General features: G+C 40.1%; 2 protein-coding genes and 1 pseudogene across 2 annotated transcripts; 2 read left to right on the top strand and 1 right to left on the bottom strand.

Moving 5' to 3' along the window:
- The first annotated feature begins 23,601 nt into the window (after nt 1-23,601).
- LOC126001647 (ice-structuring glycoprotein-like) lies at nt 23,602-27,928 on the top strand. The gene is made up of 2 exons (XM_049768922.1): nt 23,602-24,000; nt 27,611-27,928. The coding sequence occupies exons 1-2, from the start codon at nt 23,602-23,604 to the stop codon at nt 27,926-27,928; spliced, it is 717 nt and encodes a 238-aa protein (XP_049624879.1).
- A 5,505-nt stretch (nt 27,929-33,433) lies between these two features.
- LOC126001646 (mitogen-activated protein kinase kinase kinase 3-like) lies at nt 33,434-39,402 on the top strand (annotated as a pseudogene).
- Nucleotides 39,403-39,746: 344 nt separating this feature from the next.
- On the bottom strand, nt 39,747-40,149 carry LOC126001645 (keratin-associated protein 5-3-like). The gene is made up of 2 exons (XM_049768921.1): nt 40,035-40,149; nt 39,747-39,976 (listed from the first exon to the last, which is right to left on the bottom strand). The coding sequence occupies exons 1-2, from the start codon at nt 40,147-40,149 to the stop codon at nt 39,747-39,749; spliced, it is 345 nt and encodes a 114-aa protein (XP_049624878.1).
- Between the last annotated feature and the right edge of the window lie 20,799 nt (nt 40,150-60,948).

The raw sequence follows: 60,948 nt of genomic DNA, 5'->3' as shown, positions 1-60,948 counted from the left end.
TACTTGCTTTGCATGGAAATAACCCTGGTTTAACGCTGGCATGCATGGTCTTCACATCACTGCCAGAAGTGAGCACAAAGCCAGGAGCAGCCCCTGAATATCCACACCTCTCTCTAATCAGAACAAAGATAATCCATTGAGTAATAATGAGCAGGGATATGTACCACTGAAAAATAATCACAACAAAAAACAGCAGGCTTGTTAATAAAGAAACAAAATTTCTGCCAAATAATCATCAGCTCTCATTATGCTTGTCATTTATATAGCTTATACAATCTGTACAGCCAGTGCTTAGCTACAGCTGCTGAGATTTTGTGGTTGGTATTTTTGTTGCACTTGCTGTAGGGGGCATGAGGGTCACCCTCTGGTTTCAGTGTTGCAGTTCACAGTCATGATGGAAGAGCATGGGAGAGGCCTGGCATTGCTGGGACTGGAACCCAGACTGGGCCTCAGATCTGGGGACATAGTATGAGATATTTTTTTTTTTTTTGTTTTTGGTTTTTGGGCCACACCTAGCATTGCTCAGGGGTTACTCCTGGCTGTCTGCTCAGAAACAGCTCCCGGCAGGCACGGGGGACCATATGGGACACCGGGATTCGAACCAACCACCTTTGGTCCTGGATTGGCTGCTTGCAAGGCAAACACCGCTGTGCTATCTCTCCGGGCCCAGTATGAGATATTTTTAAAGGTGGTGTCCACTGAAATTCAAATCTTCTGTCTCTCTACCCTAGCTTTCTTCCAAGTGTGACTTGAGAATCCACCAGCCATCTCCTTCTCCACACCAGAGTAGAAAGAAAATCTTTCTTTTTCACCTGCAAATATGTGTGTGGCCCTGTCTTCTTTGGGTATTTGAACAAAAACAACAGATCACAGAGGGTCCAACTGAGAATTCCTATTCCTATTGGACTGAGCCAAATATCAGAGATTTGCAAAAATAAATAAATAAAATAAAAAGGCAAAACAAGGTCCTTCTACTTAACACATTTTTTTTGTTTTTTTGCACCACACCCAGTGACTGCACAGGGGTTACTCCTGGCTATGCACTCAGAAATCGCTCCTGGCTTGGGGGATAATATGGGATGCCAGGGGATAGAACCACGGTCCGTCCAAGGTTAGTGCATGCAAAGCAGATGCTCTGTCGCTTGTGCCACTGCTCTAGCCCCTTCTTACCATATTTTTAAAAAAAGACTTTTCTTTAAAAAAATGTACTGCTGTGTGAATGTGTAGTATCTAATATTCTATTATTTTTAATTTTTGAATCACACCTGACAGTGCTTAAGACCTATTCCTGGCTCTGCACTCAAGAAGTATTCTTGGCAGATTCAGGAAACCATATGGGGTGCTGAGAATTGGACCCAGCTTGGCAGCATGCAAAGCAAGAGCCCTATCTGTTGTGCTATCATTCCAGCCCCCCATATTCTGTTTCAATATATTAATACTTACTCTTAAAATGTCTCTGGGTTCATTTTTCAAACAATAAGAACCAACAGGTTAGAGGCATATAATAAAAGCTGTTTGGAGCTCTCAATGTTTTTCAAGAGCACAAGGAGTCCCGAGACTATCAAGATTGAAAACCACTGTTCTACTTTTGATTCTGTGGGGAACGAGTTTATGCACTTTTCTACATAACAGCCAATATTCCCACTTGACACCAAAGCATTTAAAAGAGAATGTAGGACAGAATTCTAAGAGCTAGGGCTCCAGAGGTCATATGATGGGTTTTTCTAGGTAACAAAGACTTCCTTGAGCATCTGAAACCATAGCTTGTGACCAGCGTGTCACCTGTTCCTTAAGAAATGGGTAAGGACTGGACCTACTATCATGAGTCATGCAGAAAGAATAACTCTGAGATGTACATTCAAGGAGAAGATGGAATCTGAAGACTTCACTTCCCAGTCTTGTGGCTGTATTTACTGAATGAACTCACAGCTGAGGAATCCAAGACAGATATAGATTGTCTCTAGTATGGAAATGCTTGGGCTCTCTGATCTTATCTGTGGGTATCCCCCCCCCCCAACTTCTTGTTTATTCCACCTGAAGGGGATCAGAACCATCACACCTGGAATGGGCGGGTAGAGGAGTCTGTGGAGAGAGAGTGGATAAGAAGGAGAGTTAAAGTCAGCAAAGGGAGAAAGTCTGCAAGGAAGCTTGGAAAAGCAGCTGAAAGAGAGACAGAGGCAGAGAGAGCCAGAGAAGGAGCAGAAAAGTGGCTGCTTGAAAAAGGCTTAGCCTGGAAGCCAAGTAAGGAAATGCACATGGCGATTAGAACTGTGAAATAAAGTTGGCTGACTCCTGGAACTTAAAAAAGGAAAATTAGGGGCCGGGCGGTGGCACTGGAGGTAAGGTGCCTGCCTTGCCTGCGCTAGCCTAGGACGGACCGCGGTTCGATCCCCCGGCGTCCCATATGGTCCCCCAAGAAGCCAGGAGCAACTTCTGAGCGCATAGCCAGGAGTAACCCCTGAGCGTCACCGGGTGTGGCCCAAAAAAAAACCAAAAAAAAAAAAAAAAAGGAAAATTAGAAAGGGGAAAATAAGAGGTAATTTGAGGCCTTTGAAATAGTTCCCATTTGTATCAAATATTTCTCCTTTGTATCCTAATTATTTTCTGTTGGTCTTGTCTTCCCATTGCTTTTCATCTTTTTCCCCTCCCCTGGGGAGGGACTTTGATTGGATCTCAATAAATGGAAGGCAGGAGAGTTTAGCTGTAAGCTGCCATCTAGACTTGTGGTTCCTTATGATGGGGTGACTGACTTGTGGGTGAACAAACAACTTGCAGTGTGAGTTTTCTTGCCTGCTATAACCTTCATATCTGTGTGGATTACTTATTGTGGGGGAATTGTTACCGAAGCAGCTTCTCCTGTCCTACCCAGATAGGGGGTATGAGATATCCTTTTTCCTTCTGAGAACTGTGAGATAGCCAAACCTCAGCCCAACACTCAAAGAACGTCTCATTGCATGTGTCATCCAGACAGGCACTGGCAATAGCAGTGACCTTCTTAATTTAAGGTTCTGAGTTCTCACTGTCCCATAGGAAGGACCCATAGAAAATTTCCATGGAGAGGCATCAGGGAAATATTCAGTTCCCCTGAGAAATTATTAGTGATCAAGTATAGTGTAAAAGAGAAGATGGATACCCAGAACTCATCTGTTTCAAGATTAGTAGCATTTGGGGCTGGAGAGATAGCATGAAGCATTTGCCTTGTATGCAGGACAGTGGTTCGAATCCAGGCATCCCATACAGTCCCCTGAGCCTGCAGAAGTGATTTATGAGAATAGAGCCAGGAGTAACGCCTGAGCGCTGCCGGGTGTGACCCCCTTCCCCCCAAAAATAAGATTAGTAGCATTTGAAATAGGAATAGATTCTTGGCCAATTCCCTTGATGTCCCCATTGGGTGGAACAGATGAATTCATCTAAACTGAAAATGAGAATGAGAATCAAGGTTTGTGTCTGATAAGTGGAGAGAGCTTAAGGCTTCCAATGAAAACTGAAATAAATAGCAACATTGCACTGGTGAAGAGTACTGGTACATTTTATGACAAACCCAACTATGAATATGTATGTAACCATGGTGCTTAAATAAAGATATTATTTTTTAAAATAAAAACAAATAAATAGAAACAAGGAAGTGGTCATGTGTCAGCTATCCAAGCCATAGGCTGGTATATAAGGGACTTCCCCAGCAGAGAGTCCTTATCCTCCCTCACCTCCTCAAACAACCTCCTCACCTCTCCTGAATCCTCTCGACTAACACCATGGGTTGTGGCTGTGGTGGCTGCGGTGGCTGTGGAGGCTGCGGCTGTGGTGGCTGTGGCTGCGGTGGCTGTGGCTGTGGTGGCTGTAGCGACTGCTACTGCTGCAGGTGCTACCGGGTGGGCTGCTGTGGGGGCTGCTGCGGCTGCTGCCGTGGCTGCTGTGGGGGCTGCTGCAGTACCCCCGTGGTCTGCTGCTGCCGCCGCCGCACCTGCTGCTGCAGGCCTTGTTGCTGCAGCTGTGGCTGTGGCTGCGGGAAGGGCTGCTGCTGCCAGCAGAAGTGCTGCTGCCAGAAGCAATGCTGCTGCTAGGTGCTGCCTTATGTACCTCCAGCCCAAGATCCTTGGGAAAGCCAAACTATGCTGCTATGAGATGCCTTCGCCTCATCCTATCTGGTCTCTAACGTCTCTACCCCTGACGTCTCTGAAATTAAAGAAGTCTACTTGCAGAAGTCTAAGCACAATTCTCCCTTGTGCTTCTGCTTCATCCTTGTTTTGTAAATGCAAGGAGTCCTTTATCTACTCAGCACAAATTTGATCAAACCACAGCAAAAGAAGAAAAGATGCAACCAAAGATCTGATAGCAAAATAGGCAACAATAAAGTGTATGGGATTCCTAATCCATCCATCCTTTCTTCCTCCCTCCTCCCTTTTTCCCTTCCTCTCTCCCTCTTTTTCTCCCTCCCTCCCCTTTTCCTCCTTCCCTCCTTTTCTCCCTTCCTTCCTCCCTCCCTCTTTCTCCCTCCCTTCCTCCCACTCTCCCTCCTAACCTTCCCTCCCTCCCTTCCTTCCTCCCTCCCTCCCTCCCTCCCTCCCTCTTTCTCCCTTTCTCCCTCTTAACCTTCCCTCCCTTCCTCCCTCCAGCCCTCTTTCTTTATCCCTTTCTCCCTCCCTCTATTCCTCCAGCAAACCTTTCTCCCTTCTTCCCTCTTTCTCCCTTCCTCCCTCCTTCCCTTCCTCCCTTCTTCCCTCCCTCCCTTTCTCCATCCTTCCCTCTCTCCCTCCCTTCCTCCTTCCCTCCCTCTTGCTTTCTCCCTCACTCCCTCCCCTTTTCCCTCCTTCCCTCCTTTTCTCCCTCCCTTCCTTCCTCCCTTTCTCCCTCCCTCCCTCTCTCTTTCTCCCTCCCTCCCTCTTTCTCCCTTTCTCCCTCCTTCTCTCCTTTCCTCCTTCCCTCCTCCCTTCTCTCTTCCTCCCTCCTTCCCTTCCTCCTTTCTTCCCTCCCTCTCTTTCTCCATCCTTCCTTCCCTCTCTCCCTCCCCCTTCTTCCTTCCCTCCCTCTTTCTTTCTCCCTTATTCCCTCCCTCCCCCTTTCCCTCCTTTCCTCCTTTTCTCCCTCCCTCCATTCCTCCCTTTCTCCCTCCCTTTCTTCCTCCTTCCCTCCCTCCCTCCCTCTTTCTCCCTCCCTCCCTTTTTCCCTTTCTCCCTCCCTCTCTCTTTTCCTCCCTCCCTCCCTCTTTCTTTCTCTCTTCTTCCCTCTTTCTCCCTTCCGACCTCCTTCCCTTCCTCCCTTCTTCCCTTCCTCCCTTTCTCCATCCTTCCTTCCCTCCCTCCCTCTTCCTCTTTCCCTCCCTCTTTCTTTCTCCCTCCTTCCCTTTCTCCCTCCCTCTTTTCTCCTCCCTCCCTCTTTCTTTCTCCCTCCCTCCCTCCCTTCCTCCCTTTTTCTTTCTTTCTTTTTTTCTTTCTACAACCAAGTTGTGTCCATGGCTTACTCCTGGCTCTTTACTCAAGGGACACTTCTAGCAGTGGTTGCAGTAACTAGGATCAAACCAGCTTTGGCCTTATGTAAAGCAAGTTATTACTTTGACCTCTGTCCTATCCCTATGGCCCCATGTTCTTTTATACACTGTATTGGTTTGGTTGCTTTGGAGTTCTCTGGAGCAGTCTTTGCTGTTGATCTATCTTTATCTGCTCTTTTATGTTTTTCAATAAAATGATTTGAAAGATAATTCTATCTTCATGAGTCACAAGTTTGATTAATTCTTTTGTGGTTGCTCTGACTTTTACTCCACGAATCCGCATCTACCTCTCACCAAAGTCACCCTGGAATAGTATCCTGTACCATAACCCTCATTAGGGAGGTAAAGCTCTTTGCCCACCCACTTACATTTACATTATTCCCTGAGAGGTCTCCTTTTAGACACACTCAAGGATTTTCCAGTTGTCTTGAAGGCCCTGGGGTTTGGGGATGATGGATCTTCTTTTTTTTTTTTTTTCCTATTCAGAGGGGAAGGGAAAGAAAAGGGGGGAAAAGAGGGGAAGGGAAAGGAGAAGAAAGGAGGGGAAGGAAAGGAGGAAAGGATGAAGGCAGGAAGGAAGGAATACTGGCTAGGATCTTTTTTTTTAAGCTTATCTATGAGGGTAGTTAGTAAAAGGCACAGAATGAGAGGGGATATGGATATGGCTTCTATTCTATTATGCTAGTGGATTCTGAAAAGATTGAACACGCTGGCTATGTGGGTATGCTCAACCCTAGAGGTATCCCCAAGGTTATGGTTCTTGCAAGTATCCTTGACTTGCTGTCCTTGACCATGTCTATTCTCTATAGACATTAAGTTCAGACAATGATCTTACTATGTGAGTTCTTAGGAAAAACTCATGTTGTCTGTAGTTGAACAAGTGGGTTCATTCAGCACAGTATCTGGGGTGGCAGTTCCACTGAGCTGTCTGGTCCAAGTCCCATTTCCCAATCCCATCAGCAGTGCAGCAAAGGATCCTCTTTACCTTCTCACACTGATCCTTATCTACCCAAGAAAGATAGACTGGTGGCAAGCTTCCCTTTGTCCTCCTTTGCACAAAAGCCACTTGAATACCTCCCTATAGATATTCAGGGTGCATTATAATGTACTCATTTCACAGATAAAGAAACTGAGACATGGGGAAATTTTAAAATTTCTATGAAGAAAACAATGACTACTTGATTTAACCCCAAGTCTCTTCAACAATGATCTTTACAATCCTTTTCCTAAATCATAATAACTTTCTATGTTCAAACTTTGTTCATTTCTTCTCCTGATTTCATCTTTTCAATTTTATGATACATAAAATGAATTTTATTTGGATGCCTCACACCCTGCTGGATTGTTACTAGTTTGAAAGCCACATTTCTGCTAGTTCCTTCTTAGCGCTAGTCAGAGATACAGGGTTACACTCTTCTCTTACTTAAGTGACATCTGCTTATCATTTGGGCAGCACCTAGCATCAGAAGTAAACTAAATACCTTAAGCATCTCTAGTAGTGGTCTTAAAGTTGTAATCAATCTGGCTCTCTTGATCAATTTAATGGAGGAACCATACCAGCACCATCTTTATTTCATCTAGTTAGGTCCGAGGATCATGAGGCTTCAACTGTTTTTATTGTCCTATTCCTCAGACCTGTTTAATTTATGCAAGGTCATTTAGACATGACATGGTTTCTAGCAAATCTCATCTTCAGCAAGTTTCTCCACTTTTACAGCAGGGAATTATCTTCGTCTGATCTCAGACACTAAGTGTCAAATAGTATATTCTGTGTTTAGCTATTGTTATGGAGGTAATAGGTAAATGAACAGATAGATGATTGATAGAGGCTCTTTGGTCTTCACTTAAGGATATTAACAGATTTTGGGGAACTTATTCTAAGCAGAACAGTGTTTACCAAAAGAAGTTCCTTGAGTAATAAAATTTCATTGAACATTGACCAGGTTCAATTTTATTAATAAAATTGAGTAAAATAATAATAAAATGTAATGATATAAATAAAATGTTGTAATAAAATGTTGAATGAAATACTTTTTCTTGAAGTCCTGAGTGTCTCTGTGCGTGGTTTTAATTTTTTTTTTTTTTTTACCAATTTAGCTAGTTAGAGTCGAATGAATCTCAACTCACTGCAACATACAGGAGGATAGAAGGTGGAAAGAGGATGGTAGGCAATGGCTTCTGATCTTGTGCTACTGACTCATAGTTTAATGGAGAAATACAAGTAAATGATAAGTAATAAAGCCTTGGATAAGTAATAATAATGTATTAATGATAAATAATGATATCAGTAGTTCTTCTGAGTTGCTTATGAAATGATAAATCTGCAATACATTTTCCCATGTATATGTAAAATGATATAGGTTATTTAGGTTCTTTTTTAAAAGGTGTGGGTCTCTTGGAGTTCCTTAAATAACATTGGTAGGAGAAGTGGGGAGCAAGCAAGGTAACTCCTTTGAGAGAAAAGTGTTATCACCTTCCTGTTCTACCTATATCTTGACACCCCAAGAGAAGTGTTCGGGATAGTTAGAACTGGCAAAATTTGGCATAAGCTCCAGCATGGGGTGGATGCTTGCATTGCACCAGACCCATTGAGCAGTCATCAAGTTGTATATAAAGTCTACTTGATCTACACAGAAATGGTTTACTGGGAGGGAGGAGGGCGGAGCAGTGGTATAAATGGTAAGGTTTCTGCCTTGCCTGCATTAGCCTAGGATGGACCATGGTTCGATATCCTGACATCTCATATGGTCTCCCAAGCCAGGAGCGATTTTTGAGTGCTTAGCCAGGAGTAAGCCCTTAGTGTCACCGGGTGTGGCCCACCCCCCCCCCCAAAAAAGAGAAAAGGCAAATCACTTTTAATCTCTTCCCAAGTTTCCAGATTCATCATCTCTTTTTCATAGAAAAATACTTCAGGCAGAGAACGAACAAATCAAGTAGTTTTATTTATGGAAATATGAGATTTGAGGAAGAGAAACAAAAAGTAATTTATGCTTCCAAGAACAAACTCAAAACTCAAGCATCTCCAGATGGGTGAGAACCATGAGTAGCTTTTACAAAGAGGTTATATATGGATATTTTCTAATTATCCATATTGAACTGGAAAAATAAACGTTAACCTAGGTATTGTCACAGGGAAAGAGCCTGAGACTCTTGAAGTCTTCTTTATATCTTCACCATAGCCTTGTGTTTTCTTTTGGAGCTTTTCCTTTTCTGGGAGTGTCCACCCTTCTCTGAGTGGTGCCTTGCTTTCTGAAATTCCAAAGAGTTTAGTATTTGCATCTCAAAAAGATTCCAGCCTTTTTTGCTTCTGGACTGCTTTAGGGCTGGTGACTGGGTAACTTAAAAAAACAAAAAACAAAACAAAAAACACCTCACATCTGTTTTTCTTAATTCCCTCCTGCCCCAAAACAAATTTTAAGGGAAATGTAGGGAGTCATAGAAAAAATTCCTGGAGTGGGTATGATTTTGGTCAAGTCTTAAAGAATGAAGATTTTTTGAGACAAAGCATGTATGTGTCAGGCCGTGTGTGTGTGCTTGTGTGTGAGTTTTCATGGGGGCATGTGTGCATGCTCTCTGACTAGAGACCCAGAGATAAAGATCAGTATGGTTGTAAAGTTGAGCTGATAATTTAATAGGGTTGAGTGAAAAACAAAGTTCAGATCAAGGAAAACCTCACTCAAATATTGAGAAATTATGGTCTACCTTAGAAAAACTTGGATAAAATAGTGACATACATGTAGAAAATATTAGTCACACAGCACAGAGACAACCAATTGGAGGGGAGTGAGTTCAGAGGTCAAAATCAATCAATGAATCAAATCAGACAGAAAATCAAGACTATCTGGGTCTTCATGATGTGGGCATGGTTGATTGTCCAATGGAAAGATTTGAAAATATTTTTGTATGGAGTAGAAACTAATTACTAAGCACGAGATCTAAAGGAGAATTCAGGATGTTTAATTTGATCTTTGACAGTGAGAGGATGGTGGAAGATCTAAATTTGCCAGGTAGAAGCATGGATGATTGAATCATTGTGTAACCCTCTGAGATGACAAAGATGGTGGGGGATAGAATTGCCAGCAAGCATTATACCCCCCCCTTCAACAACAACAACAACAACAACAACACATACACTCAAGCTTCAGTTAGTCTCTTAGTCATTACACAAAAAGGGCCTAGGATGCAAATTCAGTTTTCTTGCATACAAAGCTCAGGATCTGAACTCCAAGATGTTGCAATCTGTCAAGGAAGAATGGAGTTGGGGGCTCAGTTTCTGAACCTTTAAAATATGGTACAGTAGTCATGATTCTCACCCAAAATAATTATTAGTATGCATATAATTGAATATTTATCCCATGTGAAATGGGATTGAATTATTTAGGATTCAGACTTACCACATACTCCTTTCTGCTTACTTGTGTTTAATATGAAAGCAGACACTATGCTTATATTTGCATAAATCCTGGTATAATTCAAATGCCCGTCTAGATAAAACTTTGCCAACTTTGTAAAAACAAATCAGAGAGACTAGGTCATTGCATGTTGTGGGGTTTCAATATTTTCTTTATGAAATATTTTTTGTTTATATCATGGATTTTTAAAGCCAAGCTATATCTTTAAAAATATCACATGAGGGGGCTGGGAGCAATACTACAGCCGGTAGGGCATTTGGTTGCAATAGTGAAGGAAGTGTACTTTTTATGACTGAAACCCAACTACAAACATGTTTGTAATCATAGTGCTTAAATGAATATATTATAAAAATAAACAAATTTAAAACAAGGTTCTTTTTATGTTTTGTTTTGTTTTGTTTCGGTTTGTTTTTGGGCTACACCCAGTGACGCTCAGGGGTCACTCCTGGCTATGCTCTCAGAAATCACTCCCGGCTTGAAAGATCATATGGGACAACTGGGGGATCGAACCACAAGTTTGTCCTAGGTTAGCAGCATGCGAGGCAAATGTCCTACCACTTGCACCACCACTCTGGTCCCTAAAATGAGGGTCTTAAAAACCTCAACTTGACCACATATGAAACATGTTAAAAATATTTAGATGCATATTGAGAAAAACTAGGCTTAACCAAAAGTCTTTACCCAATAGAAATAAGGGCCAAGAAGACCATTCCATTATATGACACTTCCCACAAATGACAGGAGAGTTAATGAATATAGGGCAGAGAAGGGGCCACTTTGTCAATGATAGTTGGAAATGATCACTCTGGACAAGAATTGAGTGCTGAGAGAAAATAAACTGATAATGGTGTCTAAAAGAAAGTGTACTGGTGAAGGGTGTTCCACATTGCATGACTAAAACTCAGTCATGAATGATTTTGAATATGTTAAAAAACCTAAATTATGAACAATCTTGTATCCAGTGTTTAAAATAATTTATAAAAGAGCTTAACTCTGTTTTTCAGAAAGTAGTCCTTTCTTCACTATGAAATTGAAGCAACAAGTCTCTTCTTGGAACTCCAAAAAATTTCAATATTCACATGAAACAATCTGTCAGTACTTTGAGTCAACTTTTATTCAACTTTGATTTAAATCCATTTTATAATCTGCTCAATTATTTCTTGCCATCTATCTTGAGTTTGAAGTGACTTAAAGTGCATTTCTAGGTATTATTCTATGTACTCCTTAGTACAGAATATGGGTTCAACAACTATTATTGACTTGACTTGATTTGTTCACTGTTGCACTAGAACTATAATCAGAAAGTTAATTGATAGATGTGCTAACTAGCATCCTCTATGTAGGACAGCAATATCTGGTTATTTTATAGTGACATGTTTATGATTTGAGCTTTACTATGTTGGAATGTATGTCACTAATGGCTCGCACACTTAATGTTTTAGTTTTTTATGAACCAGTTGTACAGGTTGGACTTGCTGTCTACTCTAGAAGAACTGAGATGAATTGTTGACCCAGAATATACATGAGTCTGACTGCAGCTACTCTCTAAATATATTTATTTTTACCTCATGACTTTTCCTCCTATTTTGATTTAAATTTACCTGTTTCCTCCTAGGTTAAATTTTCTCTTTGGGGTAATTATAGAAATTCCTGTACTATATTCTGGAAGGTTTAGGATTAAATTCAGTGGTCTAGGTTGTCTGAATAATTATGGGATACTCACTTCTATCCTTTCTCAACTTGATGCTTTTTATTTCACTACCTCTTTGACTCTGTGTCTTACAGTCATGCTCTTACTTCTAAGAAACTATACAGAACTTCTTACACTTTATCTTATAAAAAAAGAGAGAGCAGCCTTTCTTAAATGCCAGGATCACTATTTTCTGAAACAGAAGCTCTCTAACCAGATTTGGGGAAAAATTCAGTTATATTAGTCAAGATAAAAAAAATAATAATTCAGCCTCTTTTGTAGGCAACAAATTAGTTTTTATTTGTCACTAGTCTGTTATTATACCACTTCAATCAAGAGTACAATTGCTGCTGGGTGACAATTTTTATTTTTATAGATATTTTTTTGATTTTGGGCCACACCCAGTGACGCTCAGGGGTTGCTCTCCCGACTACACACTCAGAAATTGCTCCTGGCTTGGGGGACCCATATGGGATGCTGAGTGTTCAAACTCCAGGTTTGTCCTTGGTCAGAGCAAGCAAGGGAAACATACTATCACTTGTGCCACTGCTCTGGCCCCATGGGGTGACAATTTTTATAACTATCACAATTCTTATTTATGCCTTATTCATTATTTACATTCCTGCTTTGAAATATGGATTGGAGAAAAGGATATAAGCAATCATTTTTCTATACTTTTTCCTTCTGACTCTCCTTAAGGAAACTTGAACACACATATAACATGTATAAATGTCTATATTTAGAGGCTGAGTGAGCAGCAAGTAGCCAACCTGGGTTTGAGCTCTGGCATCTCATGTGGTTTTCTGTGCCTTCGAAGAGCGATCCTTGAGCTCAGAGCTCAGAGTAAGTACAACCAGATATGGGCAAAAAAAAAAAGTGCAAAACAAGCAATATTAAAAATGTATATTGGGGCTGGAGAGATAGCATGCAGGTAAGGCATTTGCCTTCCATGCAGAAGGTTGGTGGTTCAAATCCCGGCATCCCATATGGTCCCCCGAGCCTGCCAGGTGCGATTTCTGAGCATAGAGCCAGGAGTAACCCCTGAGTGCTGCTGGGTGTGACCCAAAAACCAAAAAAAAAATGTATATTGATGGTGGGAAATGAGCACTAGTGAATGAAGGGATGTTGGACATTGCATGGCTAAAACTCAATCATGGAAAACTTTGTAAATATCTGATGGCTATTTAATTAAAACTTTTGTTTAAAAAAAAAAAGCAAAATGATAATCAGACTCTTGACTATTCCATAAACCTATACCAATTGTATCCTACACTGAGCTTGTGCTGAGACAAATAAAGAAAAAGATAATGCAGGAAACTTCTTTTCTGTATGGAGAATCTAAGCAGCATATAGGGAACATGTAACAAAGTAGGTGAGACCTTAGAGCAAGGTGATATTGCTAGAGATGTGACCAGGTGAATTAGCACTGGCAGCAACTCCAGTATGGCGTAGATGATGATAGTCCATGTCTCCATCATGTGATAAGTTCAACAAAGAACTCATGTTTACCACCATCTTGTCCACCACTACCATTACTCACCATCATGAAAAGGTCATGTTCTTTGCTTATGAGGCTCACAGATGCTTAACTACTACGCCTGGGGATATCAGTTAGGGTGTATGTTTTACTGTATAGCAATTTATATGACTTCATTGTTCTGTCTTTACTGTGGACTCAGAAAGAAAAACTATCGAATATTCTGAGGAAATTTCTATATGGCAAAGATTTCAGCAAAATAGTAATTTTCAGAGAGAACTAAAGCCCATTTACATAAATTTTATCAGGGAAATATAGTGACAAATGCCTCGTAAGCTCAGATAGGATTGAGAGGGCAGAATAGTGACCCACTGAAAGTTATATTAGTCAAGATTAAAAAATAACAATGCAGCCTCTTTTGTAGGGCAACAAATTAGTTTTATTTGTCACTAGTCTATTTTATACCAATTCAGTCAAGAATACAATTGCTGCTGGGCAACAATTTTATTTTTTATTTTTTTGGTTTTTGGGCCACACCAATGATGCTCAGGGGTTGCTCCCTGGCTACGCACTCAGAAATTGCTCCTGGCTTGGGGGACCATATGGTCCTGGTCATGTCAAAAATATTCCAAAAAATATTTGTAGTTTCAAAAGATGGCTGTCTTGTTTATTTTTGTTTTATTTTTGATGCAGGTGTTATTGAAAGATATTGTACAAGCAGAGAAAACCCACACATCGTTTAATGTAGTCAACAATTTTCTACAAAACTGAAACACTTTTTTAGAGAGGGGAGCAGTTCTTAAGACCTATTCTTGACCCTGCAGTCTGGGATGGTCATGTGCAAGATAGTTGTTAACCACTGTACTATCTCTCCAGCCCACAAAGTGTACATTTTTGTAAAGCAATAACTGAACAATAGAGGAGCATTACTGCTCCCCATCCTTTTTGCCATTGTTCCTTGCCATTATTACTTCTACTATAGCATAATCTCCAATTCTGTAGATTAAAGTAGCCTATTTTATTGTCATTAATGGATAATAATTGATTAGGGAAACCATCTTTAAGATTTCTTTGAGCAATCTAAAAAATTAACTTGACGAGAACTCAGTGTAAAAAAACCCAAATATAGGGGCCAGAGAAATAGTTACAATGGTTGTTTGCCTTGCAAGCAGCCGATCCAGGATCTAAGGTGGGTTGGTTCAAACCCGGCATCCCATATGGCCCCCCGTGCCTGCCAGGAGCTATTCTGAGCAGATAGCCAGGAGTAACCCCTGAGCACCTCCGCTGAGTGTGTCCCCCCCAAATTAAACCCCAATATAATTTTAAAAAAATGATTGTATTATAGCTTATGGTAAGATGGTCATAATGTACAGAGTTACTGCATCTGTTACCACCACAATGCTCAACTCACTCTAACCAATATCCTTTTATAATGTAACATTATAATATTCTAGTGGAATAATAAACTTTCTTTAGCCTCAGGTATTGTGCAGGGGCTTGGGAGATCCTGGGCTTTCTTTATTTGGCCATGGTGATGGGCCAAAAACAATTCTGTAGCCTAGTACCATCCTACAGAACCTGCCACCCCCATCGTTATCTTGAATACTAATAACCTTTAGTAGGCCTTGCTGAAGACACATTCCAAATTCTTATCCTGTGCCATTCCAGTTCTTATCCTACTTATCCAATGCCACACCACTGTCAGAAAAGTGGCCTACAGGGGTGTCCCATTTAAAAGACTGATGACACCAGTGGAGTGAAGTTCTGTTCTAAACCTGAGGGGGGGGGGGGGTGGGGGGAATGCAGGGGATCCCCTCTCTTTTTTCTGAGTCAGAGTTCCTTTTTGGTTTTTGTTAATATGTTTAGGAGGTCACATCTTCTGTGGCAGAAGTCCACACTTCCTAGGAAGTAATCAGGGGATCAAGGATTGAATCCTGGCCTCTGGAGTACTCCAGTTTCAAGCAATCTCTCCAGCACCTGTGCAGAGATTTTTTTTTAAAAGTCTTTTTTATATGGTAAAGAGAAACCGAAGGCCTCTGCCTCCAGGTTGGGTAGAAATGTTAGGTCTTGTAGTCGATGCATTAGATTCTCATTTTCAAATTTTTCTCTATTGAAAGCAATTCTTTACAATGTAAAGTAAATGGTTATACAGTAGAGAATTGGCAAATCTGCCTTCAGCTGATTGGAAGGAGACAGTTGTAAACATGTCCAAGGGGAAAGTCTGAGCCTACCAGATTTAATGATTGCTGAGGAAAGAAAGGGGAGTTGATAGTTTCCTCTGCTTTGTTTCTAAGGAGGCTTTCAAAAGACAAGTCAAAGTTATAACATAGCAAACTTTTCTAGTCAGGGAAGTCGCCATTGAGGAAGCTACCCTCAGGAGCATGGTGAGAATCTAATGGGCACATCCTCAACAAACAAAAATAGGGAAGTGGCCTGACGTCCTGGGTCACACTCTCCCCCAGAGGTGAGTATTTAAGGGGTGGGTACCCAAGTAGAAAGGCATCCTCCTCTCTCACCTCCTGAAACAACCTCCTCACCTCTCTTTGAATCCTCTCTACTAACACTAGGGTTGCTGTGGCTTGTGGTGGCTGTTGGTGGCTGCGGTGGCTGTGGGCGGCTGTGGCTGTGGTGGCTGTGGCTGTGGTGGCTGTGGCTGTGTGGTGGCGTGTGGTGGCTGTGGCTGTGGTGGCTGTAGCGACTGCTACTGCTGCAGGTGCTACCCCGGGTGGGGCTGCTGGTGGGGGGCTGCTGCGGCTGCTGCCGTGGCTGCTGTGGGGGCTGCTGCAGCACCCCTGTGGTCTGCTGCTGCCGCCGCCAGCACCTGCTGCTGCAGGCCTTGTTGCTGCAGCTGTGGCTGTGGCTGTGGGAAGGCTGCTGCCAGCAGAAGTGCTGCTGTCAAAAGCAATGCTGCTGTTAGGGGCCCGCACTCCAGCATTTGGGGTAGGAATTTCAGGTTAGACTTTACATTTCCCACCATGTTTCTGTTTGATCCTCTCAAACATGACCCTTACAGCTATCCTGGAGATTCATTTTTGTAGTCTCTCTCACCTTGCCTGAATGTAGTAAACTTCAATTAAAATGGTAACTGTGCAATCTTCTTTTCTATTACCATCAATCTTAGCTTAACAAAATAAAGTCAATACCATGCTCTATCCTTCTTGATTGCCTTTTTGTTTTCGTTCATGTTCTGCTTTTTAACCACTTCCTTAGCATCTCTGACTATGCAAAGTGACTATTACTTTAATAAACTTATATAGTAAATAAGCCTTAAAGTGACTTGTCATTCTGTTTCCTATCTAAGCTTGTTGTTGGAAAATGTACTTGCTCTTCACCAAGGAAAAAGACATTATAAAATCAGGTGCAATGAATCAGAAATTAAGTAGTTTGTAATAGAGGGAAGGTGGGTTTTTTTATTAAAAATATATATAGTTATTTTATCAAGGAGTTATTTATCTAGGTAACCTTAACTCTTCAATCTAAGTACATCAAGTGAAAGTCAAATGAAAACTTCTCCTTACATCCTTCTAATGATAGTTGTCTTAACAGCACAAGTCTGGAATGTATGAGGGTTGTTTCATATCAACATATGGCCATTTACATTTACATTTGGGCACTTCTGGAGATGCTCTTTATCTGTCCATTATTTCTAATATTCCTGTGGTGAGATACATAATCCTCACAAAGCCCTGACTTTCCAGATCCCATGGCCAAAAGCTCATTTCCTAACCAGGCTAATCACTCAGTTTTCCCCAAATACAAAAGCAGCCTTAGATACACCATAAGGAAAAAAGGAACACAAGAATCAAAAGTACCTCATATAGATAGCTCATCATTACCCCACCAATTGTTACTGAAGGAAATACTCATATTAAATGGATCCTTCAAAACTCTTCCTTTGTTAATTTCCCATAGTCTTCTTCTTCTTCTTCTTCTTCTTCTTCTTCTTCTTCTTCTCTTCTTCTTCTTCTTCTTCTTCTTCTTCTTCTTCTTCTTCTTCTTCTTCTTCTTCTTCTCTTCTTCTCTTCTTCTTCTTCTCTTTCTTCTTCTTCTTCTTCTTCTCTTCTTCTTCTTCTTCTTCTTCTTCTTCTTCTTCTTCTCTTCTTCTTCTTTCTTCTTCTTCTTCTTCTTCTTCTTCTTCTTCTTCTTCTTCTTCTTCTTCTTCTTCTATTGCCCTCTTCTGTGCACCCTCCAATTTTTGTTTCAATTTGGTTTGGAAGACAATATTCAACAGAGGTCAAAGGCTGAAACCAACTTGATGCTCAGGCAGCCATGCAGTATTAGGGGTGGAACAAGGCTTCTACTGTATGTAGAACATGCGCTCCAGGCTTTTGAGTCTTCTTTCTGGGGTCCCCTCAGTAAGCCTAGAATCCATGGAAGACAGTCCCTTCTTGGGTGCATCTTCCAAATGGACTTTGTTACACTGACCCCACAAGTCCTCACAAGGCACCACAAACCCCCAGGGCCCACGTAGGCTATTTTCTTGTCACTTTCGATAGAGTCTGATTATTGGGCAAAATTAATGCCCAAATAGGCTGTACAGAAACCAGCATGAGTTAACTAATCATGTCAGGCATAACTCCCTCAGGGGGGTTTTCCTTCCCTTTTGGAATTCAATAGTCAGTGTTTGAGGCAGAACTGGTGTTGGGGTGGGGAATTGGTATGGCATCTTCCCAGGTTTTAAGATGACAGAGTAATTTTGGATAACCTCTCAACTCTTGTCTTTTTTTCACATCAAGAGCTTGAGACCTTAGAGACTTCTGTTTAGCCAACATACTTGTTGCATCCAGCCTCTAAGATTTATCTCAGTAGCTTCTTCCCTCTGACTCTTCTTTTTCCTCTTGATCCTATCCTTGAAGCCAAATCCAGACTTGGCTATTCTCAGTTACCGTGGAGGCAAGGGGAGATCAAGAGAAAGTCTTTTATCTTGCCCAAATTTTTCTCACTGAGGACGCCTCAGATGGTTTTCCCATAAAGTAAGGAATGGGAAAGGCATAAAGTCCCTCCTAGCAAAGAGCTGAGACACTTCATTTTTAATTTTTTAAAAAATGATTATTAAGGTACTATGATTTGCACAGTTATTTATAGTTGAGTGTCAGGCATTCAATTCCAACACCAATTTCACCACCAGTGTCAATTTCCCTTCACCAACATCCATAGTCCCCTTCTGCACCCTAGGCTTTCTCTTTGACACACATATTTTTAGTTTGGTTGTTGTTTGACTTTCTTGCTTTGTGATTTACATGGATACCTATAATACACCTCTACATCAACAATGTGCTTGAAGCCCCTGTTCACTTCTTATTTTCCTCTCCTACTCTTTCCCCCTCAATTTTCTTCTTTTTCTGTGCGACATTCTTTTTTGTTTTGGTTTTGGGCCACACCTGGAAGCACTTCAGAGTTAGGTTACTCCTGGCTCTATGCTTAGAAATCACTCCTGGCAGTGTGGGTACTATATGAATGCCAGGATCAAACCCAGTCCAGCTGGTTTGCCACATGCAAGGCAAATGCCCTACCGCTGTGCTATATCACTCTGGCCTCATGTGCAACATTCTCCCTGTTCTGCTGATTGAAATATAAATTTATTTGAGCAAGAATTTGGCCAGGACTGATTGAAAAATTACTATTCAATGTGAACACTAGCTTCTGAAAAGAAAATGAGGCAGCTGAGCAAACAGGGACTGGAAATAAACACTGGTTGACAGGCATCAGGCCATCCTCTAGCACAATTACATGTGACAATTTGATTTGGACAACCAGAGAAGCATAAATCTTTAATTAATACTGGTGGGAGGAGAATAAAATTAAAAAGGTGTGTTACACTGAAAATCAAACACTAACATAGTCACCCAAAGAATGGGCACATTATAGTCTGCATCCTTGTTTTGTTATTCTCTCAAAGTTCATGCATTAAAGTTCTAATTCCAGCATTAGAATATGAATAGATCTAAAAAAACAAACAAACAAACAAAAAAAAAACAAAGAGGAGGAGGAAGTTCTCAGAAGTCCTGAGACTCAAATGTACACAAGAGGAAGATGGTGGGAGAATGTAACCAATGAAAAGCAGAGGCTGCTAGAACTGCCAACCAAGGACCTTGGACTTGATCTTATACTTCCTTTCTCCACAGCTGTCTTATTGTGTAGCTCTTACATTCAGTGATAATCTGTTGTGGCACTTCCATTACATGAACTCACACACCCAAAATGTGTGACAAACATCACTAATGTGTGTGTGCTTGTGAAGTTGTAGAGAGTGATCCTGGGGCGAGGCTGTGGCCAGGTTAAGCCTTAGGAATGAGTAGTCCTTGATGTATAAGGACCCTTAAACTTGGAAGAGTCCTATGGGAATTGTATCCAGAGAGTGGCATGTATCCAGAGTGGTTCCTGGCTCTGCCTGACCCACCTAGTTTCCCCTTCTTTGTCTTGAGTTAAAACTACACCAATTCCAACTCCATGAAAGTATTAGGAGATTCACAAGAAATAGAGTGAAGGGCTGGCTCTCTGAACACACACTCATCTCACTCCATTAGGTCAGTGGTGCTAGAATCCTCTCTGACAATTGACTGCAATCAGGAATCTTGGTGCAATTACCCAGGTAATTGGTCTAGACATAGACATGTCTCTTACTGCAGGAACCTTATAGGAAGGACCTAAAAGGATTTGAAAAGAATAATATCAAACTTAAAAATGAAGACAATTGTTGGGTTTCACTGAATTAATAGAAATATTTTTCTTAGGGGGTGGCTTGGTGTGCAAGTGATAAGGCATCTGTCTGCCTTGCATTCGCTAGTCTAGGACAGACCTCGGTTTGATCCCCCGGCGTACCATGTGTGGTTCCCCCAACCTAAAAGCGATTTCTGAGTGCATAGCCAGGAGTAACCCCTGAGCATCACCGGGTGTGGCCAAAAAAACTAAAACAAAATAAAAAATAAAAAATAAAACCCACACACACACAAAAAAAAAAAAACCAACAACAAAAAAAGAATTTTTTTTTTATAAATCCTAACCCCACTTTTCCTTTTCAGCTCATCTGAGAAAATCACCCCCAAAAGCTAAAGATTAAGAGGCAGAAGGCAGAAGTTAAGGGTTTTTCTTGCTTTACTTGGAGCCAATTCAGTCCAACTTCAAGGACCTTATGAACATAGAACTAGAAGTAGCTCTGCAACACCCTCCCCCCAAATAAGAAAATGTGGGTGACAGAGCAAAGATAGTGACAATAGTCTCTGCCGTGCTCAATTTCTGGTTCAAAATCAGTGTACTATAAGGAAGAGAACATAAAATGGAAAGAATCCCAGGAACAAGAGACTATAGGCATCCCATGCCCAAGAACCATTGGGATAATACCCTCCCCCAGCTCTGATTGAGGGCAGTAATGGCAGGGGCCACAAGAGGCCTCCCATCATCACACTTTTCAAACTCTCCCAGTCAACTACACCCCTCAACTTGCTTCTTCTCTGAACTGGCCTCACGGCCTTCAGTCACCATTTTCTGGGTATCTCATCAAGTATCTGCCCACAGGAAACAAAGACTCTTCCCAATATTAAAATTCTTCACCCTTTCTGAATCATAAAATTGTATTTGTAATTTAATGTGTATATTTATTGGGAATGGTGATTTTCAAGGATTCATTAAACAAAGGAGATCCATGAAATGGTCCTCTCATCAGAATGGCTTATCACAGTTTGATAAAGGACATAATTATTGAAACCTGGAACAAATGACCAAAACCATGAATCATCTTTTAAGCGATTCAATGAAATCTGAAGTGAAATGAAAAGGAACCATAAACCTTAACAATACTTCAATCAAGGTGAAAATAATTTAGGCAGAAATGCAAATGGAAATTCATTTGAACACAACCTATGAAAAACAGGCAGGGTCAAGAGAGCTAAGAGGACTAAGAGCAACCCAACATCTACTGATGTTGACCCCCTCAGTACAATCTGGGGGTGTTTTAAGCCTTATGTTTTGGAATTTAAAGGAGCTAAATAGATAACTCCAATGCTCCAAAAACGCACCTCTATTTAAGTGTGTAGGAACAAAATAAGTTAAAGGGGCTGAATTAGAGGATGATAGTCTACCTCTCAAGAATGTGGTCTTAATAGATGAAACTCCACAAATAATGGAAATGGAAATCTATGTCTATATGTTGGTAGCAGGTACATTTCCAAAAGTTGCTTGAACTAGTTCTTTGTGAGTAAAACTATATATATATATATATATATATATATATATATATATATATATATATATATAGTTTGTTTGTTTGTTTGTTTGTTTGTTTTTGGTGGCACACCTGGTGATGCTCAGAAGTTACTCCTGGCTATGGGGATGGATGCCGGGGATCGAACCAGGTCTGCCCTGAATCAGCCACATGCAAAGCAAACGCCCCACCACTGTACTATCGCTCTGGGCCCTAAAACTATATTTTTAACAAGATAAATGTATTCATAAACAAAACTCTCACCACAAAATAGAATTTACATGTTTAATAAAAGCCATATGCTCAGGGATTCTTTTTGTAGAACAGTTATGTCAGGAAAGCTATTTCTCAAAGTCCCTATTTGTTCTGCATCTGTTTCCATCCCCAGTCTTCCTAGGGGTATAGGAAGAATCTCTTATTTGGTGCTCAATCAGTTGGTTTAGCCTTTTGGTGCTCAGAAGTTTCCAGGATCTGGCTATACTTAGGGTAATATGTGGTGCAGAATATTGAGCAATATTTGCTGCATGCAAGGCATGTGTTAAGACACCTTTGCACTATTTTAAAAAAACTTTGTTTATTGATTCATTGATTGATTGATTTCTGGCCCACACCCAGTGGTGCTCAAGGGTTACTCCTGGCTCTGCACTAAAAAATCATCCCTGGCAGGCTAGAGATGCCAGGAATCAAACTGGGTCCCTCCCAAGTCAGCTGAATGCAAGGCAAATACCCCATAGCTGCGCCATCTCTCTGGCCCCGACCTTTGCACTATTAATCTTTAAAAGGAGAATAAGATCTCTAGGAGGTGACATAAAGGCAACCCAAAATAAAGGCAAAGAGAAATGTTTAATTATAAATATAATTTATTAGGAAATTTAAAAAACAGTGGTCAACAAATAGGATTATAATAAAGGGTAGCAGAGGAGGACAACCATGGGAAAATTTTTTTTTAGAGAAGCAAAGCAGTTTTTATTAAATAGAGCTCACTGAGAAAGAGGTGACAGGTCTGAAGGAAAATATGCATTCAAGACAGAACACGGGCTTCTCCAGAGTAGAGAAAAACAAAGATACATCAAGACAAGCAAGTGAGATTCATATTCCAGGGAGAACATGGGCTTGAAGAGCAAGTCAGAAAAAATTATCTTTTCCACTTAAGAAATATCCTGTTAGAAGACCCCCATGAGATCCACATTGCCAGAGGATCTCGGCTGACTTCTGGCCTCGATTTTGATTGTGTGGTTTTTAATCAGAAACTTTCCAGATAAGAAAACTGGGGAAAAAAATGAAAGCAGAAATGAGGAAAATCCAGAATAGTTCAGGAGGACAAGTTCCAGATGCAGATGGTAACAGTAAAAGACAAGTTCTCAGACTATAAAAGTGCTTTTTTTTTTTTTTTGCTTGCCATTACTAATTGGGTTAAATATTTTTGGGAAGGGGAGATAGTTCAATGAGCTGAAGGCTTTTTTCAGGATGTAGTATGAATTGATAAGAATCTTATATTGCAGAGATGACTTATGCTCACACCCACTCCAGCAATTTAGCATGTCATTTCCTTCCTGCTACTGGCTTCTCACCGTTACCCCCCAGAGAGAACCAAAAAATAGCTTTTATGAACCAAGAGTTTAAGGACAATTTAGTATAGTTCATTAAGACATATAAAAGAAATTACAAAGATAAAGCAACAATTGAGAAATAAGGATTCCATTATACTTCATAATGGGAACAGCAGACATTATTGGACAAATGCAATGGGCACATGCTAGAGAATAAAATAATGAAGCTATTGAAGCTACTGGTCTGAGATCAGAGCTGTGGACTACTCTTCAGTATGAGCTTTAGTAATCTGGTGTTTAATGCAATTTCAGTTGTGAGCTTTGAGCCTTCAAAGCAAACCAAGAAGAGATGAAAACAAGGTCCCAACACAGAGTCCAAAGAAACATCAAATATAGCAGGAAAGTATAAGGGGAAGCAATAGAGAGGAACAGGGTGAAACTGAACCCTCACAACTATAGTCCCCTGCAAAGCCAGGCCAGCTTCCCTCCAAGGTAGCCAAACCATCAGCATCTGCTAATTCTTACAGCCACCAGCAGAGATGGGAAAGACAGGTTCCATCATTCTACACAATGACCATGGGTAGCATTTCACTGCTATCACATTCAGCACATACCAAATTGTTCATTAATTTTAGAGTATGAGATACTCAACCGAAGAGACATTCCAGGCAGAACATCATGTTTCAGAGGAGCAGAGAGACAGATGAACTGACTGAGAGCAGAGAGCTCCTTAGCAGGAGTAAGCGGTGCCTTAGCAGCAGGAGCAAGCAGGTGCCTTAGCAGCAGCATGTGTCCCCGACACCTAGCAGCAGCATTGCTTCTGGCAGCAGCAGCCCTTCCCGCAGCCACAGCCACAGCTGCAGCAACAAGGCCTGCAGCAGCAGGTGCGGCGGCGGCAGCAGCAGACCACAGGGGTGCTGCAGCAGCCCCCACAGCAGCCACGGCAGCAGCCGCAGCAGCCCCCACAGCAGCCCACCCGGTAGCACCTGCAGCAGTAGCAGTCACTACAGCCACCACAGCCACAGCCACAGCCACCACAGCCACAGCCACCACAGCCACAGCCGCCGCAGCCACCACAGCCACAGCCGCCACAGCCACAGCTGCCACAGCCGCCACAGCCACCACAGCCACCGCAGCCACCACAACCACAGCAACCCATGGTGTTAGTAGAGAGGATTCAGGAGATGTGAGGAGGTTGGTTCAGGAGGAGAGGGAGGATGTGGTCCCTTTGCTGGGGAAGCCCCTTATATACCATCTTGGAGAAAGGGAGAGAGAAGTCTTGTGACCATTTCCTTGTTGCTGTTGAGCTCAAGTTACATGGAACAACCAGTCACTTGTCATTTGTTTTCTTTTAGATATCTCTATTTCCACCACATTTTAAATTTTGTTTCTTTTCAAAACACTATATTTTCGTGTAAGAAAAGGTCACAAGGCCAGATGACCATCTCAGATCAAGGCTGTCATAGGAAAGTGTTCAGGAACACATTCTGTGCTCACTTGAAAGGAGTCTGAGTGAGTTGCTAATAAGTAGGCAAGACGAGTAGGTTGGGACATGAGGCAGGGTGTGTCTCAGGGAGCTCTGGTGCTTGGGGGATGGATCATGTTTGTATAAGATGGTATGGAGCAGGACCAGGCAGGAACAATCAGATGGTCCACAGACTTGTGAACACACACACACACACACACACACACTCACACACTCACACACACTCACACACACACATGCATGAGAGAAAGAGAGAGAAGATAAAAAGAGAGAGGAGGGAGACAAGGAGCACTGGACCAAGACTTCAGTAAAAAATTTTTTTTTCTTCAGTAAAATTCTTTTGGCCATAAGACAACAAAAATAGAGACTGGAGAAATAATACAACTTGCAGGGTGTTTGCCTTGCATATGCCTGATCTGGTTTCAATCCTGGCTCCCCAAAAGGTTCTCTTACCCCTTCCAGGAAAATCCCTGAGTACAGAGCCAGAAGTGAGTCCTGAGCACTTTCAGATGTGGCCTAAAAAATGTCAAAGAAAATGAAGAGGGTCAATTAATTTAAGAATATCCAAATTTTTGGGGAAGGTGAACAGATATATGAACATTTTTAAAAGAAAATTACTTATCTAGTTTAGACGGTCATATGTCTTCCTTTACATCTCAGAAAGTCTTGTTCAGTTAGCCACTTGCAAAAAAGCAAACTCAGACCCCCAGCTAACAACATGTATGAAGGTAAAATCCAAATTGATTAAAGACCTTGATATCAAACCTGAGACCATAAGGTATATAGAACAATACGTAGATAAAACACTCCATGACATTGAGACTAAAGGCATCTTCAAGGAGGAAAATGCACTCTCCAAAATAGTGGAAGCAGAGATAAACAGATGGGAATATATTATGCTGAATAGCTTCAGCTGCTATTTCAAAGGAAATAGTGCCCAGGATACACAAGCCATCCACTGAGTGGGAGAAACTATTCACCCAAAACCCATCAGATGTGACTCATATCCAAAATATACAAGGCACTGACAGAACTTTACAAGAAAAAAACATCTAATCCCATCAAAAAATGGGGAGAAGAAATGAACAAACACTTTGAAAAAGAAGAAATACAAATGGCCAAAAGACACATGAAAAAATGCTCCCCATCACTAATCATCATAGAGATGCAAATCAAAACAACTATGAGGTACCATCTCATGCCACAGAGATTGGCGTACAACACAAGGAATGAGAACAAGCAGTGCTGGTGGGGATGTGGAGAGAAAGGAACTCTTCTTCACTACTGGTGGGAATGCCATCTAGTCCAACCTTTCTGGAAAGTGATATGGAGATTCCTCCAAAAACTGGAAATTGAGCTCCCATATGATCCAGTTATACCACTCATAGGGATATACCCTAGGACACAAACATACAATACAGAAATCCCTTCCTTACACCTATATTTACTGCAGCACTATTTACCATAGCAAGACTCTGGAAACAAACAAGATGCCCTTCAACAGATGAATGGCTAAAGAAACTGTGGTACATAGGCACAATGGAATATTATGCAGCCGTCAGGAGAGATGAAGTCATGAAATTTTCCTATACATGGATGTACATGGAATCTATTATGCTGAGTGAAATAAGAGGGAGAGATAGACGCAGAATAGTCTCACTCATCTATGGGATTTAAGAAAAATAAAAGATATTTTTTGTAATAATTCTTAGAGGCAAAGAGAGGAGGACTGGATGGTCCAGCTAATGACATGGCCCTTTGCTCAGGGATCACTCCTGTTGGAAACCGGGGGACCATATGTGATGCCAGGGATTGAACTCAGATTGGCTGCATGCAAGGCAAGTGGCCTGTCCACAGTGCTATTGCTCCAGTTTTTTTTTTGTTTTGTTTTGGTTTGGATATTTGTGCTGTCTTATTCTATTCAGAATCCAATCAAAAGCCAGAATATAAATTGTTGCCATCTCTTCCAGCTAGTGGGCTTGCATCAGTCATCTTGTCTTTTTCTGGAACACCATTTTTGCTGGAGTATATTGCATACTTGGATATATATTTGATATATATGTATATTTGATATATATTTGATATATTGCATATATTGAAGAAACTATGATGGATATGAAGACACCCAAGAAATAACAGTTAGAGAAATAACTACACAGAGAACTATCATAACAATGTGAATAAATGAGGTTATTTATTTAGACAGAAAGCCTGTCTAGAGTACAGGCGGGGGTGGGTGGGGAGGAGGGAGATTTGGGACATTGGTGATGGGGATGTTGCACTAGTGAAGGGGAGGTGTTCTTTACATGACTGAAACCCAATTACAATCATATTTGTAATCAAGGTGTTTAAATAAAGATATTAAAAAAAGATGCCATAGGAGAGAAAGTATTGGGAAGGAACTGGAACAGGTATGTCACATCTGATAGCTTCTTAATCTCCAAACTTTAAATATCTTCAGTGAAAATAAAGTGGTTTTTTTTGGTTGTTGTTGCTTTTTGGGCCACACCCAATGACGCTCAGGTGTTACTCCTGGCGGGCCCGGAGAGATAGCACAGAAATCACCCCTGGCGGGCCCGGAGAGATAGCACAGTGGCGTTTGCCTTGCAAGCAGCCGATCCAGAACCAAAGGTGGTTGGTTCGAATCCCGGTGTCCCATATGGTCCCCCGTGCCTGCCAGGAGCTATTTCTGAGCAGACAGCCAGGAGGAACCCCTGAGCACCGCCGGGTGTGACCCAAAAACCAAAAACCAAAAAAAAAAAAAAAAAAAGGAATCACCCTGGCTTGGGGGACCATATGGGATGTGGGGGATCGAACCATGGTCAGTCCTAGGTTAGCAGGCATAAGGCAAATGCCCTACCGTCTGTGCCACCACTTGTCCTTGAAAATGAAGAATTTATCTAAACTATTTTCCTTTCTTGGTTTACTTCTGAGTTGATTTTAAGAAGAAAAGCCAAAATAGCACAATTATTTGGTCAACTTTAGGGCCCCAAAATGGAAACAGTGGATCACATTGGTACTGTATATAGAAAGAACAATAGTCACATGAGGAAGATATCACTGGCCATGTGTCCTGGCCATTTGCTTCCCTGCTCCATCTTTTAGGTAGTATATAAGGGGCTCTCCCAGCTAAAGGACCACATCCTTCCTCACCTGCTAAACTAATCACCTCACCTCTCCTGAATCCTCTCTATTGATACCATGGGTTGCTGTGGCTGTGGTGGTTGTGGTGGCTGCGGTGGCTGTGGCTGTGGTGGCTGTGGCTGTGGTGGCTGTGGCAGCTGTGGCTGTGGTGGCTGTGGCTGTGGAGGCTGCGGCTGTGGTGGCTGTGGCTGCGGTGGCTGTGGCTGTGGTGGCTGTAGCGACTGCTACTGCTGCAGGTGCTACCGAGTTGGCTGCTGTGGGGGCTGCTGCGGCTGCTGCCGTGGCTGCTGTGGGGGCTGCTGCAGTACCCCCGTGGTCTGCTGCTGCCGCCGCCGCACCTGCTGCTGCAGGCCTTGTTGCTGCAGCTGTGGCTGTGGAAAGGGCTGCTGCTGCCAGAAGCAATGCTGCTGCTAGGTGCAAGGCTCATATGCTGCTGCTAGGTGGATGCCAGCTTTTGGACACATGCTGTAGGGACTGCTGGTAAGCCTCACTCTCTCTGTTTCTCTGTTTCTTCTGTCTGTCTGTCTGTCTCTCATTGTGTCCTCCCTGAAATGCACTTCCCAGGGTGACGTGAGACAGATTCTCAGGCTGCATAGATGAGTACTCATCTCATGGTCCCTGAGATTTTGCTACAGAAAACACCAGCATGAATCCGACTTTCATCACCAAAGTAAGAACCAGACACAATAAAGTCATATTTCTTTTTGCTATTTTCTTGAATGTGGCTGATGAAGTATTTGTTTTTCTCCCTTCCCTGTTTCAGTAATTCCCTTTTATCTCTGCTTCTAGTTTTACATTTTGTATACCTGAGATAAATTTCCAAATAAACTCTATGAAATGCCAACAAAATCTCATCCATGTTTTCTATTTTTTATTTAAATATATCAAACCAAAGGATGTAATTAAGAATGATTGGTTGAGCTAGCTTTAGAACACATGACCTTTTTTTTTTTTTTTTTTTTGGTTTTTGGGTCACACCCGGCAGTGCTCAGGGGTTACTCCTGGCTCTACGCTCAGAAATTGCTCCTGCAGGCTGAGGGGACCAAATGGGATGCTGGGATTTGAACCACCGTCCTTCTGCATGCAAGGCAAACTCACTATCTCCATGCTATCTCTCCGGCCCCAAGAACACATGACCTTTTTAATATAATTTTCTATGATGGTAAAAATTCTGTAAATTAACTCGCCTCTTAAATCAGGCAGAACAAAAGAACTGGGAACACTTTTTCAGTGGACTTGTCTAGTCCAGTAGTTTTTCTAGTCCTAGAATCATCTTTCAGAGAGATTGAAATAATAGTGTCATAGAAATGAAATTCTGCACCCAAACTATTATCACTATAGGTTTGGTTTATGCTGGTTTCATTCCATTAATAGTTGTAACAATATTCACAGTTTTATGAAAATATCTTTTCTATTATTAATGCTACTTAGCTTCTCTTTGGTACAAATACCAATGTGGTCATAAGCACTAAATATATTAGCAAGAGTCATAACTTACTAAAACAGTTTACCTGCTTGCTATACTCTGTCATAAATAAACAGACTATAATAAGTAAAATAAATATGCCACAGAGATGCTTCAAACCCATTGTCATGTGTCCTCCCCGTGCAAATGAAATCACAGTCAGGACTAGACTTGGAGAGTCCTGAGTCTGAGAGTGATGCATTTTGTAATGAACTTACCTTAGAGTTTGCTGCCAAAACCAATTTGCTGGGTCATAGATGTAAAAAAGTGGCAAAAGATCCATCCTGTGTGGGAAGGAGGTGCCAGTATTCTCCCTGCTTCTTCCCCCAGGACATAGGGCCAGTCCGCACTGTACCCCCAACCTTTGGCTATGACCATGAAGAGTAGGTTGATAAGATTTGCCACCAAAGAGACTGGAGCAGGAGCAGGAAAAGTTACTCAAATAACCATGTCAGAGAGAGTTTCAGGAAGAACCTGGGAGTTTCTGTGATGATGGAAGGAAAAGGGGTTTTTCCTGCTAGGCCTGAGTTCATCTGCAAATATTTCCTGGAAGACCACAATATTAGTTCCTGCAGCAAAATTATCCCAAGGTACACTTCCCAGCGGTCACATCCATGTAGTCTGATGCCACTGAAGAAAAACTTGTTTCATCAAACACATAAGGACTGCTAACTGTGAGATTATGAGATCAGGGTAAGACCACACCCACATCTAGGCTGAAAGCTCAGCTTCACTCCTGAAGGAATTTAGCATGAACTATATTTCCTCCCCCTGAGAGTGGCAGCAACTGACCAATAAACACTGGAGACCTGACACATTCATAGACATGGTATACTCTTCACTTGACAGATATCAGTTAGGACCGTCAGCCTGCTAGACATTGTTCTAGGAAAAGGAGATGTCAGAAAACATAATATAGCACTCAGATGTTCATAAAACGAATCTTCTTACATGACTACTTAGTCAAAAAATATAATAAATAAGATTATATATGGAGACTGAGAGACAGGGTATACAAATAGGGATGGCTAAATCATGGATAAAATAAACTCTGACCTCTCTGTTTTACAGAACCATATAAGAGTGATGGATTCCACCACTGGGTTCTTGGCTTTGCAGAGCAGGGCGTCTAAAAGTCCACTGGTGACTTGAGAAGCTCCCTGGTTAGGAGGCAGGAAGTGGAGGAACTCAGGTGAGGGTGGGCAAGAGAGGGGCAGTTGTGATGAGACTGTCGCCAGCACTCTAGGATCTCTCAGGACAAACCAGGTAAGATGGAATATAGGGCTGAGAATTAGATTTATAAGGTAATTTAGTGGACTCTTGTGATTAAAGCTCTGTCTTGTTACCATGAGGCGTAATTTTGTATTTGTATAGATTGGAAATATACAGAGGGCAAGGCTCTGCTATAAGGACAAGAATTATGGCTCTGAAAAATATCTATGGCAAAAGAAATGTTATATTTTACATTTTTAATTGAGATATTGTGATTTACAATGCCATTAATGACTGGTTTAAACATACATTGTCTGAACACCACACTGTCTCCAGAACGCCTTCTTTCTTCCACCAATGTCCCAAGGGCTCTTCTCAATCCTACCCACCCCATCTAACCTCAGTTCTGTAGAACAATTCTCCATTTGTTGCTTCTTAAATGTCTCATTGTATACTAAAGACAAGAGAGATTATTATCTATCTATATTTCCAGATATGATCCTGTTTCCAGTGTCCATTAGGAAAAAAAACTGTCAAATACACTGGCTATTCAGATGGATCCTCAGGGAAAAATCAAACATGATAAAGCTTCTCAAAAAGAATGGTCAAAGGTCAAGCTCACATAAAACAAGTTCACAGACCTGCTGTTATTCAAATGGCAGAATGCGAAAATTTTTCATGGAAACTTCAAGGTTCAAGATTTATAAGAATATTTACTAACCACTTCCTCCTCTATAGCCATCATGCATTTTCCCAGCTAAAAGATGACTGTGACATAAAAAAAATACAACAAACAAACATGGTCATCCCCTCCTTGAATTTTAAACTGAAATATTGCAAAATGTTATGCAATCTTATCAGACAAACATCTGGCTACCAATGCAAGAGGATTGACAGGCACATAAATGAAAATGTTGCCAAACTGACAGTTGCTCTCTTTACACTATTAATTAGATTTGTGAAGCTATGGAGAGGCAAGCTTAGGAGGAGAGAAAGATACTTCTATAATCATATGAATAGTGACTAATCTTGAAGAGATGTCAAGTCACTGAATAATCTCAGGTAGACTGAACTCTGGGGCTGAGGATTTTGAGTCCTTCTCAAATTAGGAGTACCCTGCTAACAGATTTAATAATTCAACCCACACTTGACATCCTCTGGCATATAAATAGCCCAGATCTATTACTAACTTTGAAGAGGTTTTGAACTACTGTGCTTCTGGAGCATGCAACCACATATGTGTCCATGCAATGGCTCCAAATTTTATAGAATCCAGTAGGTGCACAGCAATTTAGATGGAAAGATTACATAAAACATGTTAAACGCAGTGAGTGAAAACCAATACATAGAAGGCTCAATTAGCGCCAAATAGCTCAGTAACCCTCAAACATGCCTTTAGTAATCCCATTGTGAAATACAACAATTTAAAAACATTTTTATTTTATTGAATTATTTTTGATAATTACATTTTTTCATGTTGTTGTCATCAACAATATAAAGTAAATTATTTTGTGCCAGCTAAGTGGGCAGGTTTGGGTATTGGGTGGGAAACTGAGACATTTGTGGAGGGCGGATCACACTGGTAGTAGGGTTGGTGTTGGAACATCGAATGCCTGGAACAATGTGTTATGAAAAAGCTTTGTAAAGCATGGTGTTCAAATCAAATTTCAAATATCAAAAGAATAATATGAATAGTTGCTGATAAATCATTTCAACATTCTCAGTAAGCTGAGTTTTAACATCCTTACTAAACTAAATTATGGAAATGGGACTGGTGGTGGGGGCAGCATAATGAAGACTATATATTATAAAACAACAGTTTAAACCAATGCTTCTCAAATAGTGGGTTGTGCCCCCCAGGGGGTCTCAAGTCTCTGTAAATGAGGGTGCATTTGACCTCAGCAAACACTGTCATAACAAGCTAAACCCCGTATTTATGTCTCTTTATGTCTCTGGAGCTGAGAGTTGCTGTGTTCTGCTTCAAACCCCGCTTTGAAAAGCTATGCATTGCAAAACGTGCTCATTGTAGCCGTTAATTCAGACATCACCTCTGATTAAAAAATCAGCTCAAATTATTTTATATATTTTTGTTTTACAGGTTAAAAGTTTATTTTTTTAATAAAGATTTTATTTACAGCTGTGCGGGGGGGGGTGCGAAAATGTTTTCTTCTTTCTAGGGGGACATGACAGAAAATAATTGAGAAGCACTGGTTTAAACCTGTTACTCAGTGATAGAAAAAACTGAAAGCTTTAGACAGGTACAAGATAGCCCTCCATTTTCACTACTTTAAATAAGCTTTGGAGTTTTGGGCTAGTGCAATCAGAAAACACTAAGAACTGAAAGGAACCAAACAAAGTAAGGTTATTTGAAATGATATGGCAAAATATATTCAAAATCCTATGAAGACTTAATTAAAAAGCACTTAGAAATAATAAATGAGTAAGCTAGGTGTGTAGTAAGCTAGTGACAAAGTCACTTAGAATTGAATCCAAGAGAATGCAATACTTAAGAATACATGTAACAAATGTGGAAAAACCTATATAACAAGAGTCTATAAATATTATAGAAAGAGAGAATAAGACATTGAGACGAAAGATGTTTCAAGTAAATGGATAGAGACATTTCAATATTAAACATATGTATGCTTAATTATATGCTTATGTAACATATTTATGCTTAAAACAGATGCTTTAATCAATTCCAATCAAAATTCTATTTTTTGAAGTGTTCAGAGAGATAGTGCAGTAAACTGAGGGTATAATTTTCATGCACAGTTTAAATCCTCAGAAACTTAATGTCCCCTAAGACTTCCAAAAGTGATTTCCGAGTCCAGAATGGGATGATCACCAGCACATTTTGGTGTGCTCCCCCAAAGAACTGAAATTTTGGATTTTTAAGGAAATTGAATAAAAAGCATTAGAATTACATGCGTTCATAAAAATAATTTAATGAAGACTTAAGGATAAAAAAAGCTTCAAGTTAATTGACCTCAGACTAGATTACAAAGACAGTAGTGAGAACTCTGGTATTGAAATAAAAATCAAGAATGACTGCGGAACTGAGAGACTGGTGGGTGGGGCCGGGACATAGCGAGTACTTGGGATGTAGCCGAACACCCTGCCCATGCCACAGCTCCAGATGCGGGTGTTATCTGGAGCCGAAGCTTGGGAAGGTGGTGGGGGCCCTGAGCATAGACCGTGCCCCCTGCTCAGAGCCTGGTCCGCTGCGGTCCCCTTCACCAGGGCCCCCGGCATGCAGCCCTGGCCCCGGAGGTGACATTCCGGCCCCTAGCCATTGCTGCCATCGCCACCATGGATGAACAGGAGGCGTTAAACTCGATCATGAAGGATTTGGTGGCCCTTGGGATGAGCCTACGTGCTCGGGTGTCTGGATATGAAACCATGAAAAACAAAGACCCAGGGGCCGGTGAGGTGGTGCTAGAGGTAAGGTGTCTGCTTCAAAGCGCTAGCTAAGGAAGGACCGCGGTTGGATCCCCCGGCGTCCCATATGGTCCCCCCAAGCCAGGGGTGATTTCTGAGCGCTTAGCCAGGAGTAACCCCTGAGCGTCAAACGGGTGTGGCCCAAAAACCAAAAGAAAAGAAAAACAAAGACCTAGATCACCCAAATAGGTAAAGACCCAGATCACCCAAATAGGCAGAAAAACACAACAGCAGCAGCTCAGCCATTCTGAATAGTCCAACAATAACAACAAGCTCATGTGGAGAGGTCAGTGAGAAACAGACGTTTTTGAATGACGTCAGAATCAAGTTTGAGCACAATGGGGAAAGGCTTATTATAGCATTTAGTCAGCCTGGGAGGTTTGAAGTGGAGCACAAGGTGACAACAGTATTTGGGCAGCCACTTGATCTACATTCGATGAACAATGAGCTCTCCATCCTGCTGAAAAACCAAGATGATCTTGATAAAGCAACTGACATTTTGGATAGAAGCTCAAGCATGAAAAACCTTAGGATATTGCTGCTGTGACAGGACAAATACCATACCAGTTCTTCCTCTCCTTCCCAGGTGTCCAGGCAGGTTAGGATCAAAGCTTCTCAGTCTGTGGGAGATATAAATACCATCTACCAGCCTCCTGAGCACAGAAGCAGGCACCCCTCTGTCGACTCGCAGAACTCTGGGTGAAGCTCACCTCGCCCAGGAATGTTCCTAAAGGATAGCAGTGAATTGCCTGGCAGGGATCCTATACTAGTATCCACAGTGACGGGGAGTTCATTCCTGAAACCAGCCAGCAGTGCGTACTGAATCCTCTGAGCAGTGCAGAAAACTTCTTGTAAGGAAGCTTCCATTCCTTGGACAGATCAGCAGACAGTCTTTCTGGAAATCTCGAATGTCCCGAGCCCAGAACTTCCCACATAACAGACACAAATTCTCAGGAATAGCACAGCAGTAAGGCGTTTGCCTTGCATGCAGCCATTACAAAACGAACCCCGGTTCGAATCCTGGCATCCTATAAGGTCCCAGGAGCAACTTCTGAGCACAGAGCCAGGAGTAATCTCTGAGCGCCACCAGGTGTGACCCAAAAATTAAAAAAAAAACAAAAAACAAAAAACAAAAAACAAAAAAACTCAGATGTGGATACCTAGCTCTATGACAAAGGGGTCAAAGGTGAAACCTACCCCTGGTGCTACCATGTGTGTCTACACCACAAGGACTACAGTGATGTCATAAGACCCTTTCCTTGAATATGGCGTCACCAAAGCAACTTGTTCACCCTGAGCACAAATGGAGAAAACCTGGGTTTGGCAGTGCAGTATCTGGACAAGGCACCTTTGGAGTGAAAACAGCAAGGAGAACTCACCCTCAGTGCAAGAGAGGACTGTTTCAACTAAGTCTCCAAGTGCCCCCATCAGTTGTCGACCACCCTGGGCCAGGGTGTCTTCGGCAGTGTCTATTTGTGCTATGTTGTAGACACAGGACCCTGACAGTCCTGAGACAAGCAAGGAGATGAGTGCTCTGGCATGTGAAATTCAGCTGCTAAAGAATCTGCAGCAGGAGGGCATCATGCCTAACTATGGCTGCCTGCAGGACCACGCCGAGAAGTCCATCTTCATGGAGTATATGCCAAGGGGTTCAATGAAAGACCAGCTGAAAGCCTATGAGCCTTGACGGAGAGTATGACCTGGAAATACACCTGACAGATCCTGAAGGGCATGTCCTACCTGCACAGCAACATGATTGTTCCCATTTTGAACATCCTGAGACTCGATGGGAATGTGAAACTGATGGAATTTGGGGCCAGTAAGCATCTGCTGACCATCTGCATATCGGGCACAGGCATGTGCTCGGTCATAGGCACTCCCTACTGTATGAGCCTCGAAGTAATCAGCGGAAAGGGCTACAGCAGGAAAGCAGATGTCTGGAGTCTGGGCTGCAGATGCCGACAGAGAAGTCACCTTGGGCAGAGAGTGAAACCATGGCCACCATTTTCAAGACGGCCACCCAGCCATCCAACCCCCTGCTGCCTTCTCACATCTCAAAGCAGAGTGTGGAGTGCTTGTGTAGGCCCCCCAAGTTTGATTTCCAGAATATTGTCTCCTTAGAACCACCACAACTGACTTTTGTAACTTCTAAGAACCTGTTGGTCTATAAAATTACATAATACAAGGCTCATCCTCCGAGGCTAGGTTTCCCTAAAATTGGTCCAGATGCTAGGGACCACTATTATCTTTAGAGCAAATATAAGGAACTGGAATATTAAACTGAAGAGTTTTTGAACATTAAAAGACAGGTTAAACATCATAAAAGGCAATGTACTACTGATTTGGGCAAGATATTTATACATAGTACATCTGATAAAGAAAGACTATACAAAGAATGTATATAGATCAGAACTACTCAGTCTAGTTAAAAAATAGTCAAAATAATTGATAAGCATTTTTCCAAAGAGGACATAGAAATGGCCATCAGCTCTATATTCTTATAGAGCTTATACTTATAAAGTATACTTCACAAACTATTAGGGAAATGTTCATCAAAACCATAAATTTATACTCCTGAAATAAGCATACTTATTTATGCTTCTGAAATAACACCTGAGATAAATATATATTTCTGAAAATGAGTTAGCTCAAAAGGGGCAAAAATGTTATAGCAAAGGTGTGGAGAAAAAGGAAACCTCAGGAACATAAATTGGAGCCAACATTTTGGGAAATAATATTGTGTTTTTAAAAGTAGCTAGAATTAGAGTAATTGTAAAATCCAGCCATCCTACTTCTGAGAACTTACTCAAAAACAATGAAAACATTAACATGAAAAATTATATCTACCCAAGTGTTTATTACTGTGTTATTTATAATAGTTAAGAAACAGAAACCAAGTATTCAATACTAGATAATTGAACAAAGAAGTTGTGATATAGTAGAAGACTACATGTACATATGTGCTGGAATATGATTTATCAATAATAGATAAAATTTTGTCACTCACAGAAAAAGCAAAGAAGCTACGAAGGAAAAAGTAAAGCTAAGAATGGTTAAGTGGAAAGGAAAAAACATTGTCTTTTACTTGTGTGTGTAATGGAAGGATGTAAAATTATTGAATAAACAACAAAATAAACCAATGGACTAAGGTTAATTGAGGTGAAGGGGTGGAATGGGAGAAATTATGGAAGGACTGTAAGAAAGGATTGTGCTATATTTTCATCCAGAGGAATGAATGACGCATATGAGAAAAACAGGCTTGACATATTATGAGGCTGTAATGTGGCAGGGAAAGTACATATATGCCTTATATATGTGAGGTCCTAGACTCTATTCCCTTTCCAAGTTGCATGTTCTAGTCTACCCTTAATGATGTAACGATTGGCCCCTGTGAACCAGGAGTACTTCAAGATCCCTGAACACCACCAAGAATGCTCTACCCAATTAAAAAATATTTCTAAGAGACAAAGAAAAATATTATGAATAGAATATTTCTAGGCAAGCTCCTGATAAGTAGAATGTTCAGAAGAAGGAAAACTAGGGTAGTAATGAAATCATCATTCTTGGATTGCTCAATACTCAGAGTCTTAGTGAAAGGAGATTAGAAATTTTTCTTCAGTCAAATCAAGGAGATGGATGGCAATTTATGCATCAGTGTACAATGTTTATGGACTGTACTGACCTGGGACCATTGACCTGAGCTGACCCAGCTGCCTGGAAGAAAGAGGGGAGAAAGAGAGGGGTAAAAACAATGTATTGCTTTATTCCCAGTCTGAAGTCTGCTGCAGGGAAGGGGGGTTTCTGAGAGAGAGATACATGATTTACTGGCCAGAGAGGGCAGGGGGAGGTCTGTAGGTTCTGGCTTTGAGAGAGAAAATAGATAAAGATAGAGGAGGGAGCAGGCAGCATTACACTGACACCAGGTCCAGCCAGGCCTGGCCTCTGGCCCCAGGGGCCCTATAAGCTCTGCTCTGGGCTCTACCCTGGATCCCTCATCCCCCACTCCCATCAACTGTCAAAAATTTTTCTTAAATACCCTCTGGACCCTTGTCCATTACAGGGGACCATGTCCAACATGGTCTTCAGGGGTGTGTTGAAGTCCATTTCCAAGGGTGTGTTCAGAGACATGTCCAGACCCAATTACAGTTAAAAGAGGTTAACATTATATATAAAAACAATGGGCAAGCCCATAGAGGTGGTAAAGATTTAACCTAAGGCCAGGGCAATAGCACAGTGGGTAGGGTGTTTACCTTACAGTTGACTGACTAAACTGATTGATTCAATTCTTGGCATCCAATATGGTCTCCAAGCCAACTAGGAGTGATTTCTGAGAGCAGAACCAGGAGTAACCCCTGAGCACTGCCAGGTGTGGCCCAACACCCCACCAATAAATGATTTCACCTAAATGGATGTGATCCAACCTAATCAAAACTAGATATGGCTCAGAATTTTTATGGATACAGTAAAAATCTGGACTGTGTTGGTATGATGATGGTGTAGACACTAAAAAAAGATAAAAAGATTTGTTTCTGCTAAAATAATTTATGATTTGAATCAGAGGCAGAGACTGAGAAGAACAAGTTTTGTTTGAAGAAGAGCCTTTTGTGGTGGACAATTACTGAATGATTGATTGTTTGGACGTCCTAAGTGGTATTTAAGAAACCCATAAATCACTTCCTGTGATTCCTTGAAAACTGGGGCAGTGGTTCAATGCCAGAATATTAGATATTGTTCAGGTCTTGAGGTGCTGAGGATTACCAGAATCAACCCAGCAGTGCTCAGGAGCCATCAGGGTCACACCTAGTGATGCTCAGGTTTTGTCCAGGGCTGTGCCAGGGAGGAAACCATGTGGTGCAGTGGATGAGCCACATGTAAGGTACGTGCCTTATCTCATCTATTATCTCTTAGGAGATTCCTGACAATGTTGTAGTACCTTTAAAAGATCTTTAAGTAACAGCCACACCAAAGAGCATGCATGGGAAGGCAAAAAAAGGGAGGGAGGAATAGAAATCCTCTCTCAAATAATTGACTATTCATAACCCTATTAACACATATATGGAGAAACACTTTCATAATGTACCAAGATAAAAGCCAAACCTCAACATCAGAGCTCATGCTCTACTTTTCATTATGGACAAGCTAGGGGGTATGTCTATAAATAATTTCAATTTGATATTAAATTATATTTTTTAAAGAGTGGGTTGTGTTTGTCCCACGCCTTTTTATTGTCAATTTGGACAACATTCTCAATCATATAAAGAGTACTGTTTTTTTTTTTCTGGTTGGCATTACCACTTTGGTGTTTTGGGAAAGGGGGATATTTCAATGAGCTGGAAGCTTTACATTGGTTGAAGATGTAGTGTGGCCTAATGAGGATCTTCCATTGCAGAGGTGATTTGCACTCACATCCACTTCAGCAGTCTAGCAAGTCATTTCCTTCCTACTAATGGCTTCCCACCTTCCACCCCCAAAGAGAACCACAAAATAAGAAGCTTTTGTGAACCAATAGTTTAAGGACAACTTAGTATCATTTATTAGACATATAGAAGAAATTACAAAGATAAAGCATCAATTGAGAAATAAGGATTCCATTATACTTCATGATGGGAACAGCAGCCATTGTTGAACAAATGCAATGAGCACATGCTAGAGAATAAAATTTTGAAGCTACTGATCTGAGATCAGAGCTGTGGACTACTCTTCAGTATGAGCTTTAGTAATCTGGTGTTTCATACAATTTCAGTTGTGAGGCTTTGAGCCTTCAAAGCAAACCAAGAAGAGATGAAAACAAGGTCCCAACACAGAGTCCAAAGAAACCATCACATACAGCAAGACAGTAATCTGGGAAGCAATAGAGAGGAACAGGGTGAAATGGAACCCTTACAACTATAGCCTCCTGCAGATTCAGGCCAGCTTTCTTCCAAGGTAGCCAAACCACAAGCACCTGCCAATTCTTACAACCAAAAAGGCACCAGCCGGAGATGAGCAAGATGGGTTCCACTGTTCTACACAGTGACCTTAAGTAGCATGCCCCTGCTATCTATCACTTTCAGTATATACCAAATCATTCATCAACGTCAGAATATGAGATACTCAACCAGAAAGACATTGCAGGCAGCTGAGAACACCATGTTTAGGAGGAGCAGAGAGACAGAGATGAACTGACTGAGGACAGAGAGAAGCCTCAGCAGCAGGATGCCTTAGCAGCTTCAAGTCTAGCAGCAGCATTGCTTCTGGCAGCAGCACTTCTGCTGACAGCAGCCCTTCCCGCAGCCACAGCCACAGCTGCAGCAACAAGGCCTACAGCAGCAGGTGCGGCGGCGGTAGCAGCAGACCACAGGGGTGCTGCAGCAGCCTCCACAGCAGCCACGGCAGCAGCCGCAGCAGCCCCCACAGCAGCCCACCCGGTAGCACCTGCAGCAGTAGCAGTCGCTACAGCCACCACAGCCACAGCCACCGCAGCCACAGCCACCACAGCCACAGCCACCACAGCCGCAGCCACCGCAGCCGCCACAGCCACCACAGCCACAGCTGCCACAGCCACAGCCACCGCAGCCACCACAGCCACCACAGCCACAGCAACCCATGGTGTTAGTAGAGAGGATTCAGGAGAGGTGAGGAGGTTTGTTCAGGAGAAGAAGGAGGATGTAGTCCCTCTGCTGGGGAAGCCCCTTATATACCATCAAGGGATGAAGAGGGAGACTGAGTTACTGGGGCATTTCCTCATGTGGTTATTTCCTCATGTGGCTGTTGATCTTTCCATATATAGTGCCTATGTCATTCCCTGTTTACATTCTGGGCCCTATATAGTTGACCCAACACTAAGGCTAATTTTAGCTTTTTTTTTTTAATCCATCACTGAATCAAATTAATAAGGAGAAATATTTTCTTTCTTTTCATAGAGCACACTTAAATTTGGGAAATTTTTTTTTTTTTGTGGTTTTTTGGGTCACACCTGGCAGTGCTCTGGGGTTATTCCTGGCTCCATGCTCAGAAATTACTCCTGGCAGGTACGGGGGACCATATGGGACGCTGGGATTAGAACCGATGACCTCCTGCATGAAAGGCAAACGCCTTACCTCCATGCTATCTCTCCGGCCCCAAATTTGGGATATTTGTTATGAGGCAGCCTGATACTTTTCTGTCTTCCTTCAATTTTTTTCCTCATTTTTCAGTTGAAATCTCCAGCTTGAACAAAATCTTGTGATTCAGAAGAGAAAGTGTGAATGTCTAAATTGAACAAACCATTTTCTTTAAAAATTTTCTACACATTTCTTGTGGCTATGTACATAATTCTCAAGGGGCATGGATTCTCCTAAATTAAATGATTATTTTTTCTTTCCATTCTTCATTTTCCCTTCATTATCTCTTTCCTTTTTTCATTTATCTCTTTTCTTTTTTCTTCCTTCCTTCCTTTCTTTCTGTTCCTCCTTTCTTTTTGTTCCTTCCTTCCTTCCTTCTTTCTTTCTTTCTTTCTTTCTTTCTTTCTTCTTTCTTTCTTTCTTTCTTTCTTTCTTTCTTTTTCTTTCTTTCTTTTCTTTCTTTCTTCTCTTTTTTTCTTTTTCTTTCTTTCCTTTCTTCTTTCTTCTCTTTCTTTTCTTTTTCTTTCTTCTTTCTTTCTCTCTTTTCTTTCTCTCTTTCTTTCTCTCTTTCTTTCTCTCTCTTTCTTTCTCTCTTCTTTCTCTCTCTTTCTTTCTCTCTTTCTTTCTCTTTCTCTCTCTCTTTCTCTCTCTTTCTCTCTTTCTCTCTTTCTCTCTCTTTCTCTCTTTCTTTCTCTCTTTCTTTCTTTCTTCTTTCTTTTCTTTCTTTCTTCTTTCTTTCTTTCTTTCTTCTTTCTTTCTTTCTTTCTTTCTTTCTTTCTTCTTTCTTTCTTTCTTTCTTTCTTTCTTTCTTTTTCTTTCTTTCTTTCTTTCTTTCTTTCTTTCTTTCTTTTTCTTCTTTCTTTCTTTCTTTTTCTTTTCTTCTTTCTTTCTTTCTTTCTTTCTTTCTTTCTTTCTTTCTTTCTTTTTTCTTTCTTTTCTTTCTTTCTTTTTCTTTCTTTCTTTCTTTCTTCCTTCTTCCTTTCTTTTCTTCTCTCTTCGCTCTATAAAAATCTTGGTCAGATGTACTTTGCCTGTTTTGTGGATTCACTTGCATATGACCTCCTGATATTTCCTCTTTTATCCTGCTCTGTGTCTAGCCCACACAAATAACCCAGATCCCATCCTCCAAACACACCAGGTCACATATCTCATTCTGGTCATTTTCTTTCTGCTCACTCAGCAGCCCTTCAAGTGTCCATTCCCTCCACTGCTTTTTATTCATTACACATTGGACTCTATTGAGTCAATCATCTTGAATTCTCTTTTTGAGTCATTTAGCATGTCATTCAGTGAATTTGCTCATTCTGACAACTCACAAATTCTAAGTCAGTGCTTACTGAGCTCCTAAAGTTCTGGGAACAGTAGTGGCCAATCAACAGGGACCTGACCTTTGAGCCCCTAAAGAAGTATGTACTTGATTGGAAAAATAGATTTATGTACCGAGACTTGATTGCTGTTACCGAATGAACAACTTTTGGAGAAACTCGGGTCTCCAACTTCCTGCTTCAAGAACTCTCACAGATATCTAGAGATGTTCCAACATCCCTGCCAGGATGATCTTTCTGCACCTGTTTTCTGCCTCTTTATTGAAGTCTCTGTGTTGTTGATGACTCTCCAGTACACAGGTTCCCAATTCTAGCCTTTTTTCCTCATTTTAGGATCTTCCCTTTAACTGGCAATGTAAATGCCTCACAGGAGAATAGATAGAGATAGACATAGACAGAGAGACAGAGAACCAAAGAGAGACTCAGTTAGAGACTGAGACAGAGACATAGAGACAGAAAGAGGTATTCCCTTTAAGTAACCAAAAGAGTGATTTTAAAGTCCCTGGGCTAGGTTGTTGCTCTACCAGGGCTGTGTCTTTGCTACAACAATTGGTATCCTGGTCAAGCACCCAATAATTTTTCAGACCTCTAACAAACAACCCCCAAATGGAGATTCTTCAGAGAATTCAGTGCTGTTGTGAAGTTTATCACTAATGTCTGAAGGAGGAGATAGGATTATGCATGTTGGCCCCAGCACCACCCACATCTGCATGTTTTCACACCTCAGGCTCCCAAGTTACTTAGTTTATCCACTGATTTACCTTATTCCTTATACCCAGGAGGTCACAGTGTCCAGTCCCAGTGCCCTGATGATGGATGTGATTTATAGCTGGCTCATGACTCAAAGCTCAGATTATTCCTTGACTTTTCTGCCTTCCAGAGGATTCTACTGAAACTTTTACCCTTCCTTTTTTTTTTTTTACTCATGTTTTGTTTATTTGGGGTATAGTTAGTGTGTTCTTTTTATTTACTTGTTTATTTACTTTTTTAGGTTTTCCTTTTGAACCACACCTAGCAATGCTCAGAGCTTACTCCTGACTCTATACCTAATGGTGTTCGGGGGACCATATGAAATACTGGGGATCAAACCAGGGTTGCTCATGTGCAAGGCATGCACCCTACCTACTATATGATTTCTCTGGCCCCAGTGTGTGTATGTATTTTAATAAAAATAAAGGCAAAAAAACTTTGAGTCATAAAATTGTTAACACTTTGGGACAGAAACTGAGGTTTAGACAGTGCTAGGAGATGGAAATGGAGATATTTGTTTCTTATTTTATGTCTTTTACTACTACTTAATATGTATTTTTCCACATGGATTTATATCTTTCTTTAAAGCTTATAACAATCAGCACAGGCATTTTACTGAACTTGGCTGTGTTATGCTTTGAAGGTAGTATTTTTATTTTACAAGATGTTCTAGAAAGTAAATGAAAGATTAATTAGACAGTGGCTATATTCTTTTAGTTTTCTTTTTAGGCCACATCTGATGGTGCTCAAGGGCTATTACTGAACATTCCATGTTCAGGAATGATTGAGTCCTGAAGGTTCCTAGGGGAGCAAACATGGTGCTGGGAATTCAAACCAGGTTCTTTGCTGCTGCAGTTACATGTAAAGCAAGTGCCTTACCTCCTGTACTCTATTTCCAGATTCAGTAATAATTTTTAAAGCAGTATAACATGTTTTAAATGAAATATTGGGGCTATTTACTTTTGTACACATTCTACTAGTTATTTTTGTTTGATTTTGGAGTCACATCAAGGAGAACTATGGATTTGTTCCTGGTTCTTATCTCAGGGATCACTCCTGGCAGGGCTTGGGAACTATATGTAATGCCAAGGATTGAATTTAGGTCAGTTTTATGCAAGGCAAATGCATTACTCACTTCTCTGATCCCTACATGTACCACTACTGCATGCTTAATAAATCAGAGAATAGCATAGCATACATATGACTTTAATAGGCACTTAGAAGCCAGAAGTCATAATCACTTTACTATTGCTTTTTTGGAGGGGCAATAGTATAATAGTTAGGCATTGAAACTCACCCCGGTTCTATTCCCTGTATCTCACATGGTCCCCCGAACACTACAGGAGTAATTTCTAAACTCAGAACCAGCAATAACTCCTGAGGACCACCAGGTATGCCCCCCCCTCAAAAAAAAAAACAACAAAGAAAACCCTATTTTATTTGGATGATTTTAATTGGATTATATCTGATGAAGCAGAATAACAAAACTGAAAATTTGAAGAAGGCAAACATTACTAAAGGGAAGTAAACAAAAGGTGAGGGTCTTTCCATAAATGTTTACCCAAAGCAACAAGGAACTGTTTATGTATCTTCCCTCTTCCTTCTCTCCAGAGAGTATATAAGGCACTCCCCAAGCAGAGGGGCTTCATCCTTCCTCTTCTGAACCAACCTCCTCACCTCTCCCGAATCCTCTCTACTAACACCATGGGTTGCTGTGGCGGCTGTGGCTGTGGCGGCTGTGGCTGTGGTGGCTGTGGCTGTGGTGGCTGTAGCGACTGCTACTGCTGCAGGTGCTACCGGGTGGGCTGCTGTGGGGGCTGCTGCGGCTGCTGCCGTGGCTGCTGTGGGGGCTGCTGCAGCACCCCCGTAGTCTGCTGCTGCCGCCGTCGCACCTGCTGCTGTAGGCCTTGTTGCTGCAGCTGTGGCTGTGGCTGTGGCTGCGGGAAGGGCTGCTGCCAGCAGAAGTGCTGCTGCCAAAAGCAATGCTGCTGCTAGGTGCAGACTCACATGTTGACTCTGCCATTTTGAGGTAAGTTTTCTCTTTTTATTCTTTTTTGTTCCTCTGTTCCTTTTTTATATTGTTCTTGTTTAGTCTTCATAAAATTTTATCTCATTTTTAATTTTTTAATAGAATGTGAGATAGACAGCTACAAAGTTATTCGTGATTGAGTCTCCGTCACACAATGCTTCATTTCACCAGTGCACATTTCCTGCCACTAATGTTCCCAGTTTTCCTCCTAGCCCCTATCTCCAGCCTGCCCCTATTTTTGGCAAACACTTTTCTTCTCTCTCTCTCTCTCTCTCTCTCTCTCTCTCTCTCTCTCTCCATTCTTGTTTCCTCTCTGTCTCTCTGTCTCACACTCTCTTTTTCCTTTTAGACCTCATTTTAACTCTCTTTCTTAGGTGTCTCAAGTCTTTGCATTGTAAGTTTTCAAAGTAATAGAAAAAAATAGCATTTTGTAAAAGAAAAATATAAGTGTTCAGTTTAGCCCTGGGAAATTTTTAAAATTACTAAATTCAGTTAAATAAAATTACTTAGGATTATATTTGGTTCAGTGGATATATTCATTAAGATATATTTTTGTTATATCATGCATAACTACTTTAATAAATTTCTTTTTTTATTATGTAATATTGCATACACTTACAATAAAAACAAAATTAAATGCCTACAAATAGTACTTTTTACTTTGTGTATTTAAGCATACTGAATGTTGGTTTGTCTCATCTGATACTTTAAACATGATTCCTTTAAAAGATTGTCATTTGTATCTTAGCATTTCTCAGAGCTTATTACTGGATCTGTGTTCAGTGGTCATTCTTGGTGCTGGGGATCAAACCCAGGTTGGCTGCATACAATGCAAGCACCTTATGCATTGTACTATTGCTTTAGCCTGAAAGAATATATTTTTGGACAAAGAAATTAAATGAAAAGAAGATTTTTTTGTTTTTGTTTTTTGTTTTGTTTTTGGGCCACATCCTTTGATGCTCAGGGGTTACTCCTGGCAATGCACTTAGAAATCACTCCTGGCTTTGGAGAGCCATATGGGACACCAGAGATTGAACCCAGGTCTGTCCTGTGTTAGCTGCATGCAAAACAAATACCCTATTGCTGCACTATCGCTCCCGCCCCAGGAAGATCTTAAACACATATTTATAATGTTTTTTTTTTGTTTTGTTTTTCGTTTTGGGGGTCACACCCAGCAGTGCTCAGAGGTTATTCCTGGCTCCAGGCTCAGAAATCACTCCTGGCAGGCTCGGGGGACCATATGGGTTACTGGGATTCAAACCAATGACCTTCTGCATGAAAGACAAATGCCTTACCTCCATGCTATCTCTCCGGCCCCACATTTATAATGTTTTAAATCTCCCATTGGAGACTTCAAAGCAACCGATCTTACTAATATTTCATGCAATGAAGAAATCTGTGAAAGAAGCCATCAAGAAGCTTGGAGACAGATTGAAAAGAAGTATGAAAACATACCTCCAAGTGGGAATGAATGAGTTAAGAAGTACATTTCATGAGTTAAAAATACACTAGTAGAAGTCTAAAGAAGAATGGAAGAAACTGATATTTGAATCAGTGACCCTAAAATCAAGGTAAAGAACATTATCAATAAAAAAGAGAAATTCAATATAATTTAAAAATTGAAAAAGAAATAGTTTGAAGAGTTGAGTTAAGAAGAGTTCCAGAGGAAGAAGAAAGAGAAGACTTGCTTGTGAAAGAAATTATAGTAGAGATTTACCCCAATCTAAGGAGACAGATTTGTATCCTGATGCAGGAATACAAATACTTGCAAGCAAAAAAACTTAGAGTAATACCAAGAATATTATAAACAAGATTCAAGAAATAAGAGAGAAAATTCTAAAATTAAGAAAAGTAACTTACCATAAAAGGAATTCCCATAACAACTATATTTGTTATCTCAAAGGAAGCCGTATTGGAGAGAAGAAAATGGTGTGATATGACCAATTTCTTGAATGAAAAGATCATCTAATCCAAGAATCCTCTATTCTGCCAAACTGTCATTCAAACTTCAAGGAGCTATAAATAATATTAGTAAGACATTCTTTGACTCTATAAAAAAACTCTCCAATATATATTAAATGGTAACCCCCAAAATGAACTCAACACAAACTTGCTCTAAATTTAATGGAAGAAAATAAGTTTCCAACATTAGGAGGTGTTCATTATATGATGATATCAACACAAAAACGCTTAGAAGAAGCTAACAAGAAGAGGATAATAACAATAGATCACTATATGAAAATCCAGTATTATGGGGCCGGGCGGTGGCGCTGGAGGTAAGGTGCCTGCCTTACCTGCGCTAGCCTAGGAGACGGACCGCGGTTCGATCCCCCGGCGTCCCATATGGTCCCCCAAGCCAGGAGCGACTTCTGAGCGCATAGCCAGGAGTAACCCCTGAGCGTTACCGGGTGTGGCCCAAAAACCAAAAAAAAAAAAAAAAAAAAAAAAAAAAAAAAGAAAATCCAGTATTAATGTGAAAGCATAAAAATTAAGGAAAATTCAAAGAAATAAAGTTGAACTGTAAAAACAAACAAAACTATGATTGGAAAATGAAAATTAATTTCTTCATGTAGTAAATTCTTTAAATATGAAAAGATCCACTCAAGAGCCAAAAGGTGGAAATAGATATTTAGTAAGTAGGCTTGATCATACTTTTATCTGACAAAATCAAGTTTATGCTAAAGAAGGTACAGAAATGAATATTTTATAATGAATAAGGCCTCAATACATTAAGGTGACTTAATGTATGACTTATCAAGATATATGCACCAATGAAGATGCAGTAAAATTCTTGGTTACTTTTAGAAGACCTGAGGAGACACATTAATGGCAACATAATACTAGTAGGAGATTTTAATTCCTCACTTTCATCACTGGACAGATTAACCAACAAAAGATAAATAAAAAAGCACAATCTCTAAATATGAAATTGGAAAAACTTGGCTTATGAGACAAGTCAGGACTCTGCTGCACTCGACAAGCCCAATGCACGTTCTTGTCCAATACATATGTGACATTTACCAGTATAAATCACATGCTTGAAAACAAAGCAAGTATCTATAAGATCATGAAACCGATATATCAATGCTATGCAGGTAGAAATTAAGCACAAAATAAAGTTAGGAAAAGTTCAAACATTGGAAACTGAACAACATTTTTTGTTTTGTTTTGTTTTTGTTTTTTTGGCCACACCCGGTAACGCTCAAGGGTTACTCCTGGCTATGTGCTCAGAAGTCGCTCCTGGCTTGGGGGACCATATGGGACGCTGGGGGATCGAACCATGGTCCATCCTAGGGTAGTGCTGGCAAGGTAGACACCTTACCTCTAGCACCATCGTGCCGGCCCCGGAAACTGAACAACATTCTTTCCAACAAGCCTTGGTCAAAAATACATCAAAGATGGAATGAGAAGATTTCAGAAAACAAACTGAAATGAAGACATGAACTCTGAGAACACACAGGACACAGCAAATGAAGTACTAAAAGGGAGCTATTGCACCATACAGGGTAATACCAGGAAACAAGAAAAGGCTGAAAGAAACAATCTAATATTACATCCTAAGATACTGCCTAAAAATAACAAGAAACTTGAACTAAAAATAAAAGAGCCCCATATGAAAACAAGATTGGAAAGAAATAAAAAAATAAGTGCATAAATAAAAGACATATGGAAATTAATTACCAAATTTTAAAAGTCAAGAACTGTTTTTTAAAGAAAAATTATTAATAAACTCAGCTATAATTATAAAGAAAAAAGAGAGAGAACTAATAAATTATATTGAAATGGAGATAAATTACACCTGGTGCCACAGAAAATCCAAAGATCACAGTAAATTATTATGGATTTTATGCTACTAAATGGAAGAACCAGGAAGAAATAGAAAATTTTAGTATCAGAAACATCCTAAGACCAGGATGTAAATATAAAGCATGAACAGATCAACAACTGCTGCAGAAGTTGAAACAATAATGAAAAAGAAAACAGTAATCAAAAGCCTCCTCCAGAACAAAACCCCAGCTCTTGATATCTCACTACTGAGGGTTGTTTTTTTTTTTTTTTACAACTTCAAAGCATTCTTTAAAATACCTTCACAACTTCTATAGAGTTGAAGAGGAATTCTTCCTAACAGTTTCTTTAGACAAAAATACCTCAATGTTCACAGTCAAACTATCACTAAAAAAGAAAATTATAGACTTGTATCCATGATGAACATGTATCCTCAACAAATCTTGGTAAAGTCGATTCAACAACCCATTAAAAATATCACATACTGCCATCACTGGAATCTATTCCAGGGATTCAAGAATGGCTCAATATTCTCAATTTAAAGTTATATACCAATTTAACAAAAGAAAAACTAAAATCATATGATTTTAATAAGTAATGTAGAGAAGACTTCGGATAAGACTTCACCCATTAATAGTAAAAGCTGTTGATATAGTGAGTGGCAGGATGAACTCTTAAGGAAAACTAGCTGGTCTCTTTAAGTCTCAGATCACCAAAAAGCTCTCCAATCAAAATATAGAATGGATGTCTCAGAGCGGGAGGTAGTATCAGGTAAAAAGAAGCCCCAGTTAGTCTCTATCTCTCTTTTCTCTCTCTGTCTTTCTCTATGAACCTAAACACTTATGCCTCTACCAGAACCAGGCAACTCCTATTTAGAGTCAGACGGACAATAGAAAAGCAAGATTTCACTCACATGAATGTGGTCATGGCTGAAGACAAAGGAAAGCTCAGGGGTCAGGGGTCTACTAGGGTATGTCCTTGAGAGGCCAAACAACATGGTGACAGGTTAAAGAGAAGCAAGACCAACCAAGGGAGTACAAGTGACAGGGTAATAGGTCATTGATGCAGATTTTAGACTAGGAAAGCAAGTGCTGGGTAGACAATAGTGTTGGGAGAAGTCCAGACAGGAATGACACTGTATACAGGTAAAATGAGAGGCCTGCACATTGAATAATGAGCTAAACCTGTTTATTGGAATTATACAATAAGCTTTAACTTTTTAAGCTTATTAGTTTTGCATGTAAATATTTCATACAATTTTCAAGACTCCATAAGCATAGGAAAGTTCTACTCTCATACTAACAGTTTCAACAAGATTTGGAGAAATAACTTACCTTGATACAATTTGCCATATATGATAAACCCAAAACTAATACTTTATTTAATGATGAAACACTGAAATTATTTCTTCTAAGATTGAACACAAAGAATGTCCATTTTTATCACCACAATAAGCTTAACATTGGCAACTTTAGCATTTAGACAAGGAAAGAAAACTACAAGGATTCAATTTGGAAAAGAAAGTAGCAAGCTACAAAATAATTAGTTACATTTTTACATGATTCAGATGTGTAGAAGGGAGAGAAATTAAAAGTAATCTTACTTGCAACTGTCAAATATTAAGTTCTTACCAATAATAATTAGTGAGGTAAAAGAGGTGAAAGAATTATTAGTTATAATTAAAAACTACAAAAATGTTCATCAATTAGAAGAATTAACATTGCAGAATAATTAATCTATCCATTATACATATTTAAGTAAATTCCTATCAAAATTCCAATGGCATTCTTGAAGAACATAAACTAAAAAATAGAGCTGATTCCTGCCACATGCTTTTCAATGTTGCTGCCACAAAAGACCAGAAGCTACCAGTGCTAGGATCAACCCTGCCCAGAAGAGCCTGTGGAAGCCACGTCAATGGAGAGGAGCTAATCTCTCCCATGAAGGGTGGAACCTGATACCCATCACATGCTTTTCAAAGTGGGTGCCACCTAAGACCCTCAGCTCAGACCAACCCTGCCCAGAAGAGCCTGTGGATGTCACATCAGTGGAGGTGAACTGTCTCATCTATGAAAGGAGGAGCCAGAGGAACATAGTCTTTCTGCTTTGTTCTCTGGCCTCGCACATCTAGTCAATGGACCCATCACAATACACAGGAAACATCACACAAGAGAGACAACGGGAAAACAACACAGGACTCCATCATGCATAGAGAACATAGATCACAGCTCTGATGACCTGAAAGTGCTAACTACCTATTTAGACTCTCAAGTAGAGAGTTTAGAGAAGAAATATGTAGGATCCTTGTAGAATCTAAAGAAAGCATGGATTGAGCTGAACGAACCACAAATAAGAATCAAGAGAATATAAAAGTAGAAATGAGTAAATTAAAATGGAAATAACAGAACTGAAAAAGTTGGTAGATGAAATGAAACTGGAAAGCCTCTCAAATAGAATATCAGCAGCTGAGGACCAAATAAGTGAGCTGGAAGATGAGATGCATAACAACTTCATACAACAGAAAGATTGGAAAAGAGCCTTAAAGCAAACAATCAGACAATGGAAAAAAATCTTCAAAGAATGTGAACAGATGAAAATAGAAGTCTTCAATAAACTCAACAGAAACAATATAAAAATCATTGGACTCCAAGAATACCAGGGAGAAAATCCCCATGAAGAATTAATAAGCAAGGATATCATTGTAGAGAAACTCCCAGTGCTAAGAGTGCATGCAACAAAATCCTGATTGCTCAAAGAATACCAGCAAAAAAAGATAAAAAGAAAAGCACCCAAGACACATATTAGTCACAATGATGAATCCCATAGAGAGGGATAGAATACTGAAAGCAGCAAGATCAAGAAAGGAAATTCCATTTAACAGAAAATCCTTAAGATTTACAGCATGGACCAGAGTGATAGCACAGCAGTAGGGCGTTTGCCTTGCAGACAGCCAACAGAAGATGAACCCCGGTTTAATTCCTGGCATCCCATATGGTTCTCTGAGCCTGCCAGGAGAGATTTCAGAGTGCAGAAGCAGGAGTAACCCCTCCAAAAAACAAACAAAAAATGAAAACAAAAACAAAACAGACAAAAAGATTTACAGCAGATCTGTCACAAGAGACCCTCAAGTCCTGAAGACAATGATAGGATATAGTGACCAACGCAACTAAATGAATGCTTCTCCTAGAATACTTCACCCAGTCAGACTCACATTTAGGTTTGGAGAAAACATACACAGCTTCGTGGATAAACAACAGCTCAGAAACTTTAGAGATTCAAAACCAGTCTTAAAAGATAAACTGAAAGGTCTACTTTAAAACAAGAGAGATAAATAGACACACAAACTCCTATACAAAGATGACATTAAATCTCATGACAATTATCTCTCAACATCAATGGACTAAATGCACCAGTTAAGAGATGTGGAGTTGCAAAATGTATTAAAAAGCTGAATTCAACATTTTATTACCTACAAGAAGCATATATAGTCAGAACAAACACAGACTCAAAATCAAGGTTGGAGGACAATCCTATAGGCAAACAACTCCCTCAAAAGAAGCTCAAGTAGCCATATTAATATCAGATGACAGAAACTTCAGATTTGAAAATTATAAGGGACAAAGATGAACATTTTGTAATAACCAAGGGATATATAACAGAAAGAACATATACACACATCCTAAACACATACACATCCAATGAGGAACATGAAAAATATTTAAAATCATGTCGGCAAATCTCTCCACCCCTAGAAGTAGATACACATTCTTCCACATGGGCCATTCCCCAGGAAAGACAATATTCTGGTCCATAAAACATACCTCCATAAAATCAAGAGGATAAAAATTATGCAAACTACATTCTCAGATCATAATACACTGAAACTAGAAGTGAACTACAAACAGGCACAAAGTAAAAACTTTAACACCTGGAAATTGAAAAACTCACTACAGAAAAACCAGTGCATCAGATATGAAATAAAACAAAAAATCAAAAAATTTCTGGAAACAATTGAGAATGAAGACACAAGTTATCAGAATTTTGGGGACACAGGAAAAGCAGCATTAAGAAGAAATTTATAGCTTTACAAGACACATCAAGAAAGAAGTAGAGGCACACATAAATAACTTAATGACACAACTTATAAAAAATTAGAGTCATCAACAAAATGAACCAAAACTTAAGCAGAAATTAATGAAGTGAAAACCCAAAGAACAATTCAAAAGATTAATGAAAAAGATCAACAAGGCTGATATGCCTCTGTCTATTTGCTCTTCTGTCCCCTGAAATTCTCCTGAGCAGGCCAAGAAAGATGCAGCAAAAACTGTCTCCTAGAAGCTCCACATCAAACAGGTACTCTCTCTCTCTCTTTCTCTGCCTGTGAAGGAGAGTGGTCTCTGATTCCTGCTTTGTGCTTAGCCACAAGGAGAAAGACTGAAAAAAATCTATTTGCTCTTTTGTCCTCTACCATTTTCCTGAGGAGGCCAAGAAAGACCCTTCGTGGCTGCACACTTTTTCTAACTAATAAACTCCACCATAACACGTAGAAAAAAAATCACACTACAAGTGTGACAATGGGAAAACCATGTAGGCAAACACTATGCACAGAGAATGAAGATGATAGCTCTGATGACCCAAAAAATACCAACCACGTTTAGAAAAGAAATATGGAGGATACTCATAGAAATCAAAGAAAGCATGGATCAAGCTGAACAGAACACAAAGATAGAAATCAGAAAACTCCAAACTGAAATAACAGGTCTGAAAAACTCGGCCAATGAATTGAAAAACTCAATGAAAGCCTCTAACAGGATAACAGCAGCCAAGGAAAGAATCAGTGAACTAGAAGATGAGATGTAGAACAACTCCATACAGCAGAAGAGATTGGAAAAGAACCTTAAAGCAAATTATCAGGCAATGGAAAATGTACTCAAATAATGTGAACAAATAAAAATGGAAGTCTTTGATAAATGCAACAGAAACAATATAAGAATCATTGGAATCCCAGAGGCCCAGAAAGAAGATCCTCAGGAATAATTAACAAAGACATCATTACAGAGAAACTCCCAAAGACTGCATGCAAGATTTGCCCAAAGAGTGCCAGCTAAAATAGACCCAAATAATAGCACCTAAGCCACATCCTATTCATAATGACGAATGCCACAGAGACAGAATATTGAAAGCAGCAAGGTCTAAAAGAGAAATTACATTCAAAGGAGTACCCTTAAGATTTACAGCAGACATGTCACAAGAAACCCTCAAGGACAGAAGTCAGTGCTGGGATATTGTAACAAGACTGAATGAAATGGATACTTTGCCTAAAATACTGCATCAAGCCCGACTCATGTTCAGGTTTGAAGGAAGGATACATAGCTTCATAGATAAGCAACAGCTCAGAAACTTTACAGATGAGAAACCAGCATTAAAAGAAAAACTGAAAGGTCTACTTTAAGACAAGACAGACACACCAAACTTATACACAAAGATGACATTAAATCCCATGACAATCATCTCCCTCAATGTCAATGGACTAAAAGCACCATCTTTAAGACACAGAGTGGAAAAATGGATCAAAAAGATGAATCCAACCTTCTGCTGCCTAAAATAAACACACCTGACTAGTCAGAACAAACACAGACTCAAAACTAAAGGCTGGAATAAAACCATCCAAGCAAACACACCCTTAAAAATGCTGGTGTGGCTATATTAATATCAGATGACACAAACTTTAGACTCAGAAAAGTTGTAAGGGTCAAAGATGGACATTTTGTACTAATGACACAAACTTTACAGATGACACAAACTTTAGACTCAGAAAAGTTGTAAGGGTCAAAGATGGACATTTTGTACTAATCAAGGGATATGTGCAACAGGAAGAACACTCCACTAAACATATATGTACCCAATGCAAGACCAGCAAAATTAATAAAACTATTGACAAATTTGAAAGATATCAATAGCAACACAATAATTGTGGGAGACCTCAACATGGCCCTGTCACCCCTTGATAGATCAACCAGACTGAAACCCAACAAAAATATACTAGCCCTTAAAAGGGAAATGGAAGAAAGAGGCCTAGTAGATTTATAAAGGACACTTCATCCCAGAAACTTAGATATACATTCTTCTCCAATGTACATGGGTCATTCTCTAGGACAGATCAGATGCTGGCCCATAAAACATACCTCCATAAAATTAAGAGGATAGAAATTTTGCAGGCTACATTCATTAATCACAGGCTCTGAAATTAGATGTGAACTACAAAGGGACACAGAAGAAAAACTTTAACACCTGGAAATTAAACAGCCTACTACTGAACACCAGTGAGACTGAGATGAAATCAAAGAAGAAATTAAAACTTTTCTGAAAACAAATGACAATGACGCTACAAATTGTCAGAATCTATGGGACACAGTAAAAGCAGTACTGAGAGGAAAATTTATAGTTTTGCAAGCACACATCAGGAAGAAAGAAGAGGCCTACATAAATAGCTTAATGACACAACTTACAAAACTAGAAAATGATCAACAAAAGGAACCACAAATAGGAAGACAGAAGGAAATAACAAAGCTCAGAGAAGAAATCAATGAAGTGTAAACCCAAAAAACAATCCAATGTCTGCCCAAAAACAAAAGCCCAGGCCCAGATGAATTCGCTAATGAATTCTTTCAAACCTTTCAGGAGGAACTACTACCAATCTTTGCCAGGCTCTTTCATGAAATTGAAAAAACTGAAACACTTTCATATAGTTTTTATAAATCTAACATCACCTTGATAATAAAACCAGAGATGCTGCCAAAAAAGAAAATTACAACCAATATCCCTGATGAACACAGATGCAAAGATCCTCAGCAAAATTCTGGCAAATAGAACCCAATGCTCATCAATAAGGTTATTCACCACAATCAAGTGGGTTTCATCTCAGGAATGCAAGGGTGGTATAACATATGTAAATCAATCAACACAATCCACCATATCAACAAAAAGAAAAATAAAAACCACATGAGCATTTTAATAGATGCAGAGAAAGCATTCAACAAGGTCCAACACCCATTCTTGATAAAAACTCTCATCCAGATGGAAATAAAAGGAACTTTTGTAAATATAGTCAAGGCCATCTACCACAAGCCAATGGTAATATTCTCAACAGAGATAAACTGAAAAGCCCTTTTTTTTTTTTTTTTTCAAAAATCACGTACAAGAAAAGGCTGCCCTGTCTCACCACTCCTGTTAAGCATATGGCTGGAAGTTCTTGCTATAGAGATTAGGCAAGAAAAAATATCAAGGGCATCCAGATAGGAAAGGAAGAAGTCAAGCTCTCACTGTTTGCAGGTGACATGATACTATATTTAGAAAACCCTAAAGACTCTACCAAAAAGCTTCTCGAAACAATAGATTCATATAGCTAAGTGGCAGGCTACAAAATAAACATGCAAAAATCAATGTCCTTCTTATACATCAATAATGATAGAGAAGGGGCCGGGCGGTGGCGCTGGAGGTAAGGTGCCTGCCTTGCCTGCGCTAGCCTAGGACGGACCGCGGTTCGATCCCCCGGCGTCCCATATGGTCCCCCAAGAAGCCAGGAGCAACTTCTGAGTGCATAGCAGGAGTAACCCCTGAGCGTCACAGGGTGTGGCCCAAAAACCAAAAAAAAAAAAAATAATGATAGAGAAGAATTGGACATTAAAAAACAACCCCATTCACATTAGTGTTGCACAAAGTCGAATATCTTGGAGTCAACTTAACTAAAGACATGAAGGACCTATACAAAGAAAATGATAAAACTCTGCTTCAAAAAATATGAGAGGACACTAGGGATGGAGACATATACCCTGCTAATGGATATTGCAGGATTAACATAATTAAAATGACAATAATCCTCAAAGCTTGTACAGATATCTACTCTACAACTCCTCTAAAGATACCTATGACCTTTCTTCAAAGAATGGATCAAACACTCCTGGAACTCATTTGAAACAATAAACATCCACGAATAGCTAAAGCAATCCTTGGGAAAAGGAATATGGCAGGACATTACTTTCCCCCAATTTTAAATTGTATTACAAAGCAATATTTATTAAACAGCATGGTATTGGAATAAAGACAAATCCTCAGATCAGTAGAATAGACTTGAGTATTCAGAGAATGTTCACCAGACATAAAATCATTTAATTTTGATAAAGGGGCAAGAAATCCAAACTGGAGCAAGGAAAGCCTCTTCAAGAAGTGAGGGCCCGGAGAGATAGCACAGCGGCATTTGCCTTGCAAGCAGCCAATCCAGGACCAAAGGTGGTTGGTTCGAATCCCGGTGTCCCATATGGTTCCCCATGCCTGCCAGGAGCTATTTCTGAGCAGACAGCCAGGAGTAACCCCGGAGCACTGCCGGGTGTGGCCCAAAAACAAAAGAAACAAACAAAAAAGAAGTGGTGTTGGCACAACTGGTTAGTCACTTGCAAAATAGAGAACTTAGACCTTCAGCTATCACCATGTATGAAGGTAAAATCCTTGATATCAGACCTGAAACCATGAGGTTTATAGAACAACATATAGGTAAAACACTCTATGACATTGAGACTAAAATTTTATTCAAAGAGGAAACAGCACTCTCTAAAGCAGTAGAAGCAGAGATAAACCAATGATAATATATTAAGCTGAAAAGCTTCTGCACCTCAAAGAAAATAATGCCTAGGATACAAGAGTCACCACTGAATGAGAGAAATTATTCACCAATACCCATCAGATAAGGGGCTAATATCCAAAATATACAAGACACTGACAGAACTTTACAAGAAAAAAATCTAATCCCATCAAAAATGAGAAGAAGAAATGAACACTTTGTCAAAGAAGAAATATAAATGGCCAAAAGTCACATGAAAAAAAAATGCTCCACATCACTAATTATCAGGGAGATGCAAATCAAAACAACTATAAGGTACCATCTCATGCCACAGAGATTGGCGCACATCACAAAGAATGAGAACAAGCAGTGCTGGCAGGGATGTGGAAAAAAAGGAACTCTTATTCACTGCTAATGGGAATGCTGTCTAGTCCAGCCTTAAACAATATGGAGATTTCTCAGAGAACTGGAAATTGTGCTCCCAGAGGATCCGGCTATAACATTCCTAGGGATATACAGTCAGAACACTAAAATACAATTCAAAAATCCATTCCTCACACCTACATTCTTTGCCTCGCTATTTACAATAGCCAGATTCTGGAAACAACCAACATGCCCTTCAACAGAGGAATGTCTAAAGAAATTATGGTACATAGACACAATGGAATATTATGCAGCCATCAGGAGAGATGAAGTCATGAAATTTTCCTATACATGGATATACATGGAATCTATCATGCCAAGTGAAATAAGTCAGAGGGAGAGATAGACACAAAATAGTCTAATTCATCTATGGTTATTTTTTAAATGTAAAGACATTGTAATAATCTCAGAAACAATAGAATTAAAGGTCAGAAGAACCAGTTCACAATATAAAGCTCACTGGTGAATGCTGTTAGGGAAATAACTATAATAAATAATAGCATGATAATGTTAATGAATGAGAGAACTACAAATCCTGTCTCAAATACAGGCAGGGGATGTGGAGGAGGAGATTGGGCACTGGTGGAAATGTTGCACTAGTGAAGGGGGGGGGTGTTCTCTTTATGACTGAAACCCCACTACAATCATGCTTGTAATTTTGGTGCTTAAATAAAGATTTTATAAGAAAAGATTGATAAACCACTAACAAAATTCACAAAGAAATAGAGAAACTTAATAAACTGAATTAGAAATGAAAAGGAGATATCACTACAGATTCTACTGAGATTCAAAGGGTAATCAGAGACTACATTGAGAAACTCTATGCCACAAAACAAGAGAACCTAAAAGAAAATGGATAAATTGTTGGACTCATAATCTTCCACAATTAAACTAGGATGGCCTAGCATTTCTAAACAGATCCACCCCATTAAGGAAATTTAAATGGTAATCAAAAGTCTTCCCCAAAACAACAGCCCAGGCTCAGATGAATTTATAAACATATTTTTTTTCAAACCTTTCAAGAGGACTTACTGTATTTTTCAGTCTCTTCCAAAATTTGAAAAAACAGAAACACTACCAAATTGTTTTTATAAAGTTAACATTACCCTGATACCAAAAGCAGACAGAGATGATGCAAAAAAAGAAAACATAGAGCAGTATCCCAGAGGAACACAACTACAAAGATCGTCAACAAAACCTAGCAAAGAGGATCCAACACATCATCAAGAATGTAATACACAATGACAATGTTTTATTCCAGAGATGCAAAGATGGCTTAACATTTTCAAATCAATCAACATAACACACCATATCAACAAAAGAAAAATAAAAACCATATGATCATATTAGTAGATGCAGTGACAGCATTAGATCAGATCCAACACCTGTTCGTGAAAAAAACTCTTCACAAGATAGGATTGGAAAGAACTTTTTGCAATATAATTAAGGCTATTTACCACAAGACAATGACAAATATACTTAGTGGAGATAAACTAAAAGCCTTTCCTCTAAAATCTGGTACAAGACAAGTCTACCTCCTCTCACCACCCTATTTAACATAATACTAGAAAAAAAAGATATCAAGGGCATATAGAAAGGAAAGGAAGAAATCAAGCTCTCACTGTTTGTGGATGATATGATATTATATTTAGAAAACCCTAATGATTTTACCAAAAAGCTTCTAGAAACAATAGAAAAGTGGCAGGCTGGGGCCGGGGCAGTGGTTTAAGCGGTAAAGCATCTACCTTGCCCATGCTAGCCTAGAATGGACGGCGGTTTGATCCCCTAGCATTCCATATGGTCCCCTAAGCCAGGAGTGATTTCTGAGCACATAGCCAAGTGTAACCCCTGAGTATCACTGGTTGTGGCCAAAAACAAAAACAAAAAACAAAAAACCAAAAAAAAAAAAAAAACAACAAATAAAACAAACACAAAAGTGTCAGGTTATAAAATTAAAATGCAAATATCAATGGCCTTATACACAAGTAATGATAGGGAAAAATGGACATTAAGAAAACCCAATCCCGCATCTTCTTACCTAACTTGAAACTATACTATAAAGCCATAGTGATCAAAACAGCATGGTACTGGAATAGAGACAGGACCACAGACCAGTGGGTCAGAACAGAATTCCCAGACATAAACCCCCAGATATACAGCCAACTAATATTTGATAAAAGAGGTAAGAACTTGAAATGGAACAAAGAAAGTCTATTCAACAAATGGTGTTGGTACAACTGGAAAACCACATGTATGAAAGTGAAAATTGACCCATACCTCACTCCTTATACAAAAGTCAACTCAAAATGGATCAAAGACCTTGAAATCAGACCCTAATCTATAAAGTTTATCGAGAATGAAATAGGCAGAACACTCGAAGACCTATAAATAAAAAAGGTCTTCAAAGATGGAGCACCAATGGCAAGAACTTTACATCAAACATAAACAAATGGGACTACATCAAACTAAAAAGCTTCTGCATGGCAAAAGAAATCCTACTTAACACAAGAAGACAGTTAACAGAATGGGAAAAAAATCTTTTCACTCGACATATCAGATAAAGGGCTGATATCTAAAACATACAAAGCACTCAGAAAGCTCAGCCCCCCCAAACCAAACAAAGCCATAAAATGTGGGGAGATGAAATGAATAGACACTTCTCTGAGGAAGACAGAAGGATGGCCAACAAACACATGAAAACATGCTCACCTTCACTCATCATCAGGGAGATCCAAATCAAGACAACAATGAGATACCACCTTACACCAGTGAGAATGGCTCACATCAAAAATAATGGGAACAACCCCTGTTGGTGGGGATGCGGTATGAAAGGCACTCTCATCCACTGCTGGTGGGAATGCCCCCTAGTCCAACACCTATGGAGAACAGTCTGGAAAGTGCTCAAAGAACTCAGAATTAAGCTGCCATTTGATCCAGCAATTGCTCTTCTAGGTATATACCCTCAAGTAGGAAGGACATTCATTTCAAAATAGGTGTGCACCCCACTATTTATCGCAGCACTCAGTATAATAGCCAAGTCTTGGAACCAACCTCGGTGTCCAACAACAGATGAATGGATCATTAAGATGGGTATTTATACACAATGGAATACTACATAGCAGTCAGAAATGATACAATCACAGACATTGCAGCAACATGGATGGACCTAGAACATATTATGTTAAACAAAGTAAGTCAGAAGACAAAAGATAAACACAGAATGATAGCACTATTCTGAAGCACACCTTATATACAACTAATACTCAACAATCAAATAACAGGGTATAACAGGGTAGAAACTCCAAACACGGTAATACTCAACGTATACTCAGGAGCAGTGCCCAAAATACATAAAAAAGGAAAAACACAAACTC

The sequence above is a fragment of the Suncus etruscus genome, chromosome 2 (genome assembly GCF_024139225.1).
Source record: "Suncus etruscus isolate mSunEtr1 chromosome 2, mSunEtr1.pri.cur, whole genome shotgun sequence".
Lineage (NCBI taxonomy): Eukaryota > Metazoa > Chordata > Mammalia > Eulipotyphla > Soricidae > Suncus > Suncus etruscus.
The sequence above is the reverse complement of the archived record's forward strand: the minus strand, read 5'-3'. Positions and strand labels throughout refer to the sequence as shown.

Bases quoted from the DNA above. Each gene is read 5' to 3' on its own strand.
- LOC126001645 (XM_049768921.1), bottom strand. From the start codon at position 40,149: ATGGGTTGCTGTGGCTGTGGTGGCTGTGGTGGCTGCGGTGGCTGTGGC. The intron at 39,977-40,034 runs GTGGCTGTGGCT...CTACTGCTGCAG, and splicing joins CTGTGGTGGCTGTGGCTGTG to GTGCTACCGGGTGGGCTGCT.
- LOC126001647 (XM_049768922.1), top strand. From the start codon at position 23,602: ATGTGTCCCCGACACCTAGCAGCAGCATTGCTTCTGGCAGCAGCAGCC. The intron at 24,001-27,610 runs GTGAGGAGGTTG...GTGGCTGTGGAG, and splicing joins GTAGAGAGGATTCAGGAGAT to GCTGCGGCTGTGGTGGCTGT.